The sequence below is a fragment of the Amphiura filiformis genome, chromosome 2 (assembly GCF_039555335.1).
Source record: "Amphiura filiformis chromosome 2, Afil_fr2py, whole genome shotgun sequence".
NCBI classification, from domain to species: domain Eukaryota; kingdom Metazoa; phylum Echinodermata; class Ophiuroidea; order Amphilepidida; family Amphiuridae; genus Amphiura; species Amphiura filiformis.
In genome coordinates, this window is record NC_092629.1 from 18,588,730 (window position 1) to 18,659,963 (window position 71,234).

The 71,234-nt window shown below is 38.4% G+C and overlaps 2 protein-coding genes across 2 annotated transcripts in view; one reads left to right on the top strand and one right to left on the bottom strand.

Annotated features, from left to right (window-relative positions):
- Positions 1-5,474, bottom strand: part of LOC140138767 (uncharacterized) — a 7,008-nt gene extending 1,534 nt beyond the window's left edge. Inside the window, exons 1-2 of the mRNA XM_072160536.1 lie at positions 5,427-5,474; positions 3,132-4,658 (exon numbers count right to left, since the gene is read on the bottom strand). Of these exons, the coding sequence (XP_072016637.1) occupies positions 3,132-4,658; positions 5,427-5,474 (1,575 nt within the window). The remainder of the gene's footprint in view (positions 1-3,131; positions 4,659-5,426) is intronic.
- A 17,452-nt stretch (positions 5,475-22,926) lies between these two features.
- Positions 22,927-41,598, top strand: LOC140145956 (arylsulfatase B-like). The gene is made up of 10 exons (XM_072167692.1): positions 22,927-23,202; positions 24,961-25,144; positions 26,324-26,415; positions 27,273-27,470; positions 27,874-28,057; positions 30,406-30,590; positions 33,664-33,871; positions 34,978-35,269; positions 38,297-38,421; positions 41,268-41,598. Exons 2-10 carry the CDS (start codon positions 25,030-25,032, stop codon positions 41,564-41,566), a joined length of 1,698 nt encoding a protein of 565 aa, XP_072023793.1. The 5' UTR covers positions 22,927-23,202; positions 24,961-25,029; the 3' UTR covers positions 41,567-41,598.
- The last annotated feature ends 29,636 nt before the right edge of the window (positions 41,599-71,234 follow it).

A 71,234-nucleotide genomic window follows, 5' to 3' on the forward strand; every position in this document is an offset into this window, starting at 1 on the left:
TATTTACAAAGAAATTATGTAAAATAATTTTAATTAAATTCTTTGTAAATGAGGCTTTAAAAAGAAGAACATTGACACAACATAAACACACTTGCCAGAACCAATGTGTAAACAAGAACTCATTAAAGGTTTTATTGAAAGATAACACTTAAACATAGCCCAAGAGCATATATTACAAAATATACTTTTAAAAGCACACTAAAGTATGTGTTTTATCACTTAAAATACCTTGAAAGCTGATCAATGATCTATATTACACTTGACATTTAATCACTTTTCCAATACATGGTGAGTCACAAAAAATTTAAGTTTTAAATAATTTGTTTCGAGTATTAGAAGAACCATAATACGAAATTATTTTATATTGAAACTATTGAACATGATTTCAGCTGTGTGAAGAATTCTACCATTTGGAGCTTTTGTTTAAAAGTTACAGTATAGATTAAGATGTTTCAAATTTCAAAGGTCCAAAAATGTCTTTTACACTATTATACACACACCATTAGGTTATAATTTGGGCAGCACTGTTATACTTTTGGCTCATTATGTTATAGATTACTGATTTACTGTTCGTATGTAGTATGATTTATTCTAAATGGGAAGATTGATTTGAGAGACAAAGAGGTTTTTTTTGCTATATTAATAAAAATAACCACATATGTTAACTTTTTGCATATCTTGTATGAATAATTAAGAACTTATGGCATTATCAATTCTATATAATGCTGAATTTCTGAGACTAGTTTCAAGCAGATGTCAACAGCCTTTAAGAGTGAATCTTGAGGCAGAATTGTCTTTTCCACAATTGTGGGGGTTTGCTATGGAACCACCGAGAACAAGAACGTACGGTTGAGATCCACCTTGGGTGTTGGCAACACAATGCTCCAAATCCGTGCTTTCCTGTAAAATGAAAAAAAGAAAAGAAAAATAAGTTATTGTTTTTGTGGAAGCAATATTTATAACCATTGTCATTATTAGCATAGTGATTCAATATTGGAGAAGTGGAAATTGGATGCCTCACACTACAGACCATAGCTTCAAGGAACTGCCAGTTAGGATGGTGATTTTTGTCAAATGCATGCAGTATCAACCAGATAGGAAAACAATATTTTATGAGCCTCACATAAAACAAATTTTAAAGGAACGTTTTGCAAACAAGTTCGTAGCCTTTCTAATTAAAATAATTTAAACAGTAGTCTGGGAAATAAAGGATTTTTTTGTTTTTGGATTGACAGATATCTCTGAATGTCCCTTTAAATAATTTAAACTGATTGTTTAACGAAACCAAATAATTATATTTTTCCCATAATTTCAAACATTGATCATGGAATTGCAAAACTTCCAACTTACTTCTGACTGATCATGCTTCATGAATTTACATCGTGGCCCAAGTTTTGGAAACAACTGATTAATGGTAGTTTTATCCAGCTGTCGAACTGCTGATTTTCAAAAAAGTGGATTGGCAGCCCCCCCCACTATGCCTCTGCGTACCCATCCTCCTCCCCCATCCTTGCTCTCTCAGCCACTGATGATGTGACGTCACTCGTGACTTTTCATCTTTGTTTACAAAATATAAATGTCCTCCATATGAGGCCCCCAAGAGCATTGATCTTCCCATGACGTCATGTGATTTATGTATAATTATGTGGAATCGTATGAACTGTGGAATTGATCAAATAACATGCCATGGGGCATGTCATATTGGAACAAGCCAAATCACGGGCCAAATCATAATCCTGTCTGGTTTTCTTATTGCATACGCGGCGATAAAAAAAAAGCCGAGGCACTAAACATGACTAAATCAAGACTTGTTTTCTTCGTACAGTTTGTGTGTCATGTGTGTGATGCATCGATAAGCTTTTATCATGTGCGTGTGTAGATATACAACGGCAACGCATACACCTGGCACCAAAAATTGAAATATCGCTCTGCATTTAAAAAGAACATGACAACAAACAAGACACAAACAAAAATGCTGCTACCCTCACCTTCAAACTTCTCAATATATTGGGACAGCTCCCATTGCTCGAGAATGTCTTCCACCGTGTCATCCGCCATCGTTTCGTTTTGCGCTGTTGCCAAGAAAAACTACACAGTAACTATGCAAAGCACATGTACTGAGTTTACATAACTTTTCGGTATTTTTATTTTTACTTCAAAAATTGTAATTTTGAACATAACAATGTGTAAAAAACGCTGAACGTTTGCAAAATGTGAGGATTACATAACAAACGTGTAGTTTAAAATTTACACAGAAGTTATGTTCACTTTTTTACCTAATATTATGTTATTTTTACCAAACAAGAGAATACATATTTTTTTTTTACATATTGTCTTTTCTGTGTACGCACACGTGGAAAAGCACGTACATATTTGGGTTATGCTTCATTACTCAGAAAGGTTAAAAAAAGTTTTTTTTTACTCTGATGGTCATTTTTAAATACTTCGAGTATTGACTCTTCGGAATAACGAACCTTGCTGCAAGTTTCGAGTAATAACGAATCTTCGGAATAATGATTCTTTGAAAAAATGATTCTTTGTAAATAACGGTCCCCCGGAATAACGATCAGTTCCCAAGAATTAAAAATAACAATAGCGAGCATGTAGTAAAAGTTACATTGAGATCGAGACTGGGTTTCAGATAGATCAGGTTTAGGTGGTTTTATTTTTGACGCAATGGCGGAACCTATATTTTTCAAATGAGTGCAGATTGTGGGACACACGATAATAGGAGACCTTAAACATGGCCATATCAGGGATCTTGCGTCCATAGACTGAATTTTAGAAGACCATTCAGATTATGGGGTCCACGCGGATAAGATATGGATTGACAAGACATTTTTTGAAAACAAGGTCATGTTACCAGCCGCGTAACAATGTGACTGTTGTTGGGCGACATTATAGCTTAGGCCCACGTATTTCGTCCAAAGAGCAAACGTGCTTCCAAACATAATCGCTTCAGGTATCTGCATTATTCACCGCTATCATTTGACTTTGGGGTTTTGGGTAGACGTGCTCATGCAACTACGCTACGGCAAAGCTTCAAGTCTTACATGTATGTACGAAGGTTTTCCCATAGCATTTTCTTCTATTGGTAATGTATCTTTAAATGCATTTAACTGTTTACTTACTTCGTGATGTGATTCTACCGCGTTCGCAATCCATTTCCCAACCAGTCGTTCACATCGTCCAAATCCATATGTACTTTCTTTGTTCGCGGCAACAAATTGCTCTTGGATGATGTTGTTAATCTGTCCCAAAGCAAAATCTGCCAGCACCTTCACTCTGGTATCATTTGACATGATGTGACTCTTACGACCTTCTTCGCAGATGCATTTCTCACTCTCTAAGTCAATACCCAAAGTGCTGCAAGATCTCTTTGGATCAATGGGGTGAAACAGTCCATTGGGATGCGTGTCATATTGCTTGTCAATGTGAAAAAAAGACTTATCATCACCAGGTGCTATCGTTAGCAGGGTTTGTCTCAAGTCTACAATATCAATCAGTCTGTTCTGGTTCGACCTCAAAGAATCCATTTTATCTTTGCCCAATTTTTCTTCCAAGTCATTTGAGACATGAATGAAACAAACCGGATGAGCCAATTCAATTTTGGCTTCAGCCGTTTTCTTTAAATATTGCCCATATCCTAATCCGTGGTCTCCGAATATGAAAGTAAATGTATTGCTTTGTTTGTTAAGAAAGTTAATAAACTTGGCAAAACTTTCATCTAAAGTTTGGATTCGGCGTCCACTAGGTTCGTGGCCTATGTTGAGTTCTAAATAGTTAAAAAATGGTCTTTCACGTGTAACATTCGTTATTTGATTCTGTAACGATGCCATATATGCGAGCATATAGTCAGTTTGATATTTCCCGTTATAGCAAATCCCTTTTCGGTAGGGGTTCTCAAAAGGATGTTCAAGTCCGCTGCTATTCAAAATCTCACAATTTGCTGCAGATAATCCTATTTGGTCAACGCCTTTCAATTTCAATACTTTGTGTAAAGTTTTCCAAGATCTAGAAGTGGTATTCTCTTCCTTTTTTATACCAACAAATCTAGGCATTCCTACAAACCTCTTTGCATCCATCCGTTCTGTCCAGCAAAGATCATCTATCCATGTCACGTGGTATCCCCCATTTTGAAACAACTTAAATAATTTACCGATACCTTCTCTAGCACGGTGATTTCCTAATGTAAACATCATAGTATTTGCAAAAGTGCGTCCCGCCATTGCTTGCATCAGATTATAATTGAACACGTGGGCGAGCTTATTTTCCTTAGCATTTCTTAATGCATTAACAGATTTTGGTAAAGATCTAAAGAAATGACTATGCGATGTCGAATCCAACCAGATGACGTTGATATTTATTGCATCGCAGCCGGTTTCATCTGTACAGGTGTTCTGTGTAAAGTATTGTGGTATAAGAAGCAACTGACTGCCAAGTGTGTTGTTTTGAAGTGTGCAATTCAGAAAGCAGAATCCATAGTTACCGTTACTGGAATTCTTGTTTAAAAAAGCAAGGATGGTGTTTTCCAAGTCATTGATGTCAGGAAATATACTCCATGATAAAGTTCCTTCTTGTGGGTTTATTACACCTAGCGATATGGGTGATTTACAAATCTTGTTGGAACATTGGACCTGATGGTAAGTGCTGTAGTTCTGCAAGCAATTGATTAAAAATTAAATACAAATTAAATACATAGATACATAAAAGTATGTACACTGCTAGAAAATTGGTAAAATATTTGTTGGTTTTATTACATTTAGTTTTATAATTTGTTAGTCTACTATTGCTTAACAAAAGTAAATTCTAGGGTTGGACAAAATTATTAATCTTCATATTGTTGGTCAATGCAATCTTACCCGACACCCGGAATAATACCAATCTTGGAAAAAAAAAATTTTAAACAAAATTTGGGAAAACCTCTCTTTATGAAATTTAAGTCCATCAATAAACCAAACTGTCTGAAAATGCACTCCGAATCTGCAGCACATCCCCGTACCCTCACTTCCACTAATAAAAAAGAAAGAAAAAAAGCGCAATGATTTATAATGCGCTTATACACACAGGCACAACGCCTAGACGTTGATCCACAAGCCTCAGCACACTTTACAGGTCGTCGCTGACCACCGTGACGACCCACATCATTCCACAAACCATTTAACAACAACTCAGGGACTTTGCTGCTTAGAAGCGCACACCCTAGACATTCCACAATTAACCTTCGCAGCCAGAATCAGCTCCCCGAGTTTCGTACGGGTTACATGTTCCTTGTCCAGGGGAATTTCCAGATAACTAAATTTTTCCACACGAAAGCGGGGTTCGAACCCGCAACCTCTCGCACCATAGTTGAACACTAAGACCCCCTTCTTGAACCCAATCCCGTAAATACACAACCAACCCATTACTGTCGTGATTTTTATTACCTTAACCTGGCAAATACTGAACTCCCTTTGGTCAGCACACACTGGCATCGGCTGTGATAAGTAGATCTTATGTGCCAAGTCACATGCGTCAGGTAACGGTTGATCTCGTTTGCAGGAGACATATGGCGGATGGTCCGTCTTGGGGTCGAACCGAGGCACCTTGCATCGTGTGCTGTTTGTGCCGCCTGAGGAATGCTAAACATAATAGTCGGAACTTTAATAACTTGAATAATCATTACGATTCAAAGCAGATCAATTGTATTGTTATAAATTATAAGATGTACATTCTTTTATATATACATAGGATGCTTCACATTACAGAAACAAACTTTTATTGAAAAGACTCCCACTCGGCTATTTCAAAAAGGTAATCAGGTTTCCTTAGCCTGTACAATATATTTTCATTCAAATGAATCTTATTCTAAAACATTTTAGAAACAATTTCAATTTGGCGTATACTGCTGTGATGTGCACTAATCAGACATAATGTTTTCGGGTCGAAAATCACATAATATTGACTAGTATATAGTAAAGCACCAATGAACCAAAAATTGGGAAAATCTGACTGAGGTCACGGGTTGCAGTGACGTAGCCAGAGTTTCCAGGAAATCGCACGGGCCAGCATTTTATGATTCACGGCTGGTTTATTTGTAGTTAATTGTCATTTGTATACTAGATTGTTTATCTTTGTCATTTAGCATCTCTTTTAAATGCTGATAAATTGTGGTTAGCTGCACATCTATTTGTAAGAAGTAAATATTTTTAAATAGAATTCTATCATATAAACGGGGTGATTTAGCTAGCTTTCATCCGAGCTGGCTTAAATAGCTAGCTGGATTTAGCTAGCTTTTATCATTCACCATCAGATGCTATAAAGTCACGTACACAATAAATTCAACGATTACATTTATCTTAATATAAGGAAATGGTATACCATGGAAAGTCGATCATTTAACAGCTATTTAATTGCGCATTTAACCCAACATAGAACTCGAGTCAAACTCTGTATGTGGATACTATTAGCGCCCTCTAGCAAGGCAACGACATATTTTAATAACAAAATGCTATTTAAATAAGAATTGGACACATGCTAATGAGCAATTGCCACATCCTGATTTCTATTATCCTTGGCGTAACCAAGCGTAATCCATCCCTTATATCTGTCGTTTTATCTTTTCTGTTTCAGGAGCTCTATTGTTCAGAAACGAAAACGCAAGGGATTAAGTAGGATGGTGTGTAAGTTGACTTCATTGTTACGTTTGGGACATCATGCTTCTCATTTGAAGAGGTAATAATAGGTGCTGTCAATCACACTGTCTGTCAATAAAGGTTGGATAAGTTAATTATATGCAACACTGGCGTCACAAGTGGGCAATCTTACTCATGTCAGTCATTTAACTAGGCAGGATAGGCCTACATCAGGTCCGAACGCAAATTTGGTGTCATTATGGTCTATATTACTGTGACATTTAAGAAAAGGACCCCTGCCTCTTCTCCTCCCGCTTTCTTCTCTTTCTAGTTCTGTATCTCCCCCTCCCCAACTCTCACCTGTGCCATCTTTTGAATTATGTGGATATCTGAATTATATTGGATGTTGTATTTCCTTTACCCTTCTCCCCCTCTCACTGTTTTAGCAGTAGGCATATGATCAACGTGGAAAAATTAAAATAAACGGAATAAACTCGTAAGGAAGGTTTTATTTCGAACTCTAATGGTGACCCGCAGGTCAAATTGCTAGAATTGTACATTAAACACAATAAACAAACACAATGCAATTTGCAGGCAGCAGCTTAATCAGCGCCAATATTGCAACATTGAAACAAACAACTAACTATACAAACATCCAATCCAACCCAACCACGCCCCCAGTAGGCAATGAGGATAAAGTGCCTTGCCCAAGGACACAACACGTTGGCACGAGCGGGGCTCAAACTCACAACCTATGTATTATGAGTCGGGCGCCTTATCCACTCGGCCACACGTGCTCGCCCCTCTCTTCTCTCGATCTCCTCTCCTCTCCACTCCTCTCTTCTCTTCTCCTCTTTTCTCCTCTCCTTTCCTCTCCTCTCCTCTCCTTCACCAGATCATGTCCTCGTCTCATCATCCCCACTCTCTCAAATAATATACATTTAAAATAGATTTGAGTCTGGCAATTTTGCCTGAAGCAATTATCAGATTACCAATTCCAATGAAAGATCCTATCAGTTTATCTTTATAATCATGTTAACTTTATATTAATCATGTTAATGTATATTTCTACGCTGGGCTATTTTCATGAGCTACTCCCGCCTAGGCTGGAGTACCTATACACCCAACGCAAGTCAATTGACGCCGAACAATTTATCGCGAATTTACGACCGTAAAATTTAGACACTTCTTTTGTCTAGACTAGCATCAACCCTCTCATCAACTTTTCTGTAGTCAACAAAAGACTAGAATAAAAGGATTGTTCACACGTACCATGCTAACACTTTAAAATAACATGAGATCCGAAACCGAAACCGGAAACCGAAACCGAAACAGTAAAGATAAAACGACGGTAATGTTACGGCGCCTGATCAATCGCAGGATAAGGGCTCTCACGTGATATATTTTAACAAATCAGAAAGTGTGATTCGGAATAATGGGCAGTCGTGGTAAAAGAATACCGTACATACATATATATACCGTGTATACCGTGTATACATAGTACATGTTACAATAGATTTAACTGCAGAGACTTACCTCTGGCTTAACGTTATTGATCTGTTTATCCCCTGCAGCGTGAAATATGAGATGAGACCAAGACTGAAATATTAAAAGGGATGCATTGAAATATTATGAGTACAATAGGAAACTAATAATGATTATTCGTTTGCTTGCTTGCTTTCTGCACCAAACCGGTGTTGTTACTACCCGATTGGGTGGATTAAATCCGCTTAAAATCAATGTTGAATTGTATTGTGTTGTAAACTTTCATCATTCTTTTGTCTACGTGTAATGCGGCCCATACACGATCAATGTTATTGATCAATATTGCGGACCCTAGATACAAGAGTGGATACAAATCTACTATTGTGCGTGTACAATGGTAGATTTTGTATCCACTCTTGTATCAAGGGTCTTTGATATTGATCAATAAATAGAACGTGTATGGGGCGCATAGCACGGGTGATTGAATGTAGTTTAATATCCCCGCCAAGGGCACATCATTTCCCATTTTAGGTGAGACAGACCTAAGGGGGACCCAGCTATGGCTGCTATTGAGGTGTAGGAATGCGGGAAATTGGATTCTTCTATAGACGAATCCAATTTCACGCATTCCTAGCCGCACCTCAACGGCAGATATAGCTGCGATCCATCGTACCTGAAATGTGATATGATGCAGCCTTAGCTTGTCAATGCTTGTCGGGGATAAAAAAAAACCTGTATTCCAATTCGCCGTAGAAGTGATGATGTAACAGGATTAACGGCCATAGCAATTTTTAAATATATCGCACTGCACTAGTACGTTTACATGGTACCTCTGCATTGAACCATAGATGTCAAAGAACAGGGATAAAGACCTGGATCATTACATATATTTACGTCCCAAAATTTAAAACAAACATGAAACATCAAAAATAAATATTCGCACTCGGCGGCCCAGTCACTAACTACCGCTGTGATTTGGGGTAACTCGTCACTTCCCCTTTCCAGTTACCTGTACTTTAAGTTTGCCCATACCCCAGCCCTTAAACAAGTTAACGTCACGGCTGTGTCTTTTTTCTTACAGGTTCTTTTTCTTCTTCTTCTTCTTCTTCTTCTTCTTCTTCTTCTTCTTCTTCTTCTTCTTCTTACACAGCCGTGACGTTACACAGCCGTGGGGTCAAAGGTCATTAAGGGGTCACTTCCGGTATAAAACGAAATACCTTCAAAAAATTTTATTAGCTAAACGAAACATAGGACAGTAACGGAATGATCACTCATGAATTGCGGTTATCCAGTGTATATGTGGTATTTTTTATTTTGGGTCAAAGGTCATTAAGGGGTCACTTCCGGTATAAAACGAAATACCTTTAAAATGCATCTTCTCCCACAAATTACGTATAACAGTGCCGCGACCTGCACACATGCATTGTCATTACCCAGTGTCTACGGGGTGTACACAGATTTGAGGGTCAAAGGTCATTAAGGGGTTACTTCCGGTATAAAACGAAATACCTTCAAAAAAATTTATTAGCTAAACAAAACATAGGACAGTAACGGTATGTTCACACATGAATTGTGGTTACCTAGTGTATATGTGGTATTTTTTATTTGGGGTCAAAGGTCATGAAGGGGTCACTTCCGGTATAAAACGAAATTCCTTCTAAATGCCTCTTCTGGCATAAATAACATAGCAGAGTGATGCCACGTGCACACGTGCATTGAGATTAGCCAATGTCTATGGAGTGTTCTGAGGTCAAAGGTCATTAAGGGGTCACACCACGGCTGTGTTCGTGGTCTTAGACCACAGCTAAGTCTAGTTTTGGTTTTGGTTTATGTTTTAATAACATTAAAAAATAATGTCAAGTTATATAAAGGTCATGAAAACGTTTTAAAACGTTTTGTATGAAAACACGCTGCAAAAAATATTTTCAAAATATTTTTGTAAACTTGTTTTTTGTCAACGCTTAAATAACACTATATTAAACTATTTGCAGTAGGTTATCAAAAAAAAATCGTTTTATACCCTTTATATACCCTTATAAATTATAACCCGACATTTAACTGTTGTCTTAACAACCTTTTATAACATTTTGCGAATGATTTCGAAAACGTTTTGTGTTTGCTGGGACTGACATTTGGCCATGATTTGAGTGAACAGAATCAAAAATTTATTCCACAGTTAATACCGTAGACCAACTCACGTTGAAATTGAAACTCTTCGTAATTTGTGACTTCACAGTTTTTCTACAAGCAACCCAAACATATGACAAATTCGTTGGTTTGCGAGCTAGAAAGTGAGGCAAGGTCTATAGAGGCCTTGCATGTGACGTATCATCCCGTAAATATGGCGGACTACTCAAATGCATTCAACAAAAGCATGATTGCAATCTACCGTGACAGTTCGTCTCACACACATAACCCTGCACTACGATGAAATAGGTTGATGACAACATTTGATTGAATCATGATTGAATGGACTGCACTCCGCCATAACTACGGTGAAGGGCACCGGCTCAAATCCTTTGTTTGGAGTCAATCCATAATTTCATGCAGGGCCTCTATAGCATTAAAAAAAAAAGGTTTATTCGGGTGACAAATATGTAAATATTGCAATTCATACCCGTACTTCTTTTTCTTGAACTTCTTGAAGAGCAACATGATCTCCGGTAATATATTCTTCGACTATCCAGAGTTGGAATATTATCACGATGGTACATACAAAGCCGAACAGGGCACATAATCGCCATGGTCGTCTCTGAGCGGCTGTTGGAATATTCAACGTCCCAAAAGTAGATCTGTAATGTATTTTAATACAAAATTAAAATTTTGTTGAGCAATAGTTCGATTAATCTAATTAATTTATTCGTCATAAAAAAGACGCGTGTTTACGCCCAAACGACCCAGGTTAATCGTAGAGCAATCATTTGCACTCATTTTAGTGATATTTTTTTTTTATCCCAGCACCTAGCCAAATATTTCTTTTGCAATATGAACAGTACCGAAATTGGTGCAAACAGTATAAGGCTATAGCGTAGTCAAGATTTTAGTGTGATGGGCAAAGCCAAATGTTCGTCCCGCCAAAAATTTACACCAAAAAGAGGCAGTCGCTTTAAGACAGATCTTGCGATCTTTTTGAATATATATTTTTCACACCATATTTGTAAGATTTACACGTGTTACACAACTTATACTTAATTATATATATTCAGTTAAATTAGTCCTTGCAGAAAAATAGAGCACATTTGAATTATTGTTTTAATTATGATAATAAACTTCCCATAGAAATCCACATTAAACTGCATGGCTAGTAATTGGTCTTACGAGTTTTACCTCATTATTTCAGCTGCAAATGAACAGAAAACATTTTTGACATAATCTTTATGACTAATAGTAATTTATAATTTTTTTGGTAAAGAATAACAAAATTTAAACTTTTTTTACTTGACCGAAATCGTTTAATATGGCTTTAACCGGCTATCTGTTCATGAGTGAGGTCAATCTACACGTACTATTGATCTAAAAATGCAAGATTTAAGGTTAAGGTTGTGCAGAATTGCCATGATTGCAGACTCGGGTCATTGTAAGCCGTGTTTTAAACAAAGGGTGGCTTCTGGTGAATGGTCCAGAAACGTACCTTGCATCACGCATGACCGGGCTGCCTTTTCTTTGTTGCTTGCTCCATTTCATTTCATTGTTTTCTCAATTTCATTTCATTGTTTTTATCAATTTTGTTTCATTGTTGACTGAATTTCATATTTTATTTGAATTTTCAATTCCGTTTTAACATGTATAACACACACATACCAATAGTTTTCGACTTTTGTGTAAAGTTATGGATGCTGTTAATAATGATGTCTTCATGAATAACTCACACCTAAATTAATTTCTGAGTACTTCCTAAGGGTCCAAGGTCTGGCACCACACCATACACATACACCCAATTTAGGGCATAATATCGAAACGGTGGCCAAATGCCAAAAGTCGCTTGGGCTGTGCAAATATGTGTACCCCGCGGGTGGTAAATTCTCTAAATGATCTCCCAAAAATCGTTCTCCCAAAAATATTTTTTGACAAAATCTGAGTAATTTTGAAATGTCAACCCTGTTGTATGAAATTTGGCCCCTGCTGACCCCTTTGGACACTTTGAATTTTTTAACATAGCTTTAATATCTTTTTCTACGCATGTTTTCTGATCTAGAAACTTTGATTAGAAGTATTTTTCCGAGGGTGCACGCTATGCTCTTCTTCCAACTAAACTAACGTGTAATTGGTCATAGTCGTATCACTCACTGTAATTGAGTTATTATGGGTAATTTGGATAATTACTGCACCTTTTTTGCATATTTTAGACATTATGATATTTTAGATAATTTAGATATTATCAAGGCTATAATGGATACTTTATATTAACAGATACTTTGATATTTAGCATTATTTGGATAGTTGGGTATTTTAGATAATTTGGATATTATCAAATATTATTTTATTGCCGTAATCGTAATACATAATCCCAATGTAGTTTGTTTCTAAACTATTACACCTACTTTTAATTCATTTGATGTGCGGGGGTCAAACTCAATCCTGTATCCTTCTTCACGTTGAAGTAACCTACTTTTTATTAAGTTCACCGTGCGGGTTCAAACATTTATTCCTTTAATAGCGTGTCATAATGTAAAGATATGCAAACGGTAAAAAATTTGTGATAAATAGAATGTCTGATTGTTTCCATTTTAAAGTTACACTCTGTAAATATTATAAAATTGCTTATTATTTTATATTTTGATTGGCTTTCACTGGAATAGGGCTGCAATATATATATTGTGACGGGATTCGAAATATTAAATATTATAAAGTAGTATCCTTTAATTTTGCTATCCAAATCACGTAGTGCGCCTTTTTAAAGGCGAATTTTCGAATTGCATTACGTCATTATCAATCAATCAATTAACTGGTAATAAGCCTCGCTGATTGGCTGCTTACCATGCGGTCTCGCCGGAGTGGAAATTTCCCCACTCCGGTGATGATCGTTCTAGGTAATTATATTTCTCTTGTCTTCCGTTATTCTTTTTATTATTTTTACTATTATAAATGGATCTGGGAATTAAGTCATTCCAAATTCACTTAGATTATTATGTATAGAACACGTAGAGGTAATTTGGGAGTCGTGAAATTAATTTTAGGATGTATTTTAAGCGTTTTTCTCTGAGCAATTCGAGTGATGCTTCGTTGTTTTATTTTCCGTGTGCGTGTATACGGAAAGCATAGCATCTCTGCTCAGTTCTTGTCGTTTTGGCCACAAATTCACCCCCAAAATCATGCTTTATGGTGTTCGTATTTCAAAATCATATGTTCTAAACAATATGGTATTCTTTGCTGCTCATGTTGGTATATAACAGAACTTTCTAGGTAAGCGGAAAGAGAGAAATTGCTGATTTAGTTCGTCTATCTTAGATTATTTTATAATTAAATTTATTTGGGTTCCATTATTGCTAGATGGCTGACGTGCAAGATTGTGCATATCAATGAGGTCAAAGGTACATACGTACCGCACAGCGCATTACTAGGTAGCACATATACATGTACATGCGCTAATTGCGTTACTCGGGTTTTCCCCGAATATTATTTTGGATCTTAGATTTGATTAATTATTAGAGATGGCGAGTTGCGTATAATATTAATAGGGTTTATTATATTTTCGCGTTGTATAATTTCCGTTTGGAAAATAATACTCTCACTCTCTTTCTCATTGTCCACAATGTATTAGGTGTTTATTTATATTGTCTGACTTTTGACATTATTCATGATTATTATTGATATGCAAACATTGTAGCCTCAGCTAAAAGCAATTGTTTTACATTTTGTCAAATCATGGAGGCTTTAACATTTGGATCAGATTATTTATGTGGAACTCACGCAAGTCACACCCAGATACTATTTTAAATTAATTAGGTCTTTATTACAAAACATGTCGTGTGCAGGGCCTATGATCTCACATAAAGTGTGTGAAGTGTATTTAAATATTCATGTATTTTTATTTTTATAATATGTGAATATTAAGTGCTCACGGAAAGTTATTGGTAAGATGATATGGTATATTTTTATCATTATTATATGTGATTTCAACAGACATGATTGTGTTATATTATGGTTCCGTGCACGTGTATGTTTACTTTTCAGTGCTTCAGACAGGCCTGTGTGAGAGTGCGGATCTACGGAGTAGTGCACTGGGTGAGGAAATAACACCCTGTAGGAAATAACGCCGAGGCTGCGGAGGCGCCCTGGGTTATTTCTGAGCGGTAGTGCATCAACTAAGGGTGAGGACACCCCGTAGGAAATAACGCCGAGGCTGCGGAGGCACCGGGGTTATTTCTGAGTGGTATGTCAACTGAGTCAGCTGAGGAACCTGAAAGGAAAGAGAGAGGCAATGGATCAAAAGGTACTAGCACGGATCCATAAGGGAGGAGAAGGTCCAAGGGGCCCATGCAGTAGCGTGGCGCAGCCCAGGACATATCATCGGGGAGTAATATTTGGCGAGTTAAGGGTAGTAGAGAGGAGGTCTGGGGGCCTATTACTGCGGAGAGTAGTATTTGGCGAGTTAAGGGTAGGAGAGAGGAGGAATACGTCGGGTAGGACTGGTGTCCTGGTTCTACGTGGACTGGTGTCCTGGTTCTACGTGGACTGGTGTCCTGGTTCTACGTGGACTGGTGTCCTGGTGCGACGTGGACTGGTGTCCTGGTTCAACGTGGGCTGGTGCCCTGGTACTGCGGGTATTTGGAGGAGAGTTGGGCCAGTCCGAGTTGGGTGGTGGAGGAGTTTGACTGGTCCGAGTTTGGGTGATGGAGGAGTTAGTCGGTCCGAGTTTTGAGTGATGGAGGGCCTGAGCTTTGAGTGATGGAAGTAGTTGACCAATCCAAATTCTGAGTGATGGAGGTAGTGACAAGGCCTAATGGTATAGTAGGGCCTAATGGTTTGTATAGTGCTATTGTTTATAACACATAGTCTGTTGAAATCTATATTGTTTATCATGTCGTAATTTTAAGAGTGATGATGCATAGAGATATATACGTCATGTATCGTAAAGATACATACGTATGTCATCTTTTATGTATTGTTGAAAATCTGGTCTGCACCTAGAGAGGGGCCTCTATGTGCAAATTTTCAATTGCGTTCAAAAACTTATGTATTTTTCAAAATATTAATATGTGCCAATGCATATTATATGTCATTTGCATGTATTATACCTATTGGCATGCGCCGCGTGGGGCCATGCTGCCCAATTTTCGTATGCCAATAGGTAGTTGTGTTTATATCATATTTGTCAAACTTTGTGATGTTACTTTGCCACTACATGCTTGCATGTCGTACGCAAGTGTCGTCAATATTAGCATGGCGCTTCGCGGGGCTACTATGCCCAAATTTTCATTTTGTACTAAATAACTTAGATTTTTTTGTAGGCCTAACATGTTATATAATTATATTAACACATTTTTCTTATTGACTCCGGTGATGATCGTTCTAGATTCTGGTGTGGTGTATTCTAGCATGTAATTTGGCCCGGGTTTACCAATCAGACTGTTGCCGTTGTGTAGCGTGTTATTGGTGGTACGGCAACTTGTGTTTACTGTTACCTGCTGCCCGGTTATTGTGACGCGTGAGACAGCCTGCTGGCCAGATTAAAAGCTGATGTTGATCAATATGTGCGATGGTATTACTTTGTGGAGATAAAGTGTATTTTGGAAGCCGTAGTATGTTATACAGATAAGACAAGTGCCACGAATAAATCAGTATACATTGTGGAAGTAAAACGAGGTGTCACTGCAGTTTTCTTTGAGGTCCATCACAGTCTCCCCCAGAGCTTAGCCGGATTCCAGCTCCGGCAAACCCACCTATAAAACCACTTGCTAAGTACCTAGCCGCTCGGTCCCGTCACAATATCTATAAACTGCTTGCCTATGGCATCTACGGATAAGCAATGCATAGCGTACAAAACAACATCGGTTCAAGAAAAAGGTTTTTCTCATTTTTTATATAATTTGGTCTTTTCCGATTTTAGGCATCACTTTGTGCAGATGTGCATTTGTGAATGTTAAAAAGTTCACTATCAATATCTAAACAAAAGAAGGCCAATATAAAAAAAAATCTTTTCTGGAAAAGATTAAGAAAAAAACAAACACAACAAAATAAATTGGAAAGAGTTTTTGTTATGAATATAAACGTTTGTTGAAACTTTTTTAAAGACACTGTAAAAATGCTGTGAAAACATTTGATAACCAATTGTAGAGTTTGTCTTGTCCACAGAATTAATTATGTAGTCTCAAGTTGAATGTAACGCCATGTTGGCAGATTCGAATTGATTCGAGTCTACCACTGCGAAATCCAACATGTCTCAAGTTGAGAGCCTTGTCCAGTCAGACAAGACGGTAAATGTTGCATTTAAGACAGAAACATCCCCATATGCTAATTAGGGTTAGAGCTTAGGGTTAGGGTTAGGGTCAGGGTTAGGGTCGGGGTCAGAGTTATACGGTTAGGGTTAGGGGTTAGGTTAGGTGTCGTTTAACTTAAATGAGACATTTACCGATATGACACAATACAAAGTCAACATTTTAACGTTTCCAGCAAACCATTGCGAGCCCTTTAAAATGTTACGAAGAAAGCTGAAAAGATTGTTTGTGTTTGTTGGGAATCGAGATCAATAACAATTTTAAGCCGAAGATATCATCTATATACCACACTCTATTTAAATTTAAGGGTACACGATGTATTGTTGGTCGAAGCAGCAGCGATTTTTATTATCTAAATCAATATATTATTGCAAAAACTTCATTCTACAAATCATATACTGTGAAAACTTGCTTGATTTATTGTTGTTTATGAGTTTTACAAAAGTGTTGTTGAACCTTCTTCACAAAATAACTCAAGAACCACAAGACCTACAAAAGTATATCTGAATTCTTCTACACACTCGCTATGAAATGATCAATGCAATTTTTGCCAAAGCTCACTGCCATTCGTAAGATGCTCTGAACTACCAAATCGCAACATTTTTAATTAGTTGCTAGCCTTCAGGTGGTACTACACCCCCTGATAAATTTTGTAATAATTACCAGGGCGTAGCCAGCTTTCTTGGTCAGGGGGGGGGGGGCAAAATAAAATTTTGGGGGCACAGACGAAAAAAAATACAGTTGCATCATACAATACATAGAGACTGTATGTCTTCGAGCTTCCCGAAAAGGGCCTTATTGAGATGATGTGCGCGCGTAGCGCGAAAAACATGGTATTTTACACTATTTTCGCCCATTATCCGGCTAAAAGGGGCTTTATTGTTACAATGTGCGCGAGTAGCGCGGAACAATTTTGTATTTTACACTATTTTGGCCCTGAATTTTGCTAGAAAAGGGGCTCCTTGCCCTTTTTCTTTTCCTTTGCCCTCCTGATTTTCTCTTTCATTTTTTTGTCAGAGGGGGCACTCTGGGGGGCACTCTGCCCCCCTGCACCCCCGCTGGCTACGCTACTGATAATTACACACTGGTAACAAAAGTTATGTATATTATAGGGGCAAGGAATCCAATTACTTCACTGAAATTTCATTGATTAAGTAGTTCATTATGTATGTTAAGAAATGGGGTACATTCTCGAGGTACCTCTTTTCTTATCATAAATAACGAACCGCTTGTCTTGAGTCACTGCCATTCCAGTGAAGTAACTGGATTCCTTGTTCCTATAATAACTAATATACATAACTTTTTTTTACTAGGGTGTTATTTTTTTGAGAAAAATGCAAAAAATAGTCACAAATTTTTACACCTTAATAACGTTGATAGCCTTATTTTAAAGCGGAGTATGCAAATAAAAATGTACATGTACTTACCTCCATGGTTGGTAATATTTCATATTAACACCAGAGCATGAAAAAGTATCTGCGGGCGTAGTGATCAAGTTCAGGACTCTCAGATAACGTTCTTGTCTTTCGAGCAAGACCAAGATTATTTTGGCGGCACAATGTGGAGCAAGAACCGTCCTCTCTTGCGATATTGTTTTCCTGGTTAGTCGTCTGACCACAAGTAGACGAAATTCTGTTGCTAAACACACTACTGAAGTAGAAAGTGTTGCTAAACACACTGCTGAAGTAAAAAGTGCCCGGATGTGTGCCCGGGGATGCGTATAACACATTATGGTAAGCATGGTGGTAAGCATAGATGAACAAGGTACAACTTTAACCAGTAAACTAAACGTTATCGGAAGTGATATCTGGTTGGAACAGTAATGATTGGGCAGTAATTTTGTGATTGATTGTAGGATTGTAGAAGGTGTAGACATGAGGTGAGTTTTATGAGGTCGAGAGGAGTAAGGAGTTGTGGTATAGTCCAGGAAAGTTGGGTAGTACTAGTATTTGGAGAGGTGGGACCTATGTGTAAAGGGGTGAATAATGTTGTGTGGGTAATTAGGTTACTGGCTTGTTCGGTTGTTCTGACTAGGTTTGGTTATTATTATTATTTAAAAAAAATTGCTGTATAAAATTGGTACACCTTCTTGAACAGCAGTTGTACAAAAGTTGAACAACTTCGTTTGAAAAGAGATTAATTTTGTTAAACACGCGCTGTTCAAAACGTGAAGAACACAGTTAAATTTAATTTAAACAACATTGTTCAAACATGACAAACAGACAAATCGAATTGCATTCTGAATACGAGTATACGAGGAATGTCCTTCTGCTATCAAGTAATTTTAATTTTGTGAAATTGGCGATATAAAACACACTGTATGGCATTGTTATTTTTCATTTTTCTTCGAATTCAGAATGTAATTTGATATGTCTGATGTGCTCTCAGGCCCCACAAAAACAAATACTGTGTAAAGGTATGTAAAGTCGAATATGTTTATGTTTACAAAATTGATTTATACACGAATGTGGTATTCACAAAATATCACGCATTAGAATAATGTGTTTTCTCTTATTACGCATGGTGTCCTTGCAAACACAGAACGTTTGGTTTAAATGTCGGGTTATAAAAAAGGATATAAAAACGTTTTAATAACATTTATAAAACATTTTTGAAAACATGATGCAAAACATTCTAACAGAATGTTATTCTAAAAATATTTGCCCAACATATTTTACAATAACGTTTTAAAAACGAATTCGTGATCTTCAAATGTTATTAAAGTGTTTTGAATAAACGTTTGCTGGAGCATGCATAACCTCGCATGAAGTTCAAGACCGAGGTTCATCGGCAAATTAATTGACCTTGCTTATTTTATCAATACTTGCAATAATCATTTTAGTATTGGTAAGCAAATAAAACAGAAATTATATTGCTTTGTACGAATCACGTATTTAGGGCGTTGCTTTCACAGTTCACCGCTCTTTTTCCTAATATCACACAACCTGAGCTGCTCGGACTCGTAGGTCAATTTCACAAGAGGCTGAAAAACAAACTTCCTTTGTAAATATAATTCCAGGTAAATTTAATTGCAATCGGAGGTTTAATACACGTATTGTGTTCCCTGTAATGTCAGTGGAAACACAGTATATGCTTTGTGTGCTGGCCATATCGCTTCACATAAAAAATCCAAGCTTTCAGATATTTTCAGAATTTTCATTGCCATATTTGTATTGTAATTAAACTCAAAAACACACATGGGAGACAACTAATTTTGTGGTGGTCATGTGACTCATGTACTATACCAACAGAGAGATCATGTGGTTTTATTTATAAATAATATTATGTATCTCAATCCAAAGTAAATGCCCAACCTGACGCAGTCAGTAACATAATCCGCGCTACGTTTCCAGACACAGAATAACTTAAGTTTAGCTTCAAAATAACAAAAAATTTTGCGCGCTTTGCGTGCATTTGTACAATTAACTTATTCTGTCGCCAAAAGGTGCTGGATTCAAGAATTTTTCCCAACCCCATCCCCTCAAGGTCAAAAAGAAATCTACGCCAATGAAATCGCCCTCACTTTTAATATCGTAATGCCGATGCCATTCCCGCGTCTAAGATATTATAGGGGCGCCAATTTTGTTTCTTGCCTCGGGCGCTACCAACCCTAGTTACGCCACTGAGAAGCAGGCGGCCTATAATATGCAGGGCGCAAGACAATGCGAGAATAATATGCGAAGATTGGAAATAAACGATACAAGCCCGAGAAATTATGATTTAAATGACGTGTTTGGGGCTTGAGCAAACTGACATATGAAAATTTTGAGAGAGAAAAGACTCAGCGGGTATTGAACTCCCGGTCGCTGGATTACCGGTCCAGAGTCTAACCACTGCCATGAACTACCTGAGTTCATAATCGGTTCTCGAGCAATCTCAACTTTTAAGTTGAGATTGAAAGTCCCAATCATAACTCTCTCATTGTGTCTCAGAGCTTCTTTACATCATAATTTCTCGGGCTTGCATCGTTTATTTCAGATCTTTGCATATATTGTGTCTCGCATTTTCTTACGCCCTGCTAAGTTGAATCATGTAGACCGTCCCCTTATAGATTAATGAATGCGTCTTACTTGTTGAGAGTGAAATTGTACAAAATATTGCACGCGTACCGAGATGTTGATGCGTCTAATGCACAAGCCCCGAAGGGGGGAGTGCATTAGCACGAGCAATTATGATGTAAATGACGTGTTTGGCCGCTGAGACACAATGAGAGAGTTATGATTGGGACTTAAGTTGAGATTGCCCGAGAACCGATTGTGAACTCAGGTAGTTCTGTACAATTTAATTTTGTACAATTTCTCGAGCAACAAGTAATACGCATTTATTAACCTATTTCATACACGAGATAAAAAGCCGTAATTTTTGATAATTTTATAACAAAATTGTCACTAAAAATGTTGGAAAATACGAGCAAATATAATGCATCAACCCGCAAGGAAAATGAATCAATCCTACGCGATGCGAACGCGTTCGGAATCATTGCGCGTAGTACGCGGAGTGCGCGCCCGTGCAATTATACAACATTAATGCACTTCGCGTATTTTTCTAACGACTTTTGTGATTGACTATGTGGTTCTAAGCCCAGACAAACGAGAACCTAGACCAATGACTTTGACTCGCGTAGTGAAGCCGACACTGCTTAGCAACGAATTTGACAAGGACGCATACCCGGACGCAAACAAGCAGACATGTTCGCGTCTACGGAACATGTTGCATTTGACGCGGGCGATAACAGCGCAGTAACCACGCAAACGAGCGAGTCAGAATGTACGCGATATATCTCCGCGCCTAGTAACCCCGTCAATCCGTCAATATCACCTTGGATACGGGGCTTCACCTCCCGCTGTGGTAAGGGATGGGCAGTCATAGGTCTAGGTGGTATGTCTATGGTTCTAAGAGTGTATGAATTAATATTATTCCCGATCGATCTAACCTACATTAACTCCGGTGCAGTCATAGACATACCACCTAGACCTATAACTGCCCATCCCTTACCACAGCGGGAGGTGAAGCCCCGTATCCAAGGTGATATTGACGGATTGACGGGGTTACTAGGCGCGGGGAAATATCGCATACATGTTTGACGCGCTCGTTTGCGTGATTGCTGGGCCGTTATCGCCCGCGTCAAATGCAACATGTTCCGTAGACGCGAACATGTCGGCTTGTATGCGTCCGGGTTGCGTCCTTGTCAAAATTGTTGCTATGCATGTGTTGACTTCACTACGCGAAGCAAAGTCATTGGTCTATGTACTTGTTTGTCTGGGGGTGCAGTGACATAGCCAGGATTTAATTGTGGTGGTTACGAACTTACGAGGGGGTGGCGGCAAAGCCAAATTTTCGTCACCATTTGTCAATTTTTGTCCCACTTTTAGTTATTTTAATGACACTATATTCTTTACCGTTCCTATATAGGATATGTTACTATATAATGGAGTCGATACTACTCACTGCCCGATCCATTTGAAATTAAAGTTTATAGTTCAAACTTTTAAACTGTATCTTAAAGAGAAAAACTACTAAAGGATACAGCTAACTCTACACCTTTACGCCACTAGTGAAACAGAAAATATGGAAAAATCACTCTACGCCACTAGGCCTATTATCACTGATTATTATGTGTTGTGACTGACGAATTGTGTTGAACTAGCTTTCTTTATTGTGCATGACCCGCGCGCCCGAAACGATCAATAACTATACAAATGTCAATATAATTATAGTAAAGCAGTGAACTTGAAAAAAACAAATCTTTATACTTTCCACTTCGTTTTGTCTGATGTTTGGATTTAACGCCCAACAGTGCCACCGTTGAAAACCTGTACAACCTGGCCGCAGTGAATCTGAGCTGCGTTGAGTTAAGTAACATATCTAATTGCATTAAAATCACGTTAAAACATTTTATTTGTTTATTTTAAGTTGTATTTATCAACAGTTACTCTAAAACTTTTTTTGGACGAATTGAGGATTAATTGTACAATGAAATTAACTCAATTATTGAGCCGCTATTATTAGCGATTGCTAAAGGCGGACTCTTCTTTTTTGATCCTCGTCTTAAAATCCTTCTTCTTTTTCAAGCAATGGACGACGGGAACTCGATTCTTTTGCTCATTTCCCCATTTCACAACGCTGATACTGGACCAATTTGCCGCGATTAACACCGATTTCTAATTGTCTAAATGTGTTTATAGGGCCAGGGTGTAGGGTTAGAGTTAGGTTTATGGTTAGGGTTACAGTTAGGGTTAGGTTAAGGTTAGGGTTGGGTTAAAGTCAAAGGTTATACCCCCTTGGTAAAACCTCATTCCGACGATTGCAAATCAGCGACTACCTAGTAGGCCTACATAGTATGCCATTTTAGTCCAAGTGGTGTAAATTCTGGCAACGCTGGTGTTGCACTTCTTGCAGGTGGTCTATTACACGATGCAGTAGGCAGTTTATTAACTATTTACAAATAAAAGCAAAATCACCGCAATTAATATGTGAAAATCTTGGCAGTATTTATATAGTGTGCTCCAAATATTCAATACTGATTCTAGAGAATACAATAATCACATATTTTGGTATTCATTATTAGAGATTATTGAACATTATTTCATTGATTGCAGATACTTCCTATCACCCATGTAGTGCCAGCCATGTAGACATGGTAGATATAGGCATTTCGATGTCAGGTAAGTCTAATTTTAAATACGTTATATTTAATAATATCTATCATGTATAACATTTAATAAAATATTGTATTAGCATGATTAGTAAACGTGTGCGATTTTTGCCATTTCATGCTGTACTCTTACTCGTATGAGCTGGTTTATCCCCGCCAACACACTACGTTTTCACGACGTCAGCTACGTTGTAAATACGTAAATTCGTATGAGTGTTGTGACAACGTTATTTTTGACGTTGATTTTCGGACGTTTATTATTATGATGTTGTAATGACACTGATTCGACGACACGCGGTGAACGTATTATTCAAACGGCCCTATTAAGGGCGGATGGAACGTTGTAACAACGTATGAATAATACATTCACAACTTGACGTCGAAACAACGTCAAATGGCGTTATATTAATGTCCGAAAATCAAAATCAAAAATAATGTTGTCACAACACGAATACGAGTTTACAAATGTAGGTATTTACCATGTTGATGACAACCTCAGTGTAATGTGAACTCGATAAAGTCGCGGTCTGAGCTGAATACCATGTTGACCATTATACCGAATAATAGTTCATTTTGTGAGTTGTTGGTTTTTAAGATTCTCTGTGTTGCTCGTCAAATGTTGGCTCTATGACGCACAGTGTCATCGCCCCGATATCTCCATGGTAGAAATCGCCATGGTAGGTTGAATCCACAGCCACGAAAGGTCATTTTTATTCCGACCTTATGAGATGCATATTATTAGCCAAGTGACCTGACTAAGGCTACTGACAATAGCAGGGGTAATTGATTTCTCGTTCTGTGAGTAAGCGTGTATACGACATTGCGGTCAATGGGCATACTGCCTCCACTGGAGTAGTGCGCTGTAGTACAGGACCAACGCAATATAAAATTAGCGATTTTGGTCAGATTTTGAGTTCAAGACTCACGGCCGTTTCTCAAAGCGCAAACTAACGACTATCATATCTGTTCAACACGTATTTTCAAGTGTATGAGACCAGATCTGGTTTCTTGAGACGAAATCATTTATGGGAGATATTCATCATTTTCTAACCCGGTATCCGAAGATTTTCGTCTGATATGAAAAATCGTGCATAGCAATTCACGTGTATCGATCTCGTGTATTCATTTTAATGTCTCTGCTGCACCAAATAATTTTTAGCCAGGCGATGTCGGTGTGTGACGTGTAATAGATTTTTTTTTGCTGTTATGATTTTTTATTCTATGAAAAAGAAAACTCAAGCGTACTCACAAGCCCGTAAATCAAGGCGAGTCGCCATCTTGTCCCGCCGTCTTGCACCCGCCTTTGTGGGTACCCGTCTTTATGAGGCCTTGTTCAATTTGGTGACTTGTTCTTTGAATGCCTTTGTTTTTGCTTAATGTAATTTTGTACTTGTTAGGCTTTTATACATCCTATCTTTTCATATTATATATTGGGTGCATACATTCTGTAATAGGTTCTCTTTTCATTTCCGTAACGCAAAGGGGTCTTTATGCACCACCCGGTATATTAAGGCTATAGCAACTATAAACTGTTGCAATTTGGTATTTCACAGCATCTTGCGAATGGTAGTGAGCTTTGGGAAAAATTGCATTACTTATTTCATAGCGAGTGTGTAGTAGAATTCAAACATCACAGATATGCTTTTGTTGGTCTTGTGGTTCTTGAGTTATGTTGTAAAGAGGGCTGAAACAACAAAATTGAAGCAGCCAGCTAATGCATCATTTAATTGGATACGGTTGTACACATTTCATTTCTTTTTAATTTCAGATAATAAGGTTCCTATCAACATGATAAAGATGTTTCCTTGATGTTGAATGTTTCTTCATCGAGTTTATAATGCCTGAATTACGATCGTACACAATTACATTTCTTACTTTGTTGATATTGACCCTGACTTTTGTGTTCCTGTCAAGATATTCAACGCTAACAATTGACAACAACTTTGTATCAGGTAAGAATATATTATCATCGTTCACCAGGATACACCTCCGATGTGTTATACCTCCCATCTAAACTTTTGGCAGTTTTGTTTTTAAACATGTTCAAGGGCCACAATTTATGTACTGTTATGTAATGAGGTTTTCGAGATGGCAATTGAAACATCAATACCATTGACAGTGAACTTCGGGTATATATATAAATGCGCTTTTATAAATGCGCACGTGACATCTACAAGTCGCCATACCGTGTTCAACGATGTAAGGTACCCGGATGTGCACAAATTCCACACGCAAAAGTATAGGCGAAAATGACAGGTTACAAGGAAAATTGTTTTTGCAAAATAGTGGCATTGATTGCAAAGGGCAAAATAATTTGACCCGAAACATAAACTCTTTATTTGGATTTTCTGACGGAAAAGCCAGATATAGCTGATTTAAAAAGTTATATTTCAGGAAAAATTTGTTTCCCAATTTGTTCAAAATAGAACAGGGTTTTCGTTTTTCGTCGCATAAATAAATAAATAAATAAATAAATAAATAAATAAATAAATAAATAAATAAATAAATAAATAAATAAATAAAAGTAAATAAATAAACATCAGTTATGTTTGTACATGGGGGTGCTATGCAATAATCATGATCCTTCGATATCCATGATTTATCCTTGCAAATTTATAGCATCGAACCTCCAGCCCATGTTCCTTGCCAGTGCTAGCCACAAAACAAGGTCACAACTGTAGCCACTCCTTCAATGGTCGCCATTTCAGTGATTGATAGCCATCTGGTCACGTGCGCATTTATAAAAGCGCATTTATATATACAACCGAAGTCGACTGATTGGTATATTGATAACTTATAACAGTGATTGGTTTCCCCACAAGTTATAGGCCAGCCTTGATTTACCCTAAATGTTCTTATATTAAATGCAGCAATTATCTATTGTTTTAATATAATTGATGCACTCAAGAATTATATCAAAAGTGCATTCTTTCTCGAGCTAAATACAATAACTCCACGGTCTCCGCGATTATTTTAACTAATGCAACGTGCTCAGTAAATTATACTTATCGTATTTTCGAATACTGATCAATCGATCTGCGAATGTTGGCTTAGTATCATGAAATATTTACAAACTGATTTATAAACAGTGATAATGCAAACTGATTTATATATATATTTATTTCCTTCAGAAAACGGAACCAGATTCGAAGTTATTATTAGGTCAACTTTTGAGAAAGAGGAAGTGGACGTGAAGGAACGGACTGAATCGGTAACGGAGAGTGTAAGTAAATAATGAACTTTAAAAATGGCTTGCGTGAATCCACAATACCACCCCACCTCTTTAGTATAGTTTGCTTCACTGTATGAGTGTTTTTATGATTGTAGCGTAAGAAGCGCAGCGGTAATTCCCTCGCTTTGTACCACTGAGGTCCCGGGTTCAAGCCCCGGCGCGGCCCAAGGACCCATGTGCACTTGCTTTATCCCGATTCCATGCTCGCTCTCGCAGGTTTTCTCCGGGATCTCCGGTTTCCTCCTGTATCGCAAAAATCGGTGATTAGTTGTTTGGTTATCAAAAACTTCCTTCACCCAATGGAATTTGGGGAGCTGCACAGATAATTGGTGGATGTTACAATCTAAATGCGGATAGGTGTGCGCAGTTCAGCATCAACCTAGTTGATGCGATCTGATTGTGATGATTCACCATTGCAGCGAAATTACAGCGCTTTGAGTCCTCTAAGATCTGGAGAAAGGCGCTTTATAAATCCAAAATTTATTATTTATTTATTAAGATGGTAGCGTAAGATGATAGCGTAAGATTTTAGCATTTAGCTAGCAACATTAAGTAATTTCTTTGTACAGCGCTTTGACCTGTTAAGGTGCTTAATAAGTGTCAATTTTTGCGCTGTGATCTTTATAAATTCAAAAACATGAGAAACCAGATGAACACTAGCTTGCTATAAAGGGCGTTGCTCTTGTTATTATGCTAAAACCTTTACTACTTTTAAAGACTATACATTTACACAAGTTTTTATTCTTCTTTACTGTTTGACATTATTTTAAGATAATACTATACAGTATGTTGATAGGTTGACGATAAGACTGAATCTGAAACAATGATTTTACTATTATTATCCACAGCAAGGTAGGCAAGCACGCCCTCATGTTCTTTTTATCTTAGCGGATGACTTAGGCTTCAATGATGTCGGATATCATAATCCATACATTACCTCACCAACTATAGATGAATTAGCAACAACCGGGGTTCGTCTAGAAAACTATTATGTTGCTAATCTCTGCTCTCCATCTAGAGCTCAACTCATGACTGGGCGATACCAGGTCAGTTAACATGGTTAAGGAAATTTATAATTCGCCCAGTTTACAAGCAAACATCACACGTGCGAATCAGAAAATACTGTTCAAAGATATACTAAATGCTGAAGCCAAATCTCGAATATGTGAAGTAAATGATATACCGAATTATAAAAAGATGGCCTATAGGTGTTTCCTATGAGTCATTTAAAAATACTGTTCCTAAGCTGATGCGAACTACTGATTGACATATGCAGTTTTTCTTTTATAGTGCCCAGGTGCATATATCATAAGGAGCTGAAAGGTCAGCTTTATAAAATGCTCCAATTTACACCAAAAATGTCTGAATTTGTTCCTCCTGCATAACCATTTCAAATTAAGAATAATTTGCTCGAGTGTTATATTTCTAAGTTCTAATTTTTACATATAGATGCGAAATGGAATTAATCACATCCTGCAGCCACAATATGACGAATGTTTACCATTAAGTGAAGTTACAATGGCGGATATACTGCGGAATGCTGGGTATTCTACTCATCTGGTTGGCAAGTGGCACCTGGGATACTCAAGAAGAGAATGTACTCCAACTCATCGTGGCTTCGATTCGTTTCTAGGTAGGAATGGGTGGTGTGAAGGCAGGGTGAAGTTAGTGTGTGTGGGGTGTGCTCTGGTTATTCTACTCAGGAATTGTGGGTAGAAATGGATGGTGTGCGGGTGTTTGGGTGTACAGGGTGTAACAATAAAATGTGTACAATTACATTTTGACTTCTCAAAAAAAAAAAAAAGAGTTATGACACAAATGTTATATGCAATACAATTTGTAATATCTTACCTAGAAGAAGACGTTTAGTTGGTTTCTTTACTAGCTTGGGTTCAGAAACTATGTCCGATTAACTAAATCTTCCAGAAAACGTGTTGGGCCACTTTTGCCATGTGTGCGTATATCACGTTTGCACCGCTACGCGTAAAACAACTTGTACGCTTATTGTGCATTAAATTATTGTGCATTAAGAACTGACACAAACGTATTATGAAGTGGTTTTTCTTCATAAATTAACATGTACTAAATAATAATAGGAGATTTTTTTAAAATATATAAATGAAGTCATGATATTTCTTTTCAAATGACTTATAAATAAAGAAATTTCTCATATTCCTGAGATATCATCATTGGTAAAACCAAGGAGTTTATATAGGAAGGAGAGAAAATAGATTATGTAACGCTTATTGTTCCTTTGTGCCAATTAGAGTTCCCGACACACTATTCATCGAGAGGTACCTTTTGTTCGAGACAAAGGGCTTCCGCCATTAAATCGGTAACTGACCTGACCAGCGTATTAACGCTATAATAGGCAGGCTACTGTCAATAAGCATTGATAAGTGATGAAACGAAAGTCACGTAAAAGCGCCTATACGAACGAGAGGTACCTTTTGTTCTAGTCCATCCCAAGGGTGTGCGTGAGTTGTCGCATGCACACAAAACAGAGGTTCACCTACAATACAAACCTATTGCAGCGCCCAAATTGGTTTGGGCGCTCATTTGATTATACTCAGTGAACACGCTTTGCTTTACCGTTTCGCTACGGACAGTTCAGCAGCATAGGCAAAGTGTGCGCTCTGTGTGGCGGATATAAGAATTGCCTACATTGTTTGCCAATAGGTCTACATATAAGGATTTAAAGTAATTATGATATCACTCCTACTGTAGTATTTTTAAGGACATTAGCCGCGGTCCACATCGTGTTTTATTATGTATAGGCCTACCATAGTATTTTACATGAGCATCGCGTATATAGGAGTCTACCCTGGACCTCAAATGTGATATATTTGCTGATAACTCGAGAAGCATATAGCCATACTATTTCTGAATCAATCAATAAAGCAAAGCAAATCATACTTGTAGGCCTATAATACTATATTAAATATAATTACGGACCAACCGATACGGCTCGATACGCCCAATGTATGAATAAAAGCACCTAACAATAAAGTCGCCCAATTGAACAGTTGTAGGTGTCGATCGCACGACTTCATTAATATTGATTGGCAACATTTTCCAATATGTCAGCGCTCAAATCGGACACAATAGAACAATAGACTATTCAGTGCGTTGGGTAAAACTAAGATCAGTTTTTGTATTCATAAGTAGATAACAAACGTTGTGGAGCTGCAGCCATGACTCCTAGTAAATAAGGGTGTTAAGTCAGTGCTTAGTTGTGACTTTCAAAAACTCAAGGAGATACTCTTTTATGTAATCATTTCTACCACTTCGAATACATCATTGTTTACAATTGCCTATCATAAGACCAAGTGGTCCATGGTTCAACTCTATTTAGTCACTTTTGTCGTACACAGACAAAAGTGACTAGGTAACATAATTGACCATATCTTCATTTGTAAACCATCGATTTTATTGGAACATAGCTTGTCTGGTGGCTAAAGAAATTATCTTGATAGCCATATAAATAGTAAACCAAAAAATAAGCAGCATACTTGTGTAATTCTACTTTCCAAATTGTACACATTTTATTGTTACACCCTGTATATGTATTTCTTATATAACTTTTTCCCACATTATTTATCTACGCGAGGTAAAATGGTACGCAAGCTAAGCAGTAAACCAAGCGTGCCTTCAATTTCGAGGGCCTTTTTTTTATTATTAAAACGCATTTGTCAGCTTAATTTTCCAAACGTTTGTTACGTAACACCGTGCTTTCAATCCGTAATAATTTTCCGTTGAACAAAGGAGGTCACGAAGTTGCCATCGTGCTTAGGTTTTATACACAAGCACATAATAAACGCAGCGGAGCTGTCTGTGGAAACAAGAATGTCTATCTTGGGCTTCCTCCTATCCACTCCACAACACAACAACACACCCCACCACCGGCCATTCTCCGCACACCCCACATGCTCAAACAATACCTGAAGTTTGGTTCACTGATTTATTTTTCCTAATCCACAGGTTTCTTGTCAGGAAGTGAATGTTATAAGAAACATGTTATACGATGGCCACAAAATGGACACAATTATAGCGGCTATGATTTCTACGTAAATGAACGGATAGCGTACGAATACAAGAATCAATATTCCACTCATATATTTGCCCGAAGAACTAAGCATATCATAGAACAGCACAACACAACTAAGGTATATAATAATTATGTACAGACTATCATTAAAGGGGTATTTCGTGATTCTAGCATTTTCTTTTATTATGGTACAGTTTGACATATCTATGAAAATCAGTAAGTTTTAAATTGATGGCGCCCTATATGTAAGTGGTTATCACGCACATAGGTGGTAAACGGCCATGTTGCCTTGGGTGCCTAACCGGAAGTCCCTTTGCCGTCTGCCGAGTAATCTTTCTCCTTTCGGATGTGGACCTTCCGTCTTGTTGGCGGACGTCCTACTGCCTACGCCAACTCTCGCTTAAGCTTGCTATGACCTAACACCATGGCCGAACCACTGCAACCGCCTCTTGAAACTGTTTATGGTCCTGTGTTACAAACTGGGGTACCTTTGTGTTACATAGTAAAAAATGAAATGTTTCAAACATTTTACCTACACGTCTCATTTGAAGTGGTTTATCCTCCTGAGCATTTTGACACCTTTTTTTTATTATAATGGAATCGGTTAAAAAATGAGAGAGTGTGGGCAAAAGCAATACAAAAGTAGTGGGGATTTAACCCCACCTCTTTTTTCCACATTTACAATATCTTAGAGCAAGTATTAGTCTTTTAAATGACCTTCTGTATTTATTTACTTGGTTTAGATGTCCGGAAGTTCATTTAGATATTTTTTACTAGATTCAAATTTTTAATGGGGGTTTTAGATCAAATTTACGATATGAATCCCTCCCCCTAATCCACCTCCCCCTAATCCACAACCACCCTTGGCACATTTCATGCCAAACGTCATAAGAAAATAATTAAAAATTATTTTAAAACAGGATAAAAACATGAGTAATATAGAATAAATAAGCCCCAATTTAAGACCTAATTGAATCTTCTAAGTGAAAGAATACTCAAGAGACAGTGTTTTGAAATCCAAGCTGCACATCAAAATATAACAAAACCACCTTCTTGGGTACCCCAGTATATGACGCAGGATCTTCTGTGATGAAGATGCTGCCTATGCTTAATGTCATCATTTTTTATTTTGTCTGGAAGATAAACTTCTTGACTGACTTGTTCAGTTTAGACATGTAGTTTGACATGATGTGCGGAGCTGGGTGTTCATCATTAGAATCCTAGTACTGACCGGGACTAGGGAAGGAAGATGACCCCGACTGGTTCGAAATACAATGGCAGCACCACACGAGCAGTGTACTTCGGGTATTATATAAATGCGCTTTTATAAATTCGCAAGTGACTAGATGGCCAGTGCCACATTTGCATTACATCATTGAAACTCACTGTCAATCACTGAAATGGCGACCATTGAGGGAGTGGCTAGAGTTGTGACTAGCACTAGCAATGAACATTGGCTGGAGGTTCGATGCTAATTTGAAAGGGTAATTGATATCAAAGGAGATCGCATTGATTCCTTTGATGCCAATTTGATTTACAGAAGGGCTCATGATTATTGCACAGCCCCCCATGTACAAATATAACTAAATTTTATTTACTTATTTATTTATTTATTTATTTATTTATCTATTTATATATCTATCTATTTAATTATTTATTTATTATTTATTTATTTGTTTATTTATTTATTTATTTATTTATTTATTTATTTATTTATTTATTTATTTATTTATTTATTATTACTTAGTTATTATTTACTTCTGTACTTACTTATTATTTTATAAATATTATTTGTTCCCCCTTTTGGCTGGGCAAAACCACCCTCCTTACTACACTCATATATTTTTTTTTTTGCACATTGCCCCCTTCCGTGAAGAAATAAACGTTATAAGCCGTTTGAACCAAATTGACTATACAATTACAATATAAAATACTACGACAATAATGTGTATGACGATCTAACTTGCCACACTGGCCGAATAAACCATGCATCACATACGTCAAATTGTCATAACACGCGTGAGCGTGATGTATCGTACAGAATCTTCCTCAACATCTTCCAGCCGGGATGATTAGATCATGTACATTCATCCACGTGTTTATACTCTAAGTTGCACGTCAAAGTGTGTACAGATTACCGATTTAGCATGCAACGACACAAAAAGGTGCTTAAAAACACATTCTGAATTAGTTTTTTTGTCCATTTTGTTACTTAATTGAATGTGAGCGAGCGAATGAGTAGTTAGGGTTGAGGGGGTCGGGCGGGGACAGCTAGTCTATTGGTCCGAGAGGGTCATTATTCCGAAAAGGATAGAAATTATAGTTTCGTCAACTTACGTTAAAATTAGAGTTAAAATTAGGGTCAGGGTGGCACTACAAGGGGGAGGGGAAAATATTTTTCATGACGCCCAAATAAATAATTTCATGACCCACTCCTTCCGAAGAAAATGACAGCCCCCTAATTCCCTGTCCTCACGTGCAAAAATTATCAAATAACATCATCGGCAGCTACACAGTTCTGACCTTAATGCCCGTAAGAATCCCATTACGTCATCGATAAGGCCAAAAGCACAAAAATATTTTATATCAGCTATGTCTAGCTTTTCCGTTGTTAATTTATAGTTAATTGTTAGTTTATCTTTGGGGCCAAATTATTTTACCCTTTGCAATAAATGCCACTATTTTACAAGAACAATTTTTCTTGCGACCTGTCATTTTCGCCTAGATACTTATGCATGTGTTCATCCGGGTACCTTACATCGTTTAATACTTAATACTTGTAGATGTCACGTGTGAATTTATAAAAGCGCATTATATATAGCTTATATCTGAAGTACACTGATGAGCATTGGGAAATGCCCCCAGTCAGAATTCATACCCCCAGATGCAATTCACCTAATAAAAACCAAAGTAACGAAATATTTACACGTTTACGGCAGTTTTGCGCAAAATTGGTTGATTTTGCCCCCCCCCCCACATGAACCCCACTCCCGAAAAAAAAGTTATGGTGTCGCCGGGAAAAATTACCATATATATACTAATTATTTTTATCATGTTTATAATCAACACAAAAAAATCAAATTCCCTCAAAACTGGGGCATACGATTATATTGCACTTACTTGTCGATTTGACCCTTAACTGATATTAACAAGTCACTATATTTTACTAACTAATATTCGTTATTTTACAGCCACTCTTCATATTTTTATCTCTACAAGCGGTTCATTCACCCTTTTCTGTACCAGAGAGATATATTCACAAAAATAAACATTTAAAGGACCCTGTCAGACGAATATACGCAGGTATGGTGACTTGTATGGACGAAGCTATCGGAAATATCACGCAAGCTCTGAAGAATAATGGCATGTGGGATAATACAATACTAATATTCTCCACAGGTAAATATTTTTTTATCTAAAGCAATTTTCTGAAAGTTATACAGGATGCTACGATATTACCCACATTAAAGGCCCATTCAGTGATTTGCTCATCCGGACGATCGTAAAAATCATCAAAATTCAGATTTTGGTACCTTTGTCATTATCATAGATGTGCTAACATAGCCTATGAGTGGTTCAGTCGTGTATTTAAGACAAAAGAAGACATTTTACACGAATCTGTAATTTAGATACTGACAGTATCTAAATTAGCTACATGTATTTGAATGGGGCTTAAAACTTCGCCAGTACTGCTGTTTTCTTCGTTTTTTGCCAAATTTGTCATTTCACTTTTAAGCAATTTATAAACAATTTCAATTTTTTTAACACTTGCGCTGGGATCACAGAAAGGGCCTTTAATGTAAATAAATAAGTTTAATAGAAACAAACATAATTGCGGAGTTTCCAAATTTGTCGTCTCTAATTACAAAATACTACAAGTGCCTAATATTACAATCAAGTTTAGTATTAAACAAGACGGCGTTAACAAGATGCGTTTGAGTAGACTTTTCATGAAATGTGTGTTTATCGGATAAACTTTATCTTACGTGAAAATAGAAAAAAGTGTAGTAATTGATACTTCATCTCAAATATTGTCGATGTTTCCATTGGAGTTAAGCAGGGTGATGTTATGTTTCCGTTTCTATTTTTGTAACTAGTAGACCTCCTTTTAAATGAGGCAACTTCCGGTAATTCGGTCGTTGGAGCACATCCTGACCTCGTCACTCCAGGCGTCATCATGCTAGAATGTTAAATGATTCGGATTTTGCTAACAACATTGGCCTCTTGGATCCACTATCCCCTGAGCACATACCCAGCTGCAGAGCAGCAGCAGCAGCAGCAGAGAAATAGACCTCGTAAGAAGTCTCATAAGAAGCGTATCTTAGACAGAGTATATGACTGCTAACCGCCATCCCCATCTGATACTTCAAGTCTATGGTGAACCCATCAACCACGTGACAAATTTAACGTCATGACATCTGCTTATGCTACCCCATCCCTCACACCCATGTATATACCCATACATATTGTCATTAATATTTTGCTATGCTTGGTTTACATATTAGATAATGGTGGACCAATGGAAAAATATGAAGATCATGAATTTCTCAATCCTACAAATACTCCAACGGTGGCTTCGAATTGGCCGCTAAGAGGTGGTAAAGCTACAGATTGGGAGGGTGGAATCCGAGGTGCCGCCTTTGTACACAGTCCCCTCCTGATGTCACATGTTCGTGGAACAGAAAACAGGGAGTTAATGGGTATGGTGGATTGGTTGCCCACCATTGCAGGCTACTTAGGGAAGGGCAATATAGACAATCTAACACTGGATGGTTACAATATATGGAATGCAATAAGGTCAGCATGTTTACAATATTCTTGTTTTATTATTACATAAGGATCAAATCGCCGAGCGGGGAGTTTTTGACTATGTTTTGTATAGTAAAAGATCTAAATCTCCCACACAGGGAGTGTGAATTTCAAAAGGGGCTAGCTGATGAGTGGGTGACTCAAAGTGTGGACTTAAAGTGGCATTTTAAACTCTAGTGATAACACTTTTGCAGTGCATGATGGGCTTCCTTAAATCATCCTCTGATAGACGACAGGCAGGTCCAATATTTTGAATAGTGGATGCCGGCGCAGCCGGTATCTACTACGATAAAAATATTGGACCCGCCTGTCGTCTATCATAGGTAGAGGATAGTAAAAACAAAAATTCCTATCGTTTATTCTCATTCTTAGTCAGTTAAATATTATTTTAATAACTGTAAACTATCTTTACGCAAAAACTAAGTTACCATCATAAAAACTCCCCTTATTATAAAATGAACGAAACTTGTTTACAACTTCACGTATTCTGTTCCACGAACTGCTAGCGCGTGCTTGTATTCCGCACAAGTCTACGCATACAACGCGATACATACGTGTATGGCAAGCCAAAAGCCCCATTACGTATTGCGACAACGCGTTGCTTTCGCCAAAGCAACGCGTTGCTTTCGAAAGCAACGCGTTGCTAAGCCAGCCAATAGAAATAGAGCTTTTAGCAACGCGTTGCTTTCAGAAGCAACGCGTTGCTTACATACTCAATTCAGGGGCGCCCAAGCCGAGTTTTGATTAGCCAATCATATCGGCGCTTTGAAGAGCTGTTGGTTATGTCCATCCCGCCTTAGTGGTACTAGCCTACATGTTTTGTGTTTTGCGTGTATCATACTATAATTGTACACGCAATTGTAGACCTAAATACTCAGTCTGAGAAATTCCTTGAGCAACAATATTAATTTGTTCATATCATAAAACGAATCCATTTCAGGCGTAAAATTTCACAGATATTATGAGAACAATAAATAAGCTTATAAAGAGTTTCTTGCATGCTTGTGTGTATCCTGTAAGAGTCGCTGTGATTGGTTGTCGCCACAAGACGTAAAGAATGACAACAACGTGTTGCGAACCTCTACAAGCGTGTTACGCGATATCAACACTCATGATGACGTTGGGTCGTCTACGGCCTGATAGACGGCACCCGAAATCATGCGATTGTCCAATCAGATTATGTGTCTACTAATAAGACCACCCCACTGACTAAGAATGAATTATGGTGGATGTATTTGACCTATGATATTGTTTTTTTCACAGTTCTTCGATTTTTAAGGCATTGTCTCGACTCGACCAATAAATTAGAGCATTGGATTAAAACCACACCACTCCACGCCATACATAAATTCTGCCAGTCACATTTCCCCAATATGAAATTTTTTTAAAGTAAAATTTTAATTTTAATTTTACTTCATTAAAGTTTGGCGGAGGCGGGGTTCGAACTCACGGCGGCGGACTGCTTTGGACACACTATGAACCCATCAGCGCCTTAGACCACTCGTCCACTTGTCATGTTGGAATTCATTTGAAACTTATTTGAACATATAATCGCAACTTCAACATAGGCCTACCACGTGACAAGCAAAGGCAGAAAACGTACCATATTTTGGAATTTTATTTCAAATAAAAACATTTATGTGTATTATTAGCGCTCAATTGTTGTTAACTGCGTGTTTTATAAAAAAAAATCAACGATAAGCATGATAACTGGGCGTCTATATGGACAATACATTATATCGATTTTGACACGTGCTTGTGTCTCAGTACATTTCCATAGTCAGTAAAATACTATAGAGAAAAACCTACCATTTTCTTGTATACACGTTCGATGTTTTGATCAAGTATGTGAATATTCGACATTAGACCCAATTTTTTTTTTTCAGGAAATAAAAGATTAGATTACCATAAAAAACGAAACAGTAATCTTTTGCCGGGTCTAATGTTATTTATACATAGAATTTTCAACGTTTTTTCTATCCTTATTCTTGCTCAATTAAAAAAATACTTTTGGCGTATATAAAATTGAAATAAAATTCTCTGCCTCATAAACGACATCAAATGTGCCATAATTGGGTATCACGAATCGTTATATATGATGTGCAGTTAATTTTCATATTTTCATTTATACAGAGGATGCTTCAGTTTTGACAGGAAAAATATTTTCTTGAAAACCCTCTCACTCGGTTATTTTAAAAAGGTAACCACGCTTCCCTAGAATGTGCAATAAATTAGCATTAAAATTGTTCTTATTCTAACAGCAAGCGTTTCTAGAATGTATTATGGCGAAATGTGGTGTAGATTAAAACCATTCAATTCGATAAAGAAAACAACTTCAGTCATTAGGGTCATCTTTGTTGGTGCCACTTATTGTCACGCTACAAATTGAGGGAGTAAAAGGCCATCAAAGGTCAATATGGCACAAACAAAACAAACAAGAAAACCCCGTGATTTTCAGCTTGAAATGCCCCCTACTAATAAAATAAAGAATACCTTGGACACACCGCTTCTCCAAATATCATAGCACCGTGACGCAACTTGCACATGTACATTGAATTAGCGAATATATATAGAATGTTGACATATTATATTGCGTCAAAAGTCATCAAAAGGTAATCGAACTTAGGCTATAAAACTAATAGGTGTGTTTCTAGTTGCAAGTCTACAAAGTGCAATGCGCAAAACTTCACAACTGTGTTTTTGCTACCATGTCAGTTACTAGTATTCCAGTGATTTGAGTTGCTTCCGCTGATTTTGTAATGATATCTATCTCCGTGTTTAGCTTGTTATTTTAATGATTTTTTAGTCCAAATATTTAATAACATCGCAATGCAAAAAAGGCACCAGAATGCAATCCGTGCTACTGGAAACCGATTTATTTCTCTTTTTTCAGATTTAATAGTCTGTGTCATGTATTTTGGGTCGTAGGTTGCATAAAACAAACACAAAATGGCTGTGTTGTCTTTGCCACAGCGTTTCTAGTTATTATTTGTATACTCCTAATTTCTGTTTCAGCCAAGGTGAAAGGTCACCAAGGCAAGAGCTTTTACATAACGTCGCGGTACATGGAGGTAAAGGGCAGGTAAAGGCGTATGGTGCTATACGGTACGGGGATTGGAAACTGCTTCAACCTGCACCAGGTATGAACCTCGATTCTCTTATAATCCAAAAATATATATGCAAATTAGATCAATCGTTGATCATGAAAATTGTCCTTCCAATCATCAGGTTTTTAAAGTTGGCTAACAAAGATTACGAATGTCCATCAAATTGATTGAAAGAAACAAATATCTAATAAGCTTAAAGACCATTGCGCTATTTTCAAAATGATGGCTTTTGGTAAATTTTATTTTAAAGATTTTACAAATGGTAGCTGAAACAACAAAACCCAAAACAACATTTCTTTTGGAGACTGATGTCACGATTCATGAACTGTTACCTTATTTATTGCTGAGTGTACGCAGCTGATACCGGTGGCGGCGCCACGGGAGGGAGGGAGAAGGGCATGGGGGATGCTCCCATTGTCAGAACTCTTTCCTCCCTGCATGTTGCATTCCAGTAAAAACCCGAAATTACGAAAATTTGTTGATTTTGCCCCCCTGAAATTCACTTTGCCCCTCCCATGCCCTCCTGAAAATTTTCTGGCGCCGCCAATGACTGATATTTCCATAAGCCTTTTTGAAAAATGACATCCAAAATATTTGTTTAAAGTGGGGCCTCGGTAATCAGTGGCGTACCGTGGCTGCTCCTACCCCGGGGGCTGAAAAATTCAATTTTGCCGCCCCTTCCTCAACAGCCCAAAAAGGTTGACCCAACCAATTTTTTTCCGGTCGTTTGAAAAAGTGAAGAGCATAAAAAAAAAGGATTATAGGCGCTAGCGCCTTAAAAGCATCACATTTTGAGGTATAGTACCATTTTTTCACAATTTCTTATACATTTTTACGCCCTATTTATACCCGCATGCAATAGCATGCAGGGTATCTTCCCATCCTGTGGTTTCTTCTCCTCCTCCTCCTCCTCCTTTTCCTCCCATCAAACACACCATTCTGTCAAGGCTAGCGCTAAAACTACAAGGGCCCCAGGTCCCATATGTGGTACACTTATGGGCCCTACCCTGTAGAAGTGCCTTTTGCCCATCTTGGCCCCAGAGGTCAAGGTCACGGGCCCCAGGGGCCCAAATGTGAAAATTCAAAGCACGCCGTTTCTCATCAAATGAAGCAGCCTCAGGGCCCTGAGTTGGTACACTGATAGCCCTAGGGGTACTCTATATTTACAAATATACAAGAGCCCCATATGTTATATATTATTGGCCCCAGGGACCCAAATGTTAAAATATGGTGCAACAGATTGACAAGTCTAGCTCTATAAGTATAAGATGACTAGGGATCATATGTGGCATATGTATGGGCCCTAAGTTGTAGATGTGCCTTTTGCCCATTTTGGCCCCATATGTACAAGGCTAGGGGCCCCAGGGGCCTAAATGTTAAAACAAAGGGCCGGCCGTTTCTCAGCAAATAAAGTAGCTACAGGGCTCAGATTTGGTACACAGATAGGTTTACAGTATTATATTGTCATATGTATATATGTACCCCATATGTCACATAATATGGGCCCCTGGGCCCCAAACGCTAAAACATAGGGCCGGTCGTTACTCTGTAAATAAAGCAGCTTTAGGGCTCAGAGTTAGTACACAGATTGCACCTGAAAATCACATTGTTATATGTACATGTGAGCCCCATATATTACATTATATGGGCCCCAGGGCCCCAAACTCTAAAACATAGGGCCGGCCGTTACTCTGTAAATAAAGCAGCTTTAGGGCTCAGAGTTAGTACACAGATTGCACATGAAAATCACATTGTTATATGTACATGTGAGCCCATTATATTACATTATATGGGGCCCGGGGCCCGAAAAAGTTAAAAAATAGGGCCGGCCGTTACTCAGTAAATAAAGCAGCTACAATGCCCAGCTTGAGTCTACTGATAGCACAAGAGAATTAAACTTCAACATATGTCCATGGGCCTAATAAGTCAAATATTATGGGCCCCATGGCCCCAAATTTTAAAACAAAGGGCCGGCCGTTTCTCATCAAATAAAGCAGCTTCCGGGCTCAGAATTTGTACACAGTAGCACCTGAGAATTATATTGTTATTAACACCCACATACCCCCCTCACCCTACACATGTAGGACTAAACAGACATATCCGTATTATAATTATTAATATAATAATTGGAAATACCAGCGTGAAGCGTTAAGGCTGTTCCAGTTCAATTACATACCCATTGGCTGTTCCATTTAATTTACATACTCCCTCTGAAATGGCCCCAAAAAAGGCTGTTCCGTTTAATTTGCATACTCCCTCTGAAATGGCTGTTCCGTTTAATTTACATACTCCCTCTGGAATAGTTTCCCCTAATCATATTGTATAGCCTCGCTGTGAGTAAGAGAGACTGACAACAGCAACCTATGGAGAGTAAGAGAGACGACTCCCCTGGGAGGGGACGTTTTACTATTTCTTTATTTTAAGTGCTACGACAGTGCAACCTACATTCAATAAAAGCTTGTGACTTGGACTTTCACTTTTTACACATTTTCTGCCCAATTGGGCGACTTTTTACAATTTCAGCAAATAAGGACTGTAAGTTTCGGTACACCGATAACATGCGGGTATAGCCGTATTTGTGTACAAATATACAGCCTTCTAGTTTCTTTACTAATTCTTTTTGCAGCCCCTTCTTCTTCCACCGCCCCTCTTTTTGCCGCCCCTTCTTCTTCCGCCGCCCCTTTGTTTTGGCCGCCCCTGCTTTGACCCCGGGGGGCTCGCGCACCCAAAGCCCGCCCCCCCAAAAAAAACCCCCAAAACAAACATTCGCGCATGGTAATGCTTTATGTGATGTAAACCTAAATATTTCTTTGGAAATGACGATAGGGACATGATGTTTACATGTTTTACTAAATAATGTGAATATTGTTTCTTCACAGGGGGAAATTTCAATTTTCACGTACAACGTGGCTTGCATATTCCGCCACCGGAGATGAATATAACTATTCAATCAACAAAATTTCAAGTCGTTGACGGTTCGGACTCCTCCACATGGCTGTTTAATATTAAACGAGATCCAAGAGAGCTTCATAATCTGGCAGCAGAGCATCCAGAGATGACATCGCTATTAAGAGATAAATTGACTAAATACTCCAAGTTTATTGAACATCATGGCGATAGAAAGTTGGTGGATCCAGAGATGTATATGAAAAATAAGACAATTGGACCATGGTTATAAATGGGTTTTTACACAGCCGTGACGTTAGTCACGGCTGTGTCTTTTTTCTTACAGGATCTTCTTCTTCTTCTTCTTCTTCTTCTTATACCCGCATGCGAAGCATGGACGGGTATATTGCCATCCTATGGTTTCTTATACCCGCATGCGAAGCATGGACGGGTATATTGTTATCCTTTGGTTTCTTCTCCTTATACCCGCATGGACGGGTTTTTGCCATCCTGTGGTTTCCTTTCCTTCTCCTCCTCCTCCTCCTCCTTCCATCAAACACATCATTCTGTCAAGGCTAGCGCTAAAACTACAAGGGCCCCAGGACCCATATGTGGTACACTTATGGGCCCTACCCCGTAGAAGTGCCTTTTGCCCATCTTGGCCCCAGAGGTCAAAGGTCACGGGCCCCAGGGGCCCAAATGTGAAAATACAAAGCACGCCATTTCTCATCAAATGAAGCAGCCTCAGGGCCCTGAGTTGGTACACTGATAGCCCTAGGGGTACTCTATGCTTACAAATATACAAGAGCCCCATATGTTATATATTATGGGCCCCAGGGGCCCAAATGTTAAAATATGGTGCAACAGATTGACAAGCCTAGCTCTAAAATTACAAGATCACTAGGGCTCATATGTGGCATATGTATGGGCCTTAAGTTGTAGATGTGCCTTTTGTCCATTTTGGCCCCAGATGTACAAGGCTGGGGGCCCAAGGGGCCCTAATGTTAAAACAAAGGGCCGGCCGTGTCTCAGCAAATAAAGTAGCTACAGGGTTCAGATTTGGTACACAGATAGGTCTTTTAGTATTATATTGTCATATGTATATATAATCCCCATATGTCACATAATATGGGCCCCAGGGCCCCAAACGCTAAAACATAAGGCCGGCCGTTACTCAGTAAATAAAGCAGCTACAATGCCCAGCTTGAGTCTACTGATAGCACTTGAGAATCATACTTTAACATATGTACATGAGCCCCATAAGTCATATATATTGGGCCCCAGGGCCCCAAATGTTAAAACAAAGGGCCGGCCGTTTCTCATCATATAAAGCAGCTGTATGGCTCAGAGTTTGTACACAGATTGCACCTGAAAATTACATTGTTATATGTACATATGAGCCCCATATATCACATAATATTGGCCCCAGGGCCCCAAACGCAAAATATAGGGACGCTCGTTACTCAGTAAATAAAGTAGCTACAGTGGCCAGCTTGAGTCTACTGATAGCACTTGACTTATGATGCCCATGTACATAATTATGTTGAAGAAGTATAATTATGTACATGGGCCTCATAAGTCAAATATTATGGGCCCCAGGGCCCCAAATGTTAAAACAAAGGGCGGGCCGTTTCTCATCAAAGAAAGCAGCTTCCGGATTCAGAATATGTACACAGATAGCACCTGAGAATTATATTGTTACTAACACCCACACACTCATCCACCCCCACACACGTAGGACTAAACAGACAGATCGTATTATATCATACTTGGAAATACCAGCGTGAAGCGTTAGGGCTGTGCCAGTTAAATTACATACCCATTGGCTGTTCCATTTAATTTACATACTCCCTCTGAAATGGCCTCAAAAAAGGCTGTTCCATATAATTTACATACTCCCTCTGAAATGGCTGTCCCATTTAATTTACATACTCCCTCTGGAATAGTTTCCCCCTAATCTTATTGCATAGCCTCACTGTGAGTAAGAGATACTGACAACAGCAACCTAAGAGCGACAACTCCCCTGGGAGGGGACTTTTACAATTTTAAGTGCTACAACAGTGCAACCTACATTCAATTAAAGCTCGTGACTTGGACTTTCACTTTTTACACATTTTCTGCCCAATTGGGCGACTTTTTACAATTTCTTTATTTTAAGTCCTCAGCAAATAAGGACTGTAAGTTTGGGTACACCAATAACATGCGGGTATAGCTGTATTTGTGTACAAATATATAGCCTTCTAGTTATACCCGCATGCGAAGCATGGACGGGTATATTGCCATCCTTGGGTTTCATCTTCTTCTCCTCCTCCTCCTCCTCCTTCTCCTCCTCCATCAAACACATCATTCTGACAAGGCTAGCGCTAAAACTACAAAGGCCCTGTGGCCCATATGTGGTACACTTATGGGCCCTACCCCGTAGAAGTGCCTTTTGCCCATCTTGGCCCCAGAGGTCAAAGGTCACGGGCCCAAGGGGCCCAAATGTGAAAATACAAAGCACGCCGTTTCTCATCAAATGAAGCAGCCTTAGGGCCCTGAATTGGTACACTGATAGCCCTAGGTTTACTCTATATTTTCAAATATACAAGAGCCCCATATGTTATATATTATGGGCCCCAAGGGCCCAAATGTTAAAATATGGTGCAACAGATTGACAAGCCTAGCTCTAAAAGTACAAGATCACTAGGGCTCATATATGACATATGTATGGGCCCTAAGTTGTAGATGTGCCTTTAGCCCATTTTGGCCCCATATGTACAAAGCTAGGGGCCCCAGGGGCCCAAATGTTAAAACAAAGGGCCGGCCGTTTCTTAGCAAATAAAGCAGCTACAGGGTTCAGATTTAGTACACAGATAGGTCTTTAGTATTATATTGTCAAATGTATATATAACCCCCATATGTCACATAATATGGGCCCAGGGCCTCCAAATGCTAAAACATAGGACCGGCCGTTATAATACTCAGTAAATAAAGCAGCTACAGTGCCCAGTTTGAGTCTACTGAGAGCACTTGAGAATTATACTACAACATATGTACATGAGCCCCATAAGTCAAATATTATGGGCCCCAGGGCCCCAAATGTTAAAAGAAAGGGCCGGCCGTTTCTCATTAAATAAAGCAGCTTTAGGGCTCAGAGTTTGTACACAGATTGCACCTGATAATTATATTGTTATATGTTCATATGAGCGGTAAATAAAGCAGCTACAGTGCCCAGCTTGAGTCGCCTGATAGCACTAGAGAATTATACTTCAATATTATGTACATGGACCTCATAAGTCAAATATAATGGGCCCCAAGGCCCCAAATATTAAAACAAAGGGCCGGCCGTTTCTCATCAAATAAAGCAGCTTCCGGGCTCAGAATTTGCACAAAGATAGCACCTGAGAATATTATATTGTTACAAACACCCATACACCCCCACCCCACACACATAGGACTAACCAGACAGATCCGTATATTAAATAATATAATAATTGGAAACACCATGCGTAATTGGCTGTTCCATTTAATTTACATACTCCCTCTGAAATGGCCCCAAAATAGGCTGTTCCGTTTAATTTACATACTCCCTCTGAAATGACTGTTCCATTTAATTTACATACTCCCTCTGGAATAGTTTTCCCCTAATCATGTTGCATAGCCTCGCTGTGAATAAGAGAGACTGACAACAGCAACCTATGGAGAGTAAGAGAGACGCCTCCCCTGGGAGGGGACTTTTTACAATTTCTTTAAGTGCTACGAGAGTGCAACCTACATTAAATTAAAGCTTGTGACTTGGACTTTCACTTTTTACACATTTTCCGTCCAATTGGGCGACTTTTTATAACTTCTTTATTTTAAGTCCTCAGCAAATAAGGACTCTAAGTTTGGATACACCGATAACATGCGGGTATAGCCGTATTTGTGTACAAATATATAGCCTTCTAGTTCTTTATACCCGCATGCAATAGCATGCAGGGTATCTTCCCATCCTGTGGTTTCTTCTCCTCCTCCTCCTCCTCCTTTTCCTCCCATCAAACACATCATTCTGTCAAGGCTAGCGCTAAAACTACAAGGGCCCCAGGTCCCATATGTGGTACACTTATGGGCCCTACCCTGTAGAAGTGCCTTTTGCCCATCTTGGCCCCAGAGGTCAAAGGTCACGGGCCCCAGGGGCCCAAATGTGAAAATTCAAAGCACGCCGTTTCTCATCAAATGAAGCAGCCTCAGGGCCCTGAGTTGGTACACTGATAGCCCTAGGGGTACTCTATATTTACAAATATACAAGAGCCCCATATGTTATATATTATTGGCCCCAGGGGCCCAAATGTTAAAATATGGTGCAACAGATTGACAAGTCTAGCTCTAAAAGTATAAGATGACTAGGGCTCATATGTGGCATATGTATGGGCCCTAAGTTGTAGATGTGCCTTTTGCCCATTTTGGCCCCATATGTACAAGGCTAGGGGCCCAGGGGCCTAAATGTTAAAACAAAGGGCCGGCCGTTTCTCAGCAAATAAAGTAGCTACAGGGTTCAGATTTGGTACACAGATAGGTCTTTAGTATTATATTGTCATATGTATATATAACCCCCATATGTCACATAATATGGGCCCCAGGGCCCCAAAACCTAAAACATATGGCCGGCCGTTACTCAGTAAATAAAGCAGCTACAGTGCCCAGCTTGAGTTTTCTGATAGTACTTAAGAATTATACTTCAACATATGTACATGAGCCCCATAAGTCAAATGTTATGGGCCCCATGGCCCCAAATGTTAAAACAAAGGGCCGGCCGTTTCTCATCAAATAAAGCAGCTTCAGGGCTCAGAGTTTGTACACAGATTGCACCTGAGAATTATATAGTTATATGTACATATGAGCCCCATATGTCACATAATATGGGCCCAGGGCCCCAAACGCTAAAACATAGGGCCGGCCGTTACTCAGTAAATAAAGCAGCTACACTGCCCAGCTTAAGTCTACTGATAGCACTTGAGAATTATACTTCAACGTAATTATGTACATGGGCCTCATAAGTCAAATATTATGGGCCCCAGGGCCCCAAATGTTAAAACAAAGGGCGGTCCGTTTCTCATCAAAGAAAGCAGCTTCCGGGCTCAGAATTTGTACACAGATAGCACCTGCGAATTATATTGTTACTAACACCCACACACCCATCCACCCCACACACGTAGGACTAAACAGACAGATCGTATTATATCATAATTGGAAATACCAGCGTGAAGCGTTAAGGCTGTTCCAGTTAAATTACATACCCATTGGCTGTTCCATTTAATTTACACACTCCCTCTGAAATGTCCCCCCAAAAGGCTGTTCCGTTTAATTTACATACTCCCTCTGAAATGGCTGTTCCATTTAATTTACATACTCCCTCTGGAATAGTTTCCCCTAATCATATTGCATAGCCTCACTGTGAGTAAGAGATAATGACAACAGCAACCTATGGAGAGTAAGAGAGACGACTCCCCTGGGAGGGGACTTTTACAATTTCTTTATTTTAAGTGCTACGACAGTGCAACCTACATTCAATTAAAGCTTGTGACTTGGACTTTCACTTTTTACACGTTTTCTGCCCGATTGGGCGACTTTTTACAATTTCTTTATCTTAAGTCCTCAGCAAATAAGGACTGTAAGTTTGGGTAGACCGATAACATGCGGGTATAGCCGTATTTGTGTACAAATAATTATATAGCCTTCTAGTTATCTATGCCTGTGCAACAGGGCATAGATATTCTGCTTATGCTCTTTAGTCTTCTCCTTTTCCTTCTCCTTCTCCTTCTCCTTCTTCTCACGCTTCATATTAACAGGACTATCTCCAAAACTACAATGGCCCCATGGCTCATATTTGGCACACTTAATGGCCCTACCCCATAGATGTGCCTTTTGCCCATTTTGGCCCCATAGGTCAAAGGTCACGGGCCCCAGGGGCCCAAATGTAAAAATACAAAGCATGCCGTTTCTCATCAAATAAAGCAGCCTCAGGGCCCTGAGTTGGTGCACTGATAGCCCCAGGAGTACTCTATATTTACATGTATACATGAGCCCCATATGTCAAATATTATGGGCCCCAGGGCCCCAAATGTTAAAAAAGGGGCAACAGTTTGACAAGGTTAGCTGTGAAACTACAAGGGCACTAGGGCTCACGTATGGGCCCGAACTTGTAGATATGCATTTTACCAATTATGGCCCCAGATTTTTAAGGCTAGGGGCCCAGGGGCCCAAATGTTAAAACAAAGGGCCGGCCGTTTCTCAGCAAAGAAAGTAGCTAGAGGGCTCAGGTTTGGTACACAGATAGGTTTTCAGTGTAGGGTGATGGAACAGCCATTAAAGGGACACTCCGTTTTGGGATTAAAGGGGTATTCAGATTTTTTGATTTTTTTTTTTTGATTTTTTTTTGTATGGAACATGTTTGTTGCATTATTTAAGGAGGAGCGCCCTCAAGCGTTTACACAGCAAATGCAATTAAAGGGCTATTATTTGATTTTTAATTAATTAATTAATTTTAATTTTTTTTGTTGGTATACTGATAGCCCTTTTAGAATATGGGGTGTCAGTGGGTGTTAGGGTGATGGAACAGCCATTAAAGGGACACTCTGTTTTGGGATTAAAGGGGTATTCAGATTTTTTGATTTTTGTTTTTTTATATTTTTTTTTGTATGGAACGTGTTTGTTGCATTATTTAAGGAGGAGCGCCCTCAAGCGTTTACACAGCAAATGCAATTAAAGGGCTATTATTTGATTTTTAATTAATTAATTTTAATTTTTTGTTTTTGGTATACTGATAGCCCTTTTAGAATATGGGGTGTCAGTGGGTGTTAGGGTGATGGAACAGCCATTAAAGGGACACTCCGTTTTGGGATTAAAGGGGTATTCAGATTTTTTTAAATTTTTTTTTTTATGGAACATGTTTGTTGCATTTATTTAAGGAGGAGCGCCCTCAAGCGTTTACACAGCAAATGCAATTAAAGGGGTATTATTTGATTTTTTATTTATTTATTTATTTCAATTTTTTTTGTTGGTATACTGATAGCCCTTTTAGAACATGGGGTGTCATGATGGATTAAGAGTGTCATGGTGGGTTAAGGGGGTTAGGGTGGGAAACACAGGCATAGATATTCGTGTTTGGTCAAACACAACTGTGCCATCTAGTTCTTCTTCTCCTCCTTCTCCTTCTCCATCAAACACATCATTCTGTCAAGGCTAGCGCTAAAACTACAAAGGCCCTGGGGCCCATATGTGAAGTACACTTATGGGCCCTACCCCTGTAGAAGTGCCTTTTGCCAATCTTGGCCCCAGAGGTCAAAGGTCACGGGCCCCAGGGGCCCAAATGTGAAAATACAAAGCACGCCGTTTCTCATCAAATGAAGCAGCCTCAGGGCCCTGAGTTGGTACACTGATAGCCCTAGGGATACTCTATATTTACAAATATACAAGAGCCCCATATGTTATATATTATGGGCCCTAGGGGCCCAAATGTTAAAATATGGTGCAACAGATTGACAAGCCTAGCTCTAAAAGTACAAGATCACTAGGGCTCATATGTGGCATATGTATGGGCCCTAAGTTATAGATGTGCCTTTTGCCAATTTTGGCCCCAGATGTACAAGGCTGGGGGCCACAGAGGCCCAAATTTTAAAACAAAGGGCCGGCCGTTTCTCAACAAATAAAGTAGCTACAGGGTTCAGATTTGGTACACAGATAGGTCTTTAGTATTATATTGTCATATGTATATATAATCCCCGTATGTCACAAAATATGGGCCCCAGGGCCCCAAACGCTAAAACATAGGGCCGGTCGTTACTCAGTAAATAAAGCAGCTACAATGCCCAGCTTGAGTCTACTGATAGCACTTGAGAATCATACTTCAACATATGTACATGAGCCCCATAAGTCATATATATTGGGCCCGGGGCCCCAAATGTTAAAACAAAGGGCCGGCCATTTCTCATCATATAAAGCAGCTTTATGGCTCAGAGTTGGTACACAGTTCGCACCTGAGAACTTCATTGTAATATGTACATATGAGCCCCATATATCACATAATATTGGGCCCAGGGCCCTAAACGCTAAAACATAGGGCCGGCCGTTACTCAGTAAATAAAGTAGCTACAGTGGCCAGCTTGAGTCTACTGATAGCACTAGGAAATTATACTTCAACATAATTATGTACATGGGCCTCATAAGTCAAATATTATGGGCCCCAGGGCCCCAAATGTTAAAACAAAGGGCGGGCCGTTTCTCATCAAATAAGGCAGCTTCCGGGCTCAGACAGCACCTGAGAATTATATTGTTACTAACACCCACACACCCATCCGCCCCACACACGGAGGACTAAACAGACAGATCGTATGATATCATAATTGGAAATACCAGCGTAATGCGTTAAGGCTGTTCCAGTTAAATTACATACCCATTGGCTGTTCCATTTAATTTACATACTCCCTCTGAAATGGCCCCAAAAAAGGCTGTTCCGTTTAATTTACATAGTCCCTCTGAAATGGCTGTTCCATTTAATTTACATACTCCCTCTGGAATAGTTTCCCCTGAATCATATTGCATAGCCTCACTGTGAGTAAGAGAGACTGACAACAGCACCCTATGGAGAATAAGAGAGACGACTCCCCTGGGCGGGAACTTTTTACAATATATTTATTTTAAGTGCTACGACAGTGCAACCTACATTCAATTAAAGCTTGTGACTTGGACTTTCACTTTTTACACATACAATTTCTTTATTTTAAGGCCTCAGCAAATAAGGACTGTAAGTTTGGGTACACCGATAACATGCGGGTATAGCCGTATTTGTGTACAAATATATAGCCTTCTAGTCTTCTTCTCCTCCTCCTTCTCCTTCTCCATCAAACACATCATTCTGTCAAGGCTAGCGCTAAAACTACAAAGGCCCTGGGGCCCATATGTGGTACACTTATGGGCCCTACCCCGTAGAAGTGCCTTTTGCCCATCTTGGCCCCAGAGGTCAAAGGTCACGGGCCCCAGGGGCCCAAATGTGAAAATACAAAGCGCGCCGTTTCTCATCAAATGAAGCAGCCTCAGGGCCCTCAGTTGGTACACTGATAGCCCTAGGGGCACTCTATATTTACAAATATACAAGAGCCCCATATGTTATATATTATGGGCCCCAGGGGCCCAAATGTTACAATATGGTGCAACAGATTGACAAGCCTAGCTCTAAAAGTACAATATCACTAGGGCTCATACATGGCATATGTATGGGCCCTAAGTTGTAGATGTGCCTTTTGCCCGTTTTGGCCCCAGATTTACAAGGCTAGGGGCCCCAGGGGCCAAAATGTTAAAACAAAGGGCCGGTCGTTTCTCAGCAAATAAAGTAGCTACAGGGTTCAGATTTGGTACACAGGTAGGTCTTTAGTATTGTATTGTCAAATGTATGTATAACCCCCATATGTCACATAATATGGGCCCCAAGGCCCCAAACGCTAAAACATAGGGCCGGCCGTTACTCAGTAAATAAAGCAGCTACAATGCCCAGCTTGAGTTTACTGATAGCACTTGAGAATTATACTTCAACATATGTACATGAGCCTCATAAGTAAAAAAATATGGGCCCCAGGGCCCCACATGTTAAAACAAAGGGCCGGCCGTTTCTCATCAGTTAAAGCAGCTTTTGGGCTCAGAGTTTGTACACAGATTGCACCTGAGAATTTCATTGTTATATGTACATATGAGCCCCATATACCACATAATATGGGCCCCAGGGCCCCAAATGCTAAAACATAGGGCCAGCCATTACTCAGTAAATAAAGCAGCTACAGGGTTCAGATTTGGTACACAGATAGGTCTTTAGTATTATATTGTCATATGTATATATAATCCCCATATGTCACATAATATGGGCCCCAGGGCCCCAAACGCTAAAACATAGGGCCGGCCGTTACTCAGTATATAAAGCAGCTACAATGCCCAGCTTGAGTCTACTGATAGCACTTGAGAATCATACTTTAACATATGTACATGAGCCCCATAAGTCATATATATTGGGCCCCAGGGCCCCAAATGTTAAAACAAAGGGCCGGCCGTTTCTCATCAAAGAAAGCAGCTTCCGGGCTCAGAATATGTACACAGATAGCACCTGAGAAGTATATTGTTACTAACACCCACACGCCGATCCACCCCACACACGTAGGACTAAACAGACAGATCGTATTATCATAATTGGAAATACCAGCGTGAAGCGTTAAGGCTGTTCCAGTTAAATTACATACCCATTGGCTGTTCCATTTAATTTACATACTCCCTCTGAAATGGCCCCCAAAAGGCTGTTCCGTATAAGTTACATACTCCCTCTGAAATGGCTGTTCCATTTAATTTACATACTCCCTCTGGAATAGTTTCCCCTGAATCATATTGCATAGCCTCACTGTGAGTAAGAGAGACTGACAACAGCACCCTATGGAGAATAAGAGAGACGACTCCCCTGTGAGGGGACTTTTTACAATTTCTTTATTTTAAGTGCTACGACAGTGCAACCTACATTCAATTAAAGCTTGTGACTTGGACCTTCACTTTTTACACATTTTCTGCCCAATTGGGCGACTTTTTACAATTTCTTTATTTTAAGTCCTCAGCAAATAAGGACTGTAAGTTTGGGTACATGCGGGTATAGCCGTATTTGTGTACAAATATATAGCCTTCTAGTTATACCCGCATGCAATAGCATGCAGGGTATCTTCCCATCCTGTGGTTTCTTCTCCTCCTTCTCCTATCAAACACATCATTCTGTCAAGGCTAGCGCTAAAACTACAAGGGCCCCAGGGCCCATATGTGGTACACTTATGGGCCCTACCCCGTAGATGTGCCTTTTGCCCATCTCGGCCCCAGAGGTCAAAGGTCACGGGCCCCAGGGGCCCAAATGTAAAACACAAACCATGCCGATTCTCATCACATGAAGCAGCCTCAGGGCCATAAGTTGGTACACTGATAGTCCCAAGGGTACTCTATAAATACAAGTATACATGAGCCCCATATGTTATATATTATGGGTCCCAGGGCCCCAAATATTAAACATATGGGGCAACAGATTGACAAGCCTAGCTCTAAAGCTACAAGGGCACTAGGGCTCATATGTTGCACATGTATAAGCCCTAAATTGTAGATGTGCCTTTTGCCCATTTTGGCCCCAGATGTACAAGGCTAGAGGCCCTAGGAGCCCAAATGTTAAAACAAAGGGCCGGCCGTTTCTCAGCAAATAAAGTAGCTACAGGGCTCAGATTTGGTACACAGATAGGTTTTCAGTATTATATTGTCATATGTATAGATGTACCCCATATGTCACATAATATGGGCCCCTGGGCCCCAAACGCTAAAACATAGGGCCGGTCGTTACTCTGTAAATAAAGCAGCTTTAGAGCTCAGAGTTAGTACACAGATTGCACCTGAAAATCACATTGTTATATGTACATGTGAGCCCCATATATTACATTATATGGGCCCCAGGGCCCCAAAAACGCTAAAACATAGGGCCGGCCGTTACTCAGTAAATAAAGCAGCTACAGTGCCCAGCTTGAGTCTACTGATAGCACTAGAGAATTAAACTTCAACATATGTCCATGGGCCTCATAAGTCAAATATTATGGGCCCCATGGCCCTAAATGTTAAAACAAAGGGCCGGCCGTTTCTCATCAAATAAAGCAGCTTCCGGGCTCAGAATTTGTACACAGTAGCACCTGAGAATTATATTGTTATTAACACCCACATACCCCCCCCCCCCCCCACCCTACACATGTAGGACTGAACAGACATATCCGTATTATAATTATTAATATAATAATTGTAAATACCAGCGTGAAGCGTTAAGGCTGTTCCAGTTAAATTACATACCCATTGGCTGTTCTATTTAATTTACATACTCCCTCTGAAATGGTCCCAAAATAGGCTGTTCCGTTTAATTTACATACTCCCTCTAAAATGGCTGTTCCATTTAATTTACATACTCCCTCTGGAATAGTTTTCCCCTAATCACATTGCATAGCCTCACTGTGAATAAGAGAGACTGACAACAGCAATCTATGGAGAGACAACTATCCCTCTGGAATAGTTTTCCCCTAATCACATTGCATAGCCTCACTGTGAATAAGAGAGACTGACAACAGCAATCTATGGAGAGACAACTCCCCTTGCAGGGGACTTTTTACAAGTTCTTTATTTTAAGTGCTACGAGAGTGCAACCTGCATTAAATTAAAGCTTGTGACTTGGACTTTCAATTTTTACACTTTTTTACGTTTCTCATCATATAAAGCAGCTTCATGGCTCAGAGTTGGTACACAGTTTGCACCTGAGAACTGCATTGTTATATGTACATATGAGCCCCATATATTACATAATATTGGCCCCAGGGCCCAAACGCTAAAACATAGGGCCGGCCGTTACTCAGTAAATAAAGTATCTACAGGGTTCAGATTTGTTACACAGATAGGTCTTTAGTATTATATTGTCATATGTATATATAATCCCCATATGTCACATAATATGGGCCCCAGGGCCCCAAACGCTAAAACATAGGGCCGGTCGTTACTCAGTAAATAAGGCAGCTACAATGCCCAGCTTGAGTCTACTGATAGCACTTGAGAATCATACTTCAACATATGTACATGAGCCCCATAAGTCATATATATTGGGCCCCAGGGCCCGAAATGTTAAAACAAAGGGCCGGCCGTTTCTCATCATATAAAGCAGCTTTATGGCTCAGAGTTGGTACACAGTTTGTACCTGAGAACTGCATTGTTATATGTACATATGAGCCCCATATATCACATAATATTGGCCCCAGGGCCCCAAACGCTAAAACATAGGGCCGGTCGTTACTCAGTAAATAAAGCAGCTACAATGCCCAGCTTGAGTCTACTGATAGCACTTGAGAATCATACTTCAACATATGTACATGAGCCCCATAAGTCATATACATTGGGCCCCAGGGCCCCAAATGTTAAAGCAAAGGGCCGGCCGTTTCTCATCATATAAAGCAGCTTTATGGCTCAGAGTTGGTACACAGTTTGCACCTGAGAACTACATTGTTATATGTACATATGAGCCCCATATATCACATAATATTGGCCCCAGGGCCCCAAACGCTAAAACATAGGGCCGGCCGTTACTCAGTAAATAAAGTAGCTACAGTGGCCAGCTTGAGTCTACTGATAGCACTAGGAAATTATACTTCAACATAATTATGTACATGGGCCTCATAAGTCAAATATTATGGGCCCCAGGGCCCCAAATGTTAAAACAAAGGGCGGGCCGTTTCTCATCAAATAAGGCAGCTTCCGGGCTCAGAATTTGTACACAGATAGCACCTGAGAATTATATTGTTACTAACACCCACACACCCATCCACCCCACACACGGAGGACTAAACAGACAGATCGTATATCATAATTGGAAATACCAGCGTGATGCGTTAAGGCTGTTCCAGTTAAATTACATACCCATTGGCTGTTCCATTTAATTTACATACTCCCTCTGGAATAGTTTCCCCTGAATCATATTGCATAGCCTCACTGTGAGTAAGAGAGACTGACAACAGCACCCTATGGAGAATAAGAGAGACGACTCCCCTTTATACAATATATTTATTTTAAAAGGGCATTTCGTGATCCACAGCCTCATCCCCCCACTTTTCTCAAAAAAAGTTGAGATTTTTACATCACTGGAAACCTCTGGCTACACAATGTTTATGTACAAAATATTTCTTGCAGATTAATTCGTTTAGCATAGATATCGTAAAATTTGAATTTCGTTCTGGTGCACCAGAACAAAATTACAACGCATTGTCTATGGAGCAGTGTAATACACATAATCATGCATAACTCGCGAACGGCCGAACGCAAAATCGGAATCAACTGAAATTTTGGGAACAGGTTTTTTTCGTGGATATCTAATGAAAAATGACATAAATAGAGGATGCTAGGATCACGAAATACTCCTTTAAGTGCTACGACAGTGCAACCTACATTCAATTAAAGCTTGTGACTTGGACTTTCACTTTTTACACATACAATTTCTTTATTTTAAGGCCTCCGCAAATAAGGACTGTAAGTTTGGGTACACCGATAACATGCGGGTATAGCCGTATTTGTGTACAAATATATAGCCTTCTAGTTCTTCTTCTTCTGTCGACCTTTACATTTGCTCTAGCACTGACATGTGTGCACCGATTTTGACCTAACTTGGTCACAATCATCAATGACCATGCCCCTACATGTCACATGAAATTTGTTGGGTCAAATGTCAAGTAGGGGTCACAGGGGTCAAAAACGTGATTTCAACTAAAAATGCTACTTCTCCCACAAATTTCGTTGGACAGTAACGCCACTTGCACACATACATTGTTATTACCCAGTGTCTATAAATCATACACAGATTTGAGGTCTAAGGTCATTAAGGGGTCACTTCCGGTATAAAACCAAATTCCTTCAAAAAAATTTATTAGCTAAGAAAAACATAGGAGAGTGACGGTATGTTCACACATGAATTGTCTCTATCCAATGTATATGTGGTATTTTTTTGTTTGGGGTCAAAGGTCATTAAGGGGTCACTTCCGGTATAAAACGAAATAGCTTCAAAGTGCTACTTCTCCAACAAATTACGTAGGACGGTGATGCAACTTGCGCACATGCATTGTTATTACACAGTGTCTATGAATCATACACAGATTTGAGGACAAAGGTCATTAAGGGGTCACTTCCTGTATAAAACCAAATTCCTTCAAAACATTTTATTAGCTAAGAAAAACATAGGAGAGTGACGCTATGTGCACACATGAATTATGTTTACCTTATGTATATGTGGTATTTTTTTGTCTGCGGTCAAAGGTCATTAAGGGGTCACTTCCGGTATGAAACCAAATTCCTTCAAAAAATTTTATTAGCTAAGAAAAACATAGGGGAGTGACGGTATGTGCACACATGAATTATGTTTACCTAATGTATATGTGATTTTTTTTATTTGGGGTCAAAGGTCATTAAGGGATCACTTCCGGTCCAAGACAAAAAACATTTAAAATGACCCTTCTGTCACAAATAACATGGCAGAGTGATACTATGTGCACACATGCATTGAAATAAGGCAATGCCTGTGGGGTATTCGTAGATTTTGGGGTCAAAGGTCATTAAGGGGTCACAACACGGCTGTGTTCGTGGTCTTAGACCACAGCTAAGTCTAGTTCCATTTATCCCGGGCATTTATCACACTCCACCTGTGGAGTATTTTGGAAATATCCTTCACAGGAAGAGTATGAATTTTTGATGGTATTTTCGCATTAGCCAACTCTATTTGAAACCCACCCTCTCTCTGTGCAAAATTCAGATTGAATCTTTCTCAGAGGGTGTAAAGAATGGCTTTTAATTAAGCGAAGTCGTATTAAAACTAAATTGTCAATTGGGAGAATTTTTTGGCTAGGTGTATAAATGGTTTTTTTTACCCTTGTGTATAATATGGGTTAAGTCGTTGATCCACTTGGAGTTATGCACATCAGTGATATCAGATATGCGTTCACCCGTGTTAAAACAGGTGCATGGTTTATTTAATGCAATCATAATGGTTTTGTTAAATGTTTTTGTTGTCGCTATGATGCAACCAATCACTTGGCATAATTGTAGCTGGTCAAATGCAAAGGGGTTTTTGACCACATCGTGTTTTATCATCGAGAGATCAACTTCTATTGAAAAACCCACCCTCCACGCCCAATAAATGTACACGTATTAAGTGAAAGTAAAGTAACAGCGGGTCATGTCTAAGTTAACATGTTTAAGCGGAAAGTTAGAAGAATACTCAATTGGTCATAAGTTTTACGTAACTTTGAAAACATATTTAATGCTAAATTATGCGGTTTAAATTTACACGAGCATTAAATGTTTTATCAAAGCGTTAAACGTTTCAAAGTATAATCATTTGAAACAGAAATACCATAACAGATGTCAAATGTTCACAAAATGAGGTAACTTCGAATTCATGCATAACAATATAAGAATTGAAATAAAGATAATCAAGCCTTGCAGGCTTGATTGAAATTAATTTAATGGCTTAACATGTAATAAAACATGTTTATCATAATAAGTGTGGACACGGATACGATAATAACTCGCAAGTCAGCAAATGATTATAATTTGAATTCAAGTTTAAGTCTTTAAGCACTGCATATAGCGGTCGTGTTAAACTAAGAATGTCTACGAGCGCAAAACACTGGAGCAAAATGGTTCACAATGTAAATAGAGAACCAGCTGTATAGAAATAAGGTAATAAAAGTCAACAAGTTCAAAATAAGTTTGATATGACGTTGAATTCATAGCAAATTCTAAAGTCTGAAAATCTGTATGCTAAATAATTCCACAAAAAGAATGTTTCTGTCGGCGTCAAGAACGCACTTTATAATAAAATCAAAAAGTAGCCAAAAATGGTTGTTGAAGTTAAAGACACAAGCCAGGTACATGTATGTCAACAGTTTCCTAGGCAGTGTGGTAAATAAAGTCTGCACAAAAAGAAACTCAGCTGTTATAAACACGACTATAGCTTCAGAACTAATAATTGTTTTCACAATATTTTAACATAGAGGGAAGGATGAATTATTTACACGAATTTTGATACGACATTTGTCAAATGTTGTTCAATATTAACAACACAGTAGTGTTTTGAAAGAAAAATATCCGATTTTAAAAGTTGCAGTTTACAGCGATCAATGGTTATTATGCCATCACGGTAGCACGTAAAGCCCGCCATTATCTTCACGCTCACTTCAAAATCAATACAAATAGCTGCAACTTTTATATTCGGCTAGTTTTCTTCCAAAACACTGCTGCATTGTTAATATTGAACAAAATTGACAAATTAGGTATCAAAGTGCGCGTAAATAAACCATCCTTCTTTTTATGTTGAAATAATGTGAAAACAATTATTAGTTCCGAAGCTATAGGCGTGTTTATAACAGCTGATTTTCTTTTTGTGCAGACTTTACATACCAATTAACTGTGCCCAAGATGGGAAATAACTACATGAACTGATTGAAGCAAAACTTTTCATGTCTATAAAAGAAGACGCATAAGTGCAGTTATTTGTCGGCTTTCAATGATATTCTGCATTAATTATATGTATTTATGACAAATCATGGCAAATGACATGGTCATTATTTGAAATCGGATATATTTTCAATAGTAACTACATGTAACCTTTAATACATGTGTGTAAAGTATGGAATTGGGTATTATAAAATACACACGATAAGAATTCCATACGGGATGGCCTTTCAATTTAATAGCGCGTGATTGTTTTGTCTCCGTTTTGGGATCTTTTTGGGCTCAATTATAGTGCTGATTACACAGTCGTTGACGTTAGTCACGGCTGTGTCTTTTTTCTTACAGGATCTTCTTCTTTACACAGCCGTGACGTTAGTCACGGCTGTGTCTTTTTTCTTACAGGTTCTTTCTTCTTTCTTCTTTACACAGCCGTGACGTTAGTCACGGCTGTGTCTTTTTCTTACAGGATCTTCTTCTTTCTTTCTTTCTTTCTTTCTTTCTTTCTTTCTTTCTTTCTTTCTTTCTTTCTTTCTTTCTTTCTTTCTTTCTTTCTTTCTTCTTCTTTCTTTCTTTCTTTCTTCTGTCGACCTTTACATTTGCTCTAGCACTGACATGCGTACACCGATTTTGACCTAACTTGGTCACAATCATCAATGACCATGCTCCTACATGTCACATGAAATTCGTGGGGTCAAAGGTCAAGAAGGGGTCACAGGGGTCAAAAACGGGATTTCAATTCAAAATGCTACTTCTCCCACAAATTTCGTAGGACAGTAACGCCGCTTGCACACATGTATTATTATTACCCAATGTCTGTAAATCATACACAGATTTGAGGTCAAAGGTCATTAAGGGGTTACTTCCGGTATAAAACCAAATTCCTTCAAAAAATTTTATTAGCTAAGAAAAGCATAGCAGAGTGACGGTATGTTCACACATGAATTATGTTTACCTAATGTATATATGGTAATTTTTTGATTGTTGTCAAAGGTCATTAAGGGGTCACTTCCGGTATAAAACGAAATACCTTCAAAATGCTACTTCTCCAACAAATTACATAGGACGGTAACGCAACTTGCACACATACATTGTTATTACCAAGTGTATATGAATCATACACAGATTTGAGGTCAAAGGTCATTAAGGGGTCACTTCCGGTATAAAACTAAATTCCTTCAAAAATGTTTATTAGCTAAGAAAAACATAGGAGGATGACGTTATGTGCACACATGAATTATGTTTACCTAATGTATATGAGGTATTTTTTAATTGGGGTCAAAGGTCATTAAGGGGTCACTTCCGGTATAAAACCAAATATCCTCAAACAATTTTATAAGCTAAGAAAAACATAGGAGAGTGACGGTATGTGCACACATGAATTAAGTTTACCTAATGTATATGTGGTATTTTTTGGGTGGGGTCAAAGGTCATTAAGGGGTCACTTCCGGTCTAAGACGAAAAACATTCAAAATGTCCCTTCTGTCACAAATAACATGGCAGAGTGATACTATGTGCACACATGCATTGACATAAGCCAATGCTTATTGGGTTTTCGTAGATTTTGGGGTCAAAGGTCATTAAGGGGTCACAACACGGCTGTGTTCGTGGTCTTAGACCACAGCTAAGTCTAGTTTCTTCTTTCTTCTTCTGCCGACCATTACATTTGCTCTAGCACTTACATACATACATCGATTTTAACCTTACTTGGTCACTATCATCACTGACCATGTCCCTACATGTCATATGAAATTCGTGGGGTCAAAGGTCACGTAGGGGTCACAGGGGTCAAAAATGTGATTTCCACTCAAAATGCTACTTCTCCCACAAATTTCTCAGGACAGTAACGCCACTTGCACACATGCATTGTTATTACCCAGCGTCTATAAATCATACACGGATTTGAGGTCAAAGGTCGTTAAGGGGTCACTTCCGGTAAAAAACGAAATTCCTTCAAAAAATTTTTTTAGCTAAGAAAAACATAGGAGAGTGACGATATGTGCACACATGAATGATGTTTACCGAATGTATATGTGGTATTTTTTTATTTGGGGTCAAAGGTCATTAAGGGGTCACTTCCGGTATTTAAATAAATACCTTTAAAATGCTACTTCTCCCACAAATTACATAGGACGGTGACGCAACTTGGACATGTGCATTGCTATTTAATACCCAGTGTCTATGAATCATACACAGATTTGAGGTCAAAGGTCATTAAGGGGTCACTTCCGGTATAAAACGTACCAAATTCCTTCAAACTATTTTATAAGGTAAGAAAAACATAGGAGAGTGACGGTATGTGTACATATGATGTTTACCTTATGTATATGTGGTATTTTTTATTTGAGGTCAAATGTCATTAAAGGGTCACTTCCGGTCTGATACGAAAAACCTTCAAAATGCCCCTTCTGCCACAAGTAACATAGCAAAGTGGTGCCACGTGTCAATGTCTATGGGCATTTTCATATATTTTGGGGTCAGAGGTCATTAGGGGTCACAACACGGCTGTGTTCGTGGGTTAGACCACAGCAAATTCTTCTTTCTTCTTTCTTCTGTCGACCATTACATTTGCTCTAGCACTGACATGCTTGCACCGATTTTAACCTAACTTTGTCACAACCATCACTGATCATGCCCCTACATGTCACATGAAACTCGTGGGGTCATAGGTCACGTAGAGGTCACAGAGGTCAAAAACGTGATTTCAACTCAAAATGCTACTTCTCCCACAAATTTCGCAGGACAGTAACGCCACTTGTATACATGCTTTGTTATCACCCAGTGTCTATAAATCATACACATATTTGAGGTCAAAGGTCATTAAGGGGTCACTTCCGGTATAAAACAAATTCCTTCAAAACATTTTATTAGCTAAGAAAAACATAGGAGAGTGACGGTATGTGCACATATGAATTATGCTAACCTAATGTATATGTGGTATTTTTTGTTTGAGGTCAAAGGTCATTAAGGGGTCACTTCCGGTATAAAACGAAATACATTCAAAATGCTACTTCTCCCACAAATTACATAGGACGGTGACGCAACTTGCACACTTGCATTGCTATTACCCAGTGTCTATGAATCATACACAGATTTGCGGTCAAAGGTCATTAACGCCACTTGTATACATGCTTTGTTATCACCCAGTGTCTATAAATCATACACAGATTTGAGGTCAAAGGTCATTAAGGGGTCACTTCCGGTATAAAACCAAATTCCTTGAAAATTTTTTATAAGCTAAGAAAAACATAGAAGAGTGACGGTATGTGCACACACGAATAATGTTTACCTTATGTATATGTGGTATTTTTTGTTTGAGGTCAAAGGTCATTAAGGGGTCACTTCCGGTATGAAACGAAAATCCTTCAAAATTTTTTTATTTGATAAGAAAAACAGGACAGTAACGGTATGTTCACACATGAATTGTGGTTACCCAGTTCATATGTGGTATTTTTTTATTTGGGGTCAAATGTCATTACGGGTCACTTCCGGTCTGAGACGAAAAACCTTCACAATGCCCCTTCTGCCACAAGTAACAGAGCAAAGTGGTGCCACGTGCACCCATGCATTGACATTAGACAATGTCTATGGGCGTTTTCATATATTTTGGGGTCAAAGGTCATTAGGGTTTATAACACGGCTGTGTTCGTGGGTTAGACCACAGCTAAGTCTAGTTACACAGCCGTTGACGTTAGTCACGGCTGTGTCTTTTTTTTACAGGATCTTCTTCTTTTTTCTTTCTTTCTTTCTTTCTTTCTTTCTTCTTCTGCCGACCATTACATTTGCTCCAGCATTTACATGCATGCATTGATTTTGACCTAACTTGGTCACAATCATCACTGACCATGCCCCTACATGTCACAAGAAATTCGTGGGGTCAAAGGTCACGTAGGGGTCACAGGGGTCAAAAACGTGATTTCAACTCAAAATGCTACTTCTCCCACAAATTTCGCAGGACAGTAACGCCACTTGCACACATGCATTGTTATTACCCAGTGTCTATAAATCATACACAGATTTGATGTCAAAGGTCATTAAAGGGTCACTTCCTGTATAAAACCAAATTCCTTCAAAAAAATTTTATTAGCTAAGAAAAACATAGGAGAGTGACGGTATGTTCACACATGAATTGTATCTATCCAATGTATATGTGGTATTTTTCTGTTTGAGGTCGAAGGTCATTAAGGGGTCACTTCCGGTATAAAACGAAATAGCTTCAAAATGCTACTTCTCCCACAAACTACGTAGGACGGTGATGCAACTTGCGTACATGCATTGCTATAACACAGTGTCTATGAAGCATTCACAGATTTGAGGTCAAAGGTCATTAAGGGGTAACTTCCGGTATAAAACCAAATTCCTTCAAAATTTATGTATATGCACACATGTTTACCTAATGTATATGTGATATTTTTTATTTGGGGTCAAAGGTCATTAAGGGATCACTTCCGGTCGAAGACAAAAAACATTCAAAATGTCCCTTCTGTCACAAATAACATGGCAGAGTGATACTATGTGTACACATGCATTGACTTAAGGCAATGCCTGTGGGGTTTTCGTAGATTTTGGGGTCAAAGGTCATTAAGGGGTCACAACACGGCTGTGTTCGTGGTCTTAGACCACAGCTAAGTCTAGTTCTTTCTTCTTCTTCTTCTGTCGACCATTACATTTGCTTTAGCACTGATATGCTTACATCGATTTTGACCTAACTTGGTCAGAACTATCACTGACCATGCCCCTACATGTCACATGAAACTCGTGGGGTCAAAGGTCACGTAGGGGTCCCAGAGGTCAAAAACGTGTTTTCAACTCAAAATGCTACTTCTCCCACAAATTTCACAGGACAGTAACACCACTTGCACACATGCATTGTTATTACCTAGTGTCTATAAATCATACACAGATTTGAGGTCAAAGGTCATTAAGGGGTCATTTCCGGTATAAAAGCAAATTCCTTCAAAAATTTTTATTAGCTAAAAAAACATAGGAGAGTGACGGTATGTGCACACATTAATTATGTTAATCTAATGTATATGTGGTATTTTTTTATTTGGTCAAAGGTCATTAAGGGGTCACTTCCGGTATAAAACGGAATACCTTCAAAATGCTACTTCTCCCACAAATTACATAGGACGGTGACTCAACTTGCACACATGCATTGCTATTACCCAGTGTCTATGAATCATACACAGATTTGAGGTCAAAGGTCATTAAGGGGTCACTTCCGGTATAAAACCAAATTTCTTCAAATTTTTTTATAAGATAAGAAAAACATAGGAGAGTGGCGGTATGTGCACACATGAATTATGTTTACCTTATGTATATGTGGTATTTTTTGTTTGAGGTCAAAGGTCATTAAGGTGTCACTTCCGGTATAAAACGAAATAGCTTTAAAATGCTACTTCTCCCACAAATTAAGTAGGACGGTGACGCAACTTGCACACATACATTGTTACTATCCAGTGTCTATGAATCATACAAAGATTTGAGGTCAAAGGTCATTAAGGGGTCACTTCCGGTATAAAACCAAATTCCTTCAAAAAATTTTATTAGCTAAGAAAAACATAGGAGATTGACGGTATGTACACACATGAATTATGCTTACCTAATGTATATGTGTTTTTTTTATTTGGGGTCAAAGGTCATTAAGGGGTCACTTCCGGTCCAAGACAAAAACATTCAAAATGTCCCTTCTGTTACAAATAACATGGCAGAATGATACTATGTGCACACATGCATTGACATAAGGCAATGCCTGTGGGGTTTTCGTAGATTTTGCGGTCAAAGGTCATTAAGAGGTTACAACACGGCTGTGTTTGTGGTCTTAGAACACAGCTAAGTCTAGTTCTTTCTTCTTCTTCTGCCGACCATTACATTTGCTCTAGCATTTACATGCATTCATCGATTTTGACCTAACTTGGTCACTATTATCACTGACCAGGCCCCTACATGTCACATGAATTTCGTAGGGTCAAACGTCACGTAGGGGTCACAGGGGTCAAAAACGTGATTTCAACTCAAAATGCTACTTCTCCCACAAATTTCGCAGGACAGTAACGCCACTTGCACACATGCATTGTTATTACCCAGTGTCTATAAATCATACATAGATTTGAGGTCAAAGGTCATTAAGGGGTCACTTCCGGTATAAAACCAAATTGCTTCAAAAAATTTTATTAGCTAAGAAAAACATAGTAGAGTAACGGTATGTTCACACATGAATTGTGTCTATCCAATGTATATGTGGTATTTTTTGTTTGAGGTCAAAGGTCAGTAAAGGGTCCCTTCCGGTATAAAACGAAATAGCTTCAAAATGCTACTTCTCCCACAAATTACGTAGGACGATGATGCAACTTGCGCACATGCATTGCTATTACAAAGTGTCTATGAATCATGCACATATTTAAGGTCAAAGGTCATTAAGGGGTCACTTCCGGTATAAAACCAAATTCCTTCAAAAAAATTTATTAGCTAAGAAAACCACAGGAGAGTGACGGTATGTGCACACATGAATTATGTTTACCTAATGTATATGAGACATTTTTTTATTTGGGGTCAAAGGTCATTAAGGGATCACTTCCGGTCCAAGACAAAAAACATTCAAAATGTCCCTTCTGTCACAAATAACATGGCAGAGTGACACTATGTGGACACATGCATTGACATAAGGCAATGCCTGTGGGGTTTTCGTAGATTTTGGGGTCAAAGGTCATTAAGGGGTCACAACACGGCTGTGTTCGTGGTCTTAGACCACAGCTAAGTCTAGTTCTTTCTGCCGACCATTACATTTGCTCTAGCACTGACACCGATTTTGACCTAACTTGGTCACTATCAACACTGACCATGCTCCTACATGTCACGTGAAATTCGTGGGGTCAAAGGTCACGTAGGGGTCACAGGGGTCAAAAACGTGATTTCAACTCAAAATGCTACTTCTCCCACAAATTACGTAGGACAGTAACGCCACTTGCACACATGCACTGTTATTACCCAGTGTTTATAAATCATACACAGATTTGAGGTCAAAGGTCATTAAGGGGTCATTTCCGGTATAAAACCAAATTCCTTCAAAATTTTTGATTAGCTACAAAAAACATAGGAGAGGGACAATATGTGCACACATGAATTATGTTTACCAAATCTATTTGTGGTATTTTTTTATTTGGGGTCAAAGGTCATTAAGGGGTCACTTCCGGTATAAAACGAAATACCTTAAAAATGCTACTTCTCCCACAAATTACGTAGGACGGTGACCCAACTTGCACACATGCATTGTTATTACCCAGTATCTATGAATCATACACAGATTTGAGATCAAAGGTCATTAAGGGATCACTTCCGGTATAAAATCAAATTCCTTCAAAAATTTTTATAAGCTAAGAAAAACATAGGAGAGTGACGATCAAAGGTCATTAAGGGGTCATTTCCGGTATAAAACCAAATTCCTTCAAAAATTTTTATAAGCTAAGAAAAACATAGGAGAGTGACGGTATGTACACATATTAATTATGTTAACCTAATGTATATGTGGTATTTTTTTATTTTGGGTCAAAGGTCATTAAGGGGTCACTTCCGGTATAAAACGAAATACCTTCAAAATGCTACTTCTCCCACAAATTACGTAGGACGGTGACACAACTTGCACACATGCATTGCTATTACCCAGTGTCTATGAATCATACACAGATATGAGGTCAAAGGTCATTAAGGGGTCTCTTCCGGTATAAAACCAAATATCTTCAAAAAAATCTATTAGCTAAGAAAAACATAGGAGAGTGACGGTATGTGCACACATGAATTATGTTTACCTAATGTATATGTGATATTATTTTATTTGGGGTCAAAGGTCATTAAGCGATCACTTCCGGTCCAAGACAAAAAACATTCAAAATGTCCCTTCTGTCACAAATAACATGGCAGAGTGATACTATGTGCACACATGCATTGACATAAGGCAATGCCTGTGGGGTTTTCGTAGATGTTGGGGTTAAAGGTCATTAAGGACTCACAACACGGCTGTGTTCGTGGTCTTAGACCACAGCTAAGTCTAGTTGATATTTTGAATTTATTTACTTATTTATTTATTTATTTATTTATTTATTTATTTATTTATTTATTTATTTATTTATTTATTTATTTATTTATTTATTTATTCTTTCTTTATTGAGGGTTATACTGCTTCAGTGACAAGCACTGCTTTTCAAGCAGGCCCTCATTGTATACCTTTGCTGGTACACAAAAGTTAAACTCCTATTTGAGATCAAAGGTCATTTAGGGGTCACTTCAGGTCATTTATGAAATACCTTCAAAATGCTACTTCTCGCACAAATTTTAATTTGTACTGGGACTTACACACATGCATTGACTTTAGCTGATGCTCATAAGTAAAATTCCGATTTGGGGTCAAAGGTCATTAAGGGGTCATTACCGGTTAAAATCTAGAAAATATCTGTGACCCCAAAGGTCAAAGTTTATGGGTCAAAGGACAAATTTTAAAATTGGTCTAATCGATCTCAAATTCATTCCAATTTTACAAGGAAGACAAATGCCACCGTAGGTAGTAACGTGTTCACGAATGAATGAATCTTTATTTCCATAATAAAAACAACAAAATACAAAGAAATTCAACATCATAAAAATAAAACAAGACAAGCCAATAAGGCCAGCATCCCCTTACAGAACTAAATTAATACAACAACAAACAAACAGAGTATATTAAGCCTATCACACAAGAACAAAAACGGGGCTCCAAGAACTAGTTGTAAAATGAGATTAGCTGTGTTTTATATTTGTTTCGAAAATGTTTGATTGAGTTTGCTACTTTAAGGTTATCGTTCAGGGAATTCCATAATTCCGGTAGTCCTGATTGAATGATCAGTGAATACTTTCTTGTTTCTTGTTTGATTATACTTATTACTGTTTCTTGTGTGATAGCTATGAATATCGGATCGTTTTAGAAAGAAACTGTCAAATGAACATGGCAGTTGTGTAATAGAATATTTATACATGTATACACCTAGTTCTAGTTTGAATATATCATATACATTGAGCATATTGAATTTATGAAATAGTGGTCCAGAATTGCTTCGATAATGGCTATTTGAAATGGTTCTCATGGCCCATTTTTTTTTTTTTTGTTTTTTATCAAGATATGTTTTACATGCATTCCCCCATGTAAGTATACCATAATTAATATAAGGCAAGACAAGCGTACATATTCATATTCATATTCATATTCATATTCATATTCATATTCATATTCATATTCATATTCAAGGAAAGTATTGTTCTGGCCCAAGAATTAATTGGGTGCACTGCATAACCGGAACTTGCAAGAGATTTTGTTAATATCCGTATATACCATGTGTAATGTGTAATGTACAGATGTAAGTTGTAAGTTATGATGTGACCTCTTCTACATAAATGCTGTCTAATAATACTATCATTCATTCACATTCCATAAAGAACAAACATAAAGCAATTAAATGAAATTAGCCATAGTTCACGTTTACATGTTTTATAACTATGTGCAATTTATGCAAATACGTGTTTCTTTCATTTCTATAATTGCATATGTGTACATCCATATCAAAACGATGCACTTGTCGGCTGCTACATGTGTCTCATTTCACACAATACATAGGAATACATATCAGACTCATTTCAAGCGGAGGTCATTTCAAATCATCCCCAAGTCACATGGTTTAGGAATTACCGAGAAAATTCCTTAAGCATGTGATTTGGGGATGATTTGAGTGACCTCCACTTTAGATGATTTTTATTCTGGTATTTATTCCTATTATGTGAAATGAGACACATGTAGTAGCCGTTTTTTTATATGGATGTACACATATGAAAACATTGACAAAATTATACAATTTAGAAAACAGTATTAGGCAAACATGCCACTTACTCATTTATTGGGTTTTATTTGATTGTCAAGAAATTCTTAAACTACTACATAAGCTTTCTTTCAATACAATCGGTGGTCTACAGGCGAAGATGTTGCCTTGTGTAAAGTGGTCCTAAAACATGGTTTCCAAGAGTGTGTGGTTCCCAGTAGTTTCTCTCCCTATGGATAATATAGTTACACGGTCTGTAACACAGACTACGGGCATGGGGGCCAGAGGAAGTTCCCCCAATCGATTTTAAAATTTATAAAATCCCCATGAAAATTGCCGAAAACGGCTTGAGCCAAGTTTCATGTCTTGACCGTGGATCGATATTCTATTATAATTATTAAAGGAGTATTTCGTGATCCTAGCATCCTCTTTTTATGACATTTTTCAGTACATATTCACGAAAAAAGTCTATTCCCAAAATTTCAGTTGATTCCGATTTTGCGTTTGCGAGTTATGCATGATTATGTGTATTACACTGCTCCATAGACAATGCGTTGTAATTTCGTTCTGGTGCACCAGAACGAAATTCAAATTTCACGATATCTTTGCAAAACGACTTAATCTGCAAGAAATATTTTGTACATAAACATTATGTAGCCAGAGGTTTACAGTGACATAAAAATCTCAACTTTTTTTGAGAAAAGTGGGGGGATGAGGCTGTGGATCACGAAATGCCCCTTTAAAGTAGGCTTATACGTCCCGGTACGCTTGTTCATTTTCTGCATGACTGTTTCTGTTATGAACTTACGCCCCTCTGAAATCAAGCGCATGAAAAAAATTTGGCTAACCTTAAAACGATCTACTAATTTGTGAATAGAAACTTGTCAAATTTGACAAGGGAAACTATTCAAATGGGGACATGACAGATTTCTCTTCAAAATGACTTGGATATTCTCATCAAAATGGCAAGAAAATCGGCCCTCGTGAAATGCATGTAATCATGTCTTCAAAATAAGGGCGTGAACCAAAAGGCAACATTGAATATACAAGCCTATTTAAAAAATTCCTCTGAGTTTACAAAAATAATCATGCTAAAATATTAAACTATAGAAGGTTTCTCCTTCATTTGCACCAATTTGTGTCTATTTTTGCATTTTCTCACAAACTAATAACACAGTGGTATTAAAAAGTTATGTATATTATAGGGACAAGGAATCCAATTACTACACTGGAATTTCAGTGACCCAAGACAAGTGGTTCGTTATTTATGATAAGAAATTAGGTACCGCTAGGATGTACCTCATTTCCGATCATATATACCGTACTGAACCGCTTGTCTAGAATCACTGAAATTTCAGTGTAGTAATTGGATTCCTTGCCCCAATAATCCAATAACTTTTGTTACCAGTGTGTTATTATTTTTTGAGAAAAATGCAAAAATAATCACAAATTTACCACAGGGGTGTAGTACCCCCTTATTTTGGTACATGTTGTAAATATTCCTGGGCAAAACCTCACAGTAAACAGACCGCTCCTCCAAGTTTTGGCCATTAAAAAAATGTTAACAATCCTTGAACTATCCTATATAATGTGCCACCCTTTACACACAAAAATACTAAGTGGGATACCCGGTGTTTCGTTTAGGAGAAATGACAAACACAGAGGAAACCAATAAGGTTAGAAATAATCGTGACGTTCATTGAGTTTTGATGAAAAAAGACAAAATTATATGCAAAGTGGTTTTGCTTTTGACACTTTGGTCAGAAATCATCGGATCGAAAACAACGTAATTCGTTTCTTTATTTGTTATTTTATTTTCAGCAGCGACTCATTGTTACGATCACCTGCATCAAATCTCTCTCAAGTGTAAATTACAATATTTCCGATGGGGGATTGCTAGCAAGTTAATTTTTACACAAAACCTTTTACAGAAAATTTGCTGCGAAACAATTTAACATAATGTAAAAGTGTTGACAAAATGGGTTTCCAAAATGTTCGCCAAAAGTGTTTTACAATAACCATGATAACATTGTGACAACAGTTATGTTGATAGAGAGTTTTTCCCCATATAAAACTCATTGCTAATAAAAGATCAATGTATTATGAAGAAGTAAGCATGCACGTCATTTTTTAAGAGTTTTTAGCTTAAATTGGAAAATATTATGTCTCATGCCATTCCACTAACCTTACGCCACAGAATTATACGCCCTAGAGCAATATGACAATTATTTACATGTATTTTTTTATTTTATTCCTTTTCATAGTGAAGTAAATTTCAGCCAGAAAAGAACATATTAAATAGCTGTAATATAACATTGGATCCCTAGAGGGAAACAGAAAAAAAACCTTTCAATTGTCTAAGTTATTAATGCACAGAGCTCTGGTTAAGGTTCCAAAAAAACAACATTGATGCCAAAAATGTAGCAAATATTATACAATGGCGTACCCAACAAACAAGAAATTGTTTCATTGTCGGGTTATGAAGGGTATAATGTTTTTGAAACGTTTTGCAACACATCATAACATAATGTTATTTAAGGGTTGACAAAATATTTTGAATAAAACCAAACCGTGTTTAAAGTACGTTTCTAACGTGTATGCTGGCTAGCCAGGAAGCCCCCCTCCCCTGGGACATCTTCCCCCTCTTGCCTCCCTGCTGCGTCTGGGATGATGGTTGATCTTATACTTTTTTGCCCATTTCGTCAAATGTTGCCCTCCCTTCAAAGTCGCCTTGAATCACTCTCCCCTACCCATTGACCTTGTATGGAAAATGCTTGCTAGTCCACTGTAAACACGCATCCACTGCATCATCCCAAAACACGCACTCCACACCCCTACTTACCCAGCAAACACAAAACGTTTCAAAAACTTTTTAGACATATTATATTTTGGGGTTGGTAAAAACGTTTTAATTACATTAAATGACGGGTTTTATAAAGGTCATGAAAACGTGTTATATCAAAACACACTGCAACAACATTTTTACAATGTTGTAAAATAATGTTACCGTAAAATAATAATTCTTACAAACTTTTTGCCAAATATTTTGCCAATACTTAAATAACATTATGTTAGAAT

Coding starts and splice junctions, on each gene's coding strand:
- LOC140145956 (XM_072167692.1), top strand. CDS start 25,030: ATGCCTGAATTACGATCGTACACAATTACATTTCTTACTTTGTTGATA. Junction 35,270..38,296: donor AATATATGGAATGCAATAAG/GTCAGCATGTTT, acceptor TTTCTGTTTCAG/CCAAGGTGAAAGGTCACCAA. Junction 38,422..41,267: donor ACTGCTTCAACCTGCACCAG/GTATGAACCTCG, acceptor GTTTCTTCACAG/GGGGAAATTTCAATTTTCAC.